Raw genomic sequence first — 72,089 nt, 5'->3', positions numbered from 1 at the left:
ATATACAGCTTATAAAATAACTATGCTTAGTCTACTTGAACAAATAAAAAGATAACCCTGAAAGTATTTTCAAAAAACAAGGAGTTCTAAAACGAAACCTAGTATATTTGTAGAAAAACAAAAAAGAACTTGTGTAATTAAAAAATAATAATAAAATTTAAAATTCTAAGTTCATTAAACATTACAAAGGAGTAATTTAGTAAAACGAAAGACAGGACATATAAAATGATCCAAAATGCAGCAAAAAGAAACAAAAATATGGAATATATGGAAGGAATGCTAACAGACCTGGAAAAAAGGTGAAAAATTCCAACATTCTTTTAATGTGAAGGAAAGGAAAAAGAGGAGGGTACAGAGACAATATTTTAAAATATATAGGCTGAGAGTTTTATAGAACTGATTAAATGCACAAGTTCTTTAGTTTAAAAAGCCTAGTGATTTCCAAGCAGGACAAATAAAAATAAAACCATAACTAGAAATGTCATACTGATATTATGTATTACCAAAGACAAAAGGAAAAATGTTAAAATCAGCCAGAAAAAAAAACTAGCAGATAACTTTCAAAGGAGTTATATGCTGATAGCTGACTTCTCAGCAGAGAAAATATGAGTCAAAAAGACAGTGAGATGTTCTTCAATATGCAAGCGGAAAAAGACTGCCAAATGAGAATTCTAAACTCAGTGAAAATACCTTTCAGGAATAAGGATGAAGCTAGGTGACATCAGTAAAAATGTCGAGTAAAGACCTCCAAAAATTCTTTCTGTACATAAAAGCAATGAGCAACAGTGCAAAACTTGACAGAAATTTCTGAATTTTTCAGAATTCTAGAAATTAATCAAATGCAAAAATATAGGAAATATTTATTCAAGAAAAACAACTGAAACTTGATAAGAACAATGAGCTTTGTGTTGTTGTAACTTACCCTATTCCTATTCTTCCTTCTCAGCTATTCAGTACCTTGAAAATGAACAGCTCACAATCATGGTGAAAACCAGCAGCCTGTCAGGCACTGGAAAGGGAAGAATGGGGCTAAGCTTCCTTCAAAGCCCTGTTCCCAGAGGATTGTTGTTTTATCTGTTGGTGGTTCCCTGGAAGACCACATCCACAAATTTGTCTTTATTTAATCTGACTCAGAGCTCATTCAGTGTAAACAGCCATATCCTTAGGGACTGCATTAGTCTTTCTTGCATTACTATAAATGAATACCTGAGACTGGGTAATTTATAAAGAAAAGAGTTTTCGCAGGCTGTACAAGCATGGCACCAGCATGTCCTCAACTTCTGGTGAGGCCTCAGGGAGCTTACAATCATGGCAGCAGGCAAAGGGGGAGCTAGTGTGTCACATGGCAAGTGAAGGAACAAGAGAGGGAGGAGGTGGTGAAAGAATCCTTTAAACAATCAGTTCTCACATGAACTATCAGAGTGAGAACTCATCATTACCATAGGAGGTCACCAAGCCATTCAGGAGAGATCTATTCTCATGACCCAAACACCTCCCACTAGGCCACACCTCCAAGATCAGAAATTATATTTCAATATGAGATTTGAAGAGGACACACATTCAAACCATATAAGGTGCATTTGTCAAAAACAATTAAGGGCAATTGCCTAAAATTGTATACAATGGTTGGGGCAACAATGGGCTAGCCAAAAAGGTTAAAACGAAAGTCTGGGGAATTAGATGTCTGTAGGAGATTCTGAAAAGCTTCAACATATTCTTGCAATCTAGAAGGAAGAACATATATTTACGACTGTGTAAATACTCAAGAAAATCCTGAGAAGATTCAACCCCTCTCACTTCTAGCTAAAATGGAGGCTCTTTGCAAGGAGAACATAAAGTTTAACTTTTTGTTAACTGCCTGGATGAATGTTGAAAGCATGCCACCACAAATATATAAAATCTCTCAGACAAGATTTGGAGTCTTACTGGTTGCAGGCATTTAAGAAAATCACTATCCAATCATTACTTGATTATTAACCTAACTAAGCAGAGACTTCACTGGCAACACATAACAAAGAATACAGACTTTACCATATCAATTTGGAAAAGTTGCTAAATAAACAACTATCTACTACAATTAGCAGCAACCAACAACAGATCCTAAGGAGGAGGAAGAATTTTATTTCCAGAGTTTTCATATTATATTATTTTAAATGTACAAGTTTTGACAAAAATAATTATAATATATGCAAAGAAATAAGAAAGTATGGCTCATACACAGGGGAGAAACATAGTAAAAATAAACTATCTTGAGGAAAACCAAAGGTTGGACTTACCAGACAAATAATTTACTTATTTATTTATCTGAGACAGTCACACGCTGTCCCCCAGGCTGGAGTGCAGTGGTGCACTCCTGGCTTACTACAACCTCTGCCTCCCAGGTTCAATTGATTCTCATACCTCAGCCTCCAGAGTAGCTGGGATTACAGATGTGAGCCACCATTCCTGCTTAATTTTTGTATTTTTAGTACAGATGGGGTTTCATCATGTTGGCCAGGCTGGTCTCGAACTCCTGACCTCAGGTGATCCACCTGACTCTGCCTCCCAAAGTGCTGGAATTATAGGTGTGAGCCACTGCACCTGACAAATAATTTAAATTAGCTAATTTAAATATGTTAAACTAAGAAACCCATGTTTAAAGAACTTAAGAGGCCAGACACAATGGCTTGTGCCTGTAATCCCAGCACTTTGGGAGGCTGAGATAGAAGGATAACTTGAGGCCAGAAATTTGAGACCAGCCTGGCTAACATAGTGATAGCCTATCTCCACAAAATCTAAAAAATTAGCCAGGCATAGTGGCACAGGCATATAGTCCTAGCTACTCAGGAGGCTGAAGCAGGAGGATCATTTTTGCCCAGAGCTTCGAGGCTGCAGTGAGCTATGATTGAGCCACCAGACTCTAGCCTGAGCAACAGAGCAAGACCTTGTCTAACAAATAGATAAATAAATAAACAAATAAATAACTTAAGAAAAGTATGAGAACAATGTCCCACCAAATAGAAATTTTTTTAAAAAAGAGAAAGAAATTATAGAAAAGGAGGAAAAATCTCTGGACTTGAAAAGTACAATAACAGAAATGAAAGTTTCACTTGATGGGGCCAAGTAAAGACTTAAGCAGGTAGAAGAAAGCATCATGAACCATGAAGATAGATAAATTGAGATGATCAAATCCAATGGACAAAATAATAAAATAATGAAGAAAAATAAATGAAGCCTCAGAGACCTGTGGGACATCACCAAACATAACAACATAAGCAACATGGCAGTCTTTGAAGGAGAGAAGAGAAAGGTGTAGAAAGAATAGTTAAAGAAAGAATGACTGGAAATTTCTAAAATTTGATGCAACTATTAATCGGCACATATAATAAGCTTAGTAAAATTCAGGTAGGATAAACTCAAAGAGAGCCACAACTAGAAACATTATAATCTAATTGGCGAAAGTCAATAACAAAGAGTAAATGTGAAGGGAGCAACAAAGAAGCATCTTATCATGCACAAAGGATCCTTAATAAAACTTACAGCCAATTTCTCATCAAAAACATGGAAGTCAGAAGGCAGTGGGCAGACATATTCAAAGTGCTGAAAGAAAGACTATCAACCAAGAATCTCATCATCCAGCAAAACTATCCTTCAAAAATGAAGAAAAATTTAAGAACTTTCAAGATAAACAAAACTGAGAGAATTTGTCAGAAGCCCACCTGCCATACAAAAAATACTAAAGGGAATCCTGTAGGAGAAAATGAAAGAACAGTAGACAGCAACTCAATTCACATGAAAAAACAATGAGCACCAGTCAAGGTAACTAAATAAATGTAAAAGGCTGCATGCATGTATTTTTTGGTTTGGAACTCTTTTTTATAAAATCTGTCTAATTTTTAAAACAGCTCTATAAAGGAATGATTATAATCAGTGTTGGACAGATAATGTATAAAGATGTAATTTGTATGACAATAACAACACAAAAGAGGGAGAAGAAGATGAGGATCTATAGGAGCAAAGTTTTTTTTAATGTCATTGTAATTATGTTATTATTTTAAATAGATTGTTATAAAATTAAATTTCAATTGTAATCCCTAGGACAATCACCAAGAATATAACTCAAAAAATAAATACAGTAAAGGAAATGTCAAGGTAATTTAAATGGTATACTATAAATTATCTTGTAGACAATATACAGTTGGATCTATTTTTAAGTCTATTCTGTCAATCTCTATCCTTTAATTGGAGAGTTTCTTCTATGTACAATTAATGTAATTACTGAAAAGTAATAATTTATGTTTGCTGCATTTTGCTATTTGTTTTCTATGCCTTGTGTCTTTTTGTTCCTCTATTCCCTCATTACTGCCTTTGTTGGTGTTAAATAGATATTTTATGTGTACCATTTAAATTACCTTGTCATTTCTTTTACTGTATTTATTTATTAAGATGGAATCTCACTCTGTCACCCAGGCTGGAGTGCAGTGGTACAATCTCGGCTCACTGCAACCTCCACCTCCCAGGTTCACATGATTCTCCTGCCTCAGCCTGGGATTACAGGCATTCACCACCACTCCTGGCTAATTTTTTGTTTTGTTTTGTTTTTTTAGTAGAGACAGGGTTTTGCCATGTTGGCCAGGCTGGTCTCGAACTCCTAACCTCATGTGATCCACCCAACTTGGCCTCCCAAAGTGTTGGGATTACAGGTTTGAGCCACCACACCCAGCCCTACAGTATTTATTTTTTGAGTTATATTCTTGGTAGTTGTCCTAGGGATTACCCATACTGCAGTTTGGCTCCCAGGAAGCCCCCTCCTTAGGAGAAGGAGGAATGTACTATATCAAGGGACCAGCCCACGGAACAAAAGAACCTGAACAGCAGCCCTTGGAGTCCAGATTTTTTCACTGAAATAGTCTACCCAAATAAGAAGAAATCAGAAAAGTAATTCTGGTAATATGACAAAACAAGGTTCTATAACACCCTCAAAAGACTACACTAGCTCCCCAGCAATGGATCCAATCCAAAAAGAAATCTCTGAATTACCAGATAAAGAATTCAAATGGTTGATTATTAAGCTACTCAAAGAGATACCCAAGAAAGGTGAAAACCAACTTAAAGAAATGTTTAAAAAATACAAGATAGGAATGAAAAATGCTCCAGAGAAATAAATATCATAAAGGAAAAACAATCAAAACTTACGGAAATGAAAAACACACTTAGAGAAATACCATCAAACAAGTAGAAGAAAGAACTCTGGAGTTCAAACACAAGGATTTTGTATTAAGCCAACCAGATGAAGGAAATAAAAGAATTTTTAAAAGTGAACAAAGCCTCCAAGAAATCTGGGATTATGATAAACAACCAAACCTAAGAATAATTGGCATTTTGGAGACAGAAGAGAACTCTAAAATTTTGAAAAACATATTTGAGGGAATAATCAACAAAAACTTCCCTGGCCTTGCTAGAGATCTGGACATCCAAATACAAGAAACTCAAAGAACACCTGGGAAATTCATCTCAAAATGATCATCACCCAGGCACATAGTCATCAGGTTATCTAAAGTCAAGACAAAGGAAAGAATCTTAAAAGAAAAGCATCAGGTAAACTATAAAGGAAAACCTATCAGATTAACAGCAGATTTTTCAGCAGAAACCCTACAAGCCAGAAGGGACTGGGGTCCTATCTTTAGCCCCTCAAACAAAATAATTGCCAGCTAAGAACTACGCTTCATAAATGAAGGAGAGATAAATTATTTTTCAGACAAACAAATGTTTAGAGAGAATTCACTACTACCAAGCCAGCACTACAAGAAATGCTAAAAGGAGTTCTAAATCTTGAAACAAAATCTCAAAATACACCAAAATAGAACCTCCTTAAAGCATAAATCTCACAGGGCCTATAACACACCCTACACACAAGGTATTTAGGCAAAAACTAGCACAGTGAATATAACAGTACCTCACATCTCAATACCAACATTGAATGTAAATGGCCTAAATGCTCTACTTAAAAGATACAGAATGGCAGAAGGTATAAAAATCCACCAACCAAGTATCTGCTGTCTTCAAGAGAGTCACCTAACACATAAGGACTCACATAAACTTCAGGTAAAGAGGTGATAAAAGATAGTCCATGCAAATGGAAACCCAAAGCAAGCAGAAGTAGCTATTCTTATATCAGACAAAACATACTTTAAAGCAACAACAGTTAAAAAACCCAAAGAGGGACATTATATAACGATAAAAAGGATCAGTCCAATGGAAAATATCACAATCCTGAATATATAAGCATCTAACACAGGAGCTCCTACATTTATAAGACAATTATTGCTAGACATAAGAAACGAGATAGATGGCAACACAATAATAGTAGGGGACTTCAATATTCCATTGACAGCACTAGATAGGTAATCAAGACAGAAAGTAAACAAAGTAACAATGGACTTAAACTATACCCCAGAACAAATGGACTTAACAGATATTTGCAGAACATTCTACCAAACAACTGCAGAATATACATTCTTTTCACCAGTGCATGCAACATTCTCCAAGATAGACCATATGATAGGCCACAAAACAAGTCTCAATAAATTTAAGAAAATTGAAATTATATTGAGTACACTCTCAAACCACAGTGGAATAATATTCTATGCAAATGGAATAACACATCTGGACACAGAAGTATTTGTTGCATATATATTTAGGATTGTGATATTTTCTGTTAGACTGATTGTTTTATCATTACATAATGTCCCTCATTGTGTTTTTTAAGTGTTGTTGCTTTAAAGTCTGTTTTGTCTAATATAAGAATGCCTACTCCTGCTTGGTTTGGGTTTCCATTTGCATGGAATATCCTTTGGAGTTCCAAACTCCAAGAGGAACCCTCCAAACTATACAAATACACGGAAATTAAATAATCTGGTCCTGAATGATATTTGGATCAACAATAAAATCAAGACTTCTGGGACATGGCAAAAGCTGTGCTAAGGGAAAAGCTCATAGCATTAAATGCCTACATCAAAAAGTCTGAAAGAGCATAAATAGACAATCTAATGTCACACCTCCAGGAACTAGAGAAACAAGAATGAACCAAACCTAAACCCAGCAGAAGAAAAGAAATAACAAAGATCAAAGCAGAACTAAAGAAAATTGAAACAAAAAAATACAAAAGATAAGTGAAACAAAACTGGTTCTTTGAAAAGATAAACAAAATTGAGAGACCATTTGCAAGATTAACCAAGAAAATAAGACCAAATAAGCTCAATTAGAAACAAGACAGGAGATATTACAACCGATACCACAGAAATACAAAAGATCATTCAAGTCTACTATGAACACCTTTATGTGCACAAACTAGAAAATTTAGAGGAGATTAATAAATTCTTGAAAATATAAAACCCTCCTAGATTAAATCAGGAAGAAATAGAAACTCTCAACAGACAAATAATAAGTAGTGACATTAGAACAGTAATTTAAAAATTGCCAACAAAAAAAGTCCAGGACCAGATGGTTTCACAGCTGAATTCTGTCAGTCAAAGAAGAATTAGTACCAATTTTAAAGAAACTATTTCAAAAGATAGAGAAAGAAGGAATCTTCCCTAAATCATTCTATGAAGTCAGCATCAGCCTAATACCAAAACCATGAAAGGATATAAAAAAAGAAAACTACAGAGACCAGCCTGAACGACATGGAGAAACCCCGTCTCTACTAAATATACAAAATTAGCCAGGCATGGTGGCGCACGCCTGTAATCCCAGCTACTCCAGAGGCTGAGGCAGAGAATGGCTTGAACCCGGGAAGTGGAGGTTACTGTGAGCCAAGATTGCGCAGTTGCACTCCAGCCTGGGCAACAAGAGCAAAACTCCATCTTAAAAAAAAAAAAAAAAAAAGAAAAGAAAAAGAAAACTACAGACTAATACCCCGATGAACCTAGATGCAAAAATCCTCAACAAAATACTAGCTAACCAAATCCAAAAGCATGTCAAAAAAATAATACACCATTTTCAAGTGGGTTTCATACCAGGGATACAAGGATGGTTTAACACACGAAAGTCAATACATGTAATATATCACATAAACAGAATTAAAAACAAAAATCATATGATCATCTCAATAGATTCAGAAAAAGCATTTGATATAATCTAGCATCCCTTTATGATTAAAACCCTCAGCAAAGTCGGCATAGAAGGGACATATAAAAGCCATCCGTGAAAAACCCACAGCCAACATTATACTGAATGGGGAAAATTTGAAAGAATTCTTCTCGAGAAATGGAACATGACAAGGATGCCCACTTTCACCACTTCTATTCAACACAGTACTGGAAGTCCTAGCCAGAGCAATCAGACAAAAGAAAGAAATAAAGGGCATTCAAATTGGTAAAGGGGAAGTCACAATGTCACTGTTCACTGATGATACGATTGTATGCCTAGAAAACCCTAAAGACTCATCCAAAAAGCTTCTAGATCTAATAAATTAATTCAGTAAAGGTTTGGGATACAAAATTGATATACATAAATCAGTAGCTATATGCCAACAATGACCAAGCTGAGAATCAAATCAAGAACTCAACACCTTTTACAATAGTTGAAAAAAAAATACGTAGAAATATACCGAACCAAGGAGGTGCAAGATCTCTACAAGAAAAATTGCAAAATACTGCTGAAAGAAATCATAGATGACTCAAACTATTGTAAACACACTCCATGCTCATGGATGGGATCAATATTGTGAGAATCAATATTGTGAAAATGACCAACTGCCAAAAGCAATCTACAGATCCAATGTAATTCCCATCAAAATACCATCATTCTTCACAGAACTAGAAAAAGCAATCCTAAAATTTATATGAAACCAAAAAAGAATCTGCATAGCCAAAGCAAGACTAAGCAAAAGGAACAAATCTGGAGGCATCACATTACCCAACTCCAAACTATACTACAAGCCTATGGTTACCAAAGCAGCACGGTACTGGTATAAAAATAGGCATGTAGACCAATGGAACAGAACAGAGAACTCACTCAGGAATAAAGCCAAATACTTACAGCCAACAGCAAAGAAAAACACAAAGTGGGAAAAGGATACCCTATTCAACAAATAGTGCTGGAATAATTGGCAAGCCAGATGCAGAGAATGAAGCTGGATCCTCATCTCTTACCTTATACAAAAATCAACTCAAGATGTATCAAAAAGTTAAATCTAAGACCTGAAACCATAAAAATTCTGGAAGATGATATCAGAAAAATTATTCCAGACATTGGCTTAGGGAAAGAGTTCATGACCAAGAATCCAAAAGCAAATGCAACAAAAACAAAGATAAATAAATGGGACCTAACTAAGCTAAGAAGCTTCTGCACAGCAAAATAATAATAATAATAATAAGTACAGTAAACATAAATCCACAGAATGGGAGAAAATATTTGCAAACCATGCATTCAACAAAAGACTAATTCCAGAATCAACAAAGAACACAAACAAAACAGCAAGAAAAAAAATCCCATCAAAAAAGTAGGCAAAGGACATGAATAGACAACTCTCAAAAGAAGTTAGACAAATGGCCAACAAACATGAAAAAATGCTAAACACACTAATTATCAGGGAAATGCAAACAAAAATACAGTGAGATACCACCTTACTCCTGCAAGAATGGCCATAATTTAAAAATTAAAAAAAAAACAGATATTGAGTGAATGTGGTAAAAAGGGAACATTTCCACACTGCTGGTGGGAATATAAATTAGTACAACCACTATGGAAAACAGCATGGAGATTCCTTAAATAATCAAAAGTAGAACTACCATTTGATCCAGCAATCCTACTACTGGGTATCTACCCAGAGGCAAATAAGTCATTATATGAAAAAGACACGTGCACATGCATGTTAACAGCAGCACAATTCACAATTGCAAAAATATGGAACCAGCCTAAATGCCCATCAACCAATGAGTAAATAAAGAAAATAACATATATATATGTGTGTGTGTGTATATATATGTGCATATATGTGTATATATGTATATATGTGTATGTGTGTATATATGTGTATATATGTATATATGCATATATGTGTGTATATATGTGTAAATATATGTATATACATATACACACACACACACACACACACACACACACACACACACCATGGAATACTACTCAACCATAAAAAGGAATGAAATAATGGCATTCGCAGCAACCTGGATGGAGTTGGAGGCCGTTATTCTAAGTGAAGTAACTCAGGAATGGAAAATTAAACATTATGTGTTCTCACTTATAAGTGGGAGCTAAGCTATGAGGATGCAAAGGCATAAGAATGATACAATGGACATTGGTGACTTGGGGGAAAGGGTTGAAGGGGGGTGAGGGATAAAAGACAACATATTGGGTGCAGTGTCCACTGCTCAGGTGATGGGTGCACAAAATCTCAGAAATCACCGCTAAAGAACCTTTGCATGAAACCACCTGTCCCCCCAAAACTATTGAAATAAAAATTTTTTAAATGAAAAGTAGCCAAAAAGAAGAAACTAGAAAAAGCAGTGGAAACTAAACCCAAAGTAAATAAAAGGAAGGGAATAGTAAAGATCGAACAGAAATAAATGAAACAGCAGCAAAATAGAGAGCCTCTTATTCATTCTGCATTGCTAGGGCTGCATTCATGCTATAACAGTAGGTGTGAGTAATTGGAACAGAGTATATGACTCACAAAGTCTAAAATATGTCCTATCTAGCCCTTTAATAAAAGGTTTGGAAGAATTCTGGTTTCTGCTCCAACATGTAAAAGCTTCAAAGTCTTCACTCTCATCCTTACAATAAGACAAAAGGTGAAACTGAAAATCAATTACTTTTCTTAGACCTGTTAAAAAATTAAGGTCACAGAACAAACTGCCACCCAGAAATCTAGAGAGAAGAAAATACAGAGAATCACAGCTGATAACAGCTGACCTGGAGCAGAAGACATTGAATCCATAAACTGGTATGAACATTTAAGTGGTAATCTTGACCAACTGCTAGAGCCTGAGTGTGGACTTGCTCTAAACTGAGAAAATCCTTAGGGGCCTAGTCTTAGGGGTCTCCCACACTTTTATGTATTTTACTTCCAGGAACCACACCAGGCTTTCATGGAGATGACCCCAGAACAACACCCTCACATTTTAGTCAAGGGGAGGGGCATGTTGAAATATACCCAAAGCAATCTTCATAATAAGAACCAATGCTCCAAGTGAAATGATGCTACCAGGTCTTTTGACCAAAGAAAGGGCAATTACCCAATCTTAGCCCCCTTAGCTTCCCTATCTCACCTAAGAAGAGAAATGTGAAAGGCTAAGAAGCACTACTGAAGGTCAAAGTCCAAGGACTCAGGCCCACTAAATGACTTAGAGTTAATCACAAAAGTATAGATTCCTTTCCCACAGGACCTTACCACCACACCTGCAAGGCTCCAGTTTATACCAATAGATTTCAACTAAAAAAGTGACAGGACACAGATTCTATCTAAGAAGTTCTTATGAAAACCTAAAGATAACAAGGAAGAAAAATACAAGTACACCTGAGGAAACTGAATCCACTGGCGCTTACAGTTTCAGCAAACATTAAACACAGCCCAGCTGCTGGCCACTTTACCATTATAACTTTTCTATTATCCCATACATTATAACAAGTTTTTAGCAAAAGATTACAAGGCAAGCTAAAGGGCAAGAAAAAGCAGTCTGAAGAGACAAAGCAAGAACCTTCATTAAAATTACGTCCAGGGGGAGGGGGAGTGGAGGAGAAGAATAATGAAAATATTCTGGCTGGGTGCAGTGGCTTAAGCCTGTAATTCCAGAACTTTGGGAGGCTGAGGTGGGTGGATCACCAGAGGTCAGGAGTTCAAGAACAGCCTGGCCAACATGGCGAAACCCCGTCTCTACTAAAAATACAAAAATTAGCCAGGCGTGTTGGCAGGCGCCTGTAGTCCCAGCTACTCAGGAGGCTGAGGCAGGAGAATTGCTCAAACTCAGGAGGCAAAGGTTGCAGTGAGCCAAAATCACCCTGCTGCACTCTAGCCTGGGTGACAGACGGTGATTCTGTCTCAGAAAAAAAAAAAAAGAAAGAAAAGAAAATATTCTGGAATTAGTGGTAATGGTTGTATAACCTTGTTAATACACTAAAAACCACTAAATTATATGCTTCAAAGGATGAATTTTATGTTTTGTGACTATCTCAATTTAAAAAATAATTTTAAAAAGACTTACATAATTATTTAAAACTTTTTCCAAAATGAAGGTTTTCCTATATTCTCCACGCTCACACAACTGGTGAAAAATAACATCAAATTAGAGAATAAAATATATCTATGGTAATTGTGAAAATTGATGATAAATTTTAAGAATTATAATTCTCATTACATTAATTCTTTGCTACTCATAACATGAACAATACATTGTCTCATTTTTTTGGTTCAATACATATATACTTAATATCTGCCTCATATAAGGAACTGTACCATGTTGTTGGGTTACAAAAATGAATTTGACAACCACTTCAACTCAGAAAAAAATATTAGAGATTTACCAAAATAACTGTAAAACAAGGTCGTACATGAAAAGTGCCAAACAAAGGCTATACAAAGTACAGTGGAGTCCAAGATTATAGGAGAGCATTTCTTTTTTCTTTTTTTTTTTCATTGTTATACTTTAAGTTCTGGAATATATGTGCAGAACGTGCGGGTTTGTTACATAGGTATGTACGTGCCATGGTGGTTTGCTGCACCCATGAACCCATCATCGGCATTAGGTATTTCTCCTAATGCTATCCCTCCCCTTGCTCTCCACACCACGACAGGCCCTGGTGTGTGATGTTCACCTCCCTGTGCCCATATGTTCTCATTGTTCAACTCTCAATTATGAATGAGAACATGTGGTGTTTGGTTTTTTGTTCTTGTGTTAGTTTGCTTAGAATGATGGTTTCCAGCTTCATCTATGTCCCTGCAAAGGACATGAACACATTCATTTTATGGCTGCATAGTATTCCATGGTGTGTATGTGCCATATTTTCTTTATCCATGGTGTATATGTGCTACATTTTCTTTATCCATAAATCGTTGATGGGCATTTGGGTTGGTTCCAAGTCTTTGCGATTGTGAATAGTGCTGAAATAAACATATGTGTGCATGTATCTTTATAGTAGAATGACTTACAAACCTTTGGGTACATACCCAGTAATGGGAATTTTGGGTCTATTTCTGGTTCTAGATCCTTGAGGAATCACCACACTGTCTTCCATAATGGTTGAACTAATTTACACTCCCACCAATAGTGTAAAAGCATTCCTATTTCTAGGAGAGCATTTCGAACTGAGGTGATTAATGAAGGCTTCATGGGAAAGGTGGCAGTGGAATTGGGTCTTTGTTTGTTCAGCTGACTCAGTACTACATTTGCAGTGCTTACTATATTCAGGAACTGTACCAGGTGCCAGGGAAACAACAATAAAGATGAAATGGATTATATCATTTTGTTATGTGATAAAACCCAGGAGTGTAGAAGCATATATATATGTGTGTGTGTGTGTGTGTGTGTGTGAGCACTTACATATTTTTGTATAACTAAAACAATGTATAAGTTAATAAGAACACTCTTGAAGAATGTGTGGATTTCAACAAAGAAGCATAAATGCTTTCAATGGCTCCAACTCTTCAGAATTTTTTATTTTTTATTTTTTTGAGACAGAATCTTGCTCTGTCACCCAGGCTGGAGTGCAGTGGTGCAATCTTGGCTTACTGCAACCTCTGCCTCCTGGGTTCAAGTGATTCTCCTGCCTGAGCCTCCCAAGTAGCTGGGATTACAGACACGTGCCACCACACCCAGCTAATTTTTGTATTTTTAGTAGAGATGTGGTTTCACAATGTTGGCCAAGCTGGTCTTGAACTCCTGACCTCGTGATCCACCTACCTCGGCACTGCCAAAATATGGCCTCAAGGTTCCTCACGATTAGGCCTCCGACTAAATTCCAAATGACTTCCCCCACTATTTCTTTATTACATTTATACATGCAGGTTATTCTACCCTTCCCTATTGTTTCCCATCCTTTCCTTTCATCCGTCCATCCATTTAAGTACTCAGAGCCCACTACATTGCAATGCAACATACACAGTGGTACATAAACAGGACAAATACAGTTCCAGCCCTTGTGAACTTTACACTCTGTAGATGGATAAAGATATGGAATTAATTAGACAACTGTTTAATTGCATTTGATATATACAGGAGTCTATGAGAATATAATGAGGGCTTTTACTCCTTTATTACTTTGAGGGATTCAACTTTGTGTGCAGGAATTAGCCAGAAGTACCCTAGATATCTTGCTAGACACATGCATCACAGAGGATGGAAGATAAACCCTTAAAACATTCAAGGGCCTGCCTCCTTAGTGAAGTTTCTAGGAGTCCATTAGTTGGGGTATGGCACAACATTTCTACCAAGGTGAAGGGCAAGTTGCTTCATCTTGCACACTCTACCACTGAGAAGGAGACACACGGGCCACTTTGGATTCAGATTGTGACATATACCCTAGTTGAATGTTCTACTTTGAGTCACTTACTGTGTAACCCATAGATTTGAATGGATTCCAGAGCAACAGAAGCTTCTGTTGCAGCTCTAAGCTTCTATGCAAGCTGATCTTGGGCCATATGACTCAGCAGATTGAATGGTGCTGAAAGAGCACATGGAAATGTTCTAACAGTAGCAAATAAAAAATGCCATGGCAATACCCCTTGGGTTTTGGGGGAAAAGCCAACCCTTTTCATTGATAAGCATTATACTTTTGAGAAACAGTTCTGGGGTTGCTACTGGGCCCCCAGGACTGAATATCTGACTAAGAAACACTAACTAGTCATGTGACATGAGCTGTCCATAGAGAGCTACGGTGTTACCTGACTCAGGATCACAATGCTGTAAATGAGATATACAAGATCAGGCTTAAGCAGTTCCCAAAGACACAAGTTGCAAGAGTAAGTGACCCAGACACCCTCAGTATCAGTCGGTTCTGCTTTCCTGGATTCAACTAAATAATGATCAAAAATATTCAGAAAAAAATAAAAACATAATACAGATTAAAAGAATCAATATAGTATCACAACCATTTACACAGCATTTACATCTTCTTAGGTATTTGAAGTAATCTAGAGATGATTTAAAGTACAGGCTGGGCACGGTGGCTCACGCCTATAATCCCAGCACTTGGGAGGCCAAGGAGGGTGGATCATCTGAGGTCAGGAGACCAGCTTGGCCAACATGGTGAAACCCCGTCTCTACTAAAAATACAAAAAATTAGCCGGAAGTAGTGGCACATGCCTGTAATCCCAGCTACTTGAGAGGCTGACGCAGGAGAATTGCTTGGATCCAGGAGGTGGAGGTTGTAGTGAGCCAATATCGCACTATTGCACTCCAGCCTGGGTAACAAGAGCGAAACTCCATCTCAAATAAACCAAAAAACAAAATAAAAACAAAGTATACAGGAGGATGTGCATAGGATATATACAAACATTGTGCCATTTTATATAAGGGACATGAGCATGTACAGATTGTGGTATCCACGGGGATCCTAGAAACAATCCTCCACAGATACTGAGCAATGACTGTACTTACTCCTATTGCATTGATATCTCTCCCTCAATCTACATATATGGCCTCCTGGAGAATTCTCTATGACATGTGACTGAGGAAGAGAAAATTTGGGCCTCGTTTGGTTTCCAAACAGCTCTCCACAATATGTTGGTACTACCCAAAAGTGGATGGCTTTAGCATGACAGTCTCACTCAGAAATAGTCTTTAAAAACTGAGAAGGGAGATTCTCCAAGCAGGCAGAACTTCAGACTGTATATCTAGCAGTCCACTTAGACTAAAAGGAGACACGGCAGAGGAGTAGATCAACATTGATTCATGGACAGTGGCTGACAGTTTGCTTAGTCAGGGATTCTGGTATATTTATGTGACGGTTAAAACTGAGTGTCAACTTGATTGGATTGAAGGATGCAAAGTATTAATCCCCTGGGTGTGTCTGTGAGGGTGTTGCCAAAGGAGATTAATATTTGAGTCTGTGGGCTGGGAAAGGCAGACCCACCCTTAATCTGGTAGGCACAACCTAATCAGCTGCCAGCAAATATAAAGCAGGCAGAAAAAAACTCAAAGGACGAGATGGGCCTAGCCTCCTAGCCTACATCTTTCTCTTGTGCTAGGTGCTTCTTGCCCCCGAACATCGGACTCCAAGTTCTTCAGTTTTAGGACTCAGACTGGCTTCCTTGCTCCTCAGCTTCAGATAGCCTATTGTGGGAGCTTGCAATCATGTAATTAATACTTAATAAACTCCTGTCTCTCTCTCAGTATATATACATTAATAGGATGTATTATATCCTATAGGATATATATATATATCCTATTAGTTCTCTCCCTCTAAGAGAACCCTGACTAATACAATGTATGAACTAATTATACAGGAATTAGCAAAATTTGGTAATTGATAAAGAAGTTTGGGGAAGAGGTATGAGGAGAGACCTCTCTGAATAGGCACGGATTCTGGTGTTATTTGTGTTCCATATGAATGCTCAAAAAAGGCCATCCATTGCAGAAAATGTTCAATAATCAGGACAAAATGTTCTATTCGATGGCAGATACTCAGCCTCTTTCCCTAGCCATGAAAATGTTTGCTTTATGGGCTCATGATGATAGTGGCCATAGAGATTATACCTATGTGAAATAATGCAGGTTTTATTCCCCCTCCAACCCCCATGCAAAGCTGATCTTGTTAGAGCCATTGCTAGGTGCCCAAGCTTTCAACAACAGGGACCAAAAGTAACCAACAAGCTACCTGATGGAAGGTTGTTTACAATGGATTCTTCCATCATCGGGACAGCAATTTGACATTTTCCGGCCCCAGTTTCTTCTTCATCACTATCCATAGATATACTGAATACCTTGTTTACTATCATGATACCTGATATGGTTTGGATATGTGTGCCCTTTAAATCTCATGTTGAAATGTCATTTCCTACCCCATTAGTATATATATATAACTACTATGTATTCACAAAAAATAAAAATAAAAAGTTTTTTTAAAAAAGAAATGTGGTCTCCAGTGTTGGCGGTGGAGCCTGGTGGGAGTTGTTTGGATCGTGGGACACAGATCCCTCATGAACGGTTTGGTGCTATACCCTTCATTAGGGAACTCTAGCTCTGAGTTCACATGAGATCTGGTTATTTAGAAGTGTGTGAAACCTCCCCCTTTTCTCTGCTACTCCCGCTCTCACCATGTGAGACAGCTGCTCCCTTTTTGCCTTCTCCATGATCATAAGCTCCCTGGGGCCTCCCCAGACACCAAGCAGATGCCAGCATCATGCTTCCTGTAAATCCTGTGGAATCATGAGTGAATTAAACCTCTTTCCTTTATAAATTACCCAGCCTCAGGTAATCCTTTTTAGCAATGCAAGAACAGCTAATACAGTACCCCAGTTAACACATGATAGGTTTTCTTTTCAAGACAGGCAAAGCACCATCTTCTATCCCATATTCTCTTCTGCAATGTGACCTTCACACTATCCCATGGGACTTCCTCCATCCCCTTGATTCTGGGGAAGTACTGTGACTGCTTTGACCATTTTAATATTGCAAAATTGATGCTATACCCTTAACCAACCTGAGCTCTCATTTCCTGCCTCTTGGAAGCTAGCTGCTGTGTATAATTTCCTGAGCTCACTATGCACTGAAAAGCCCTGGAGCATGAGATGCCAGTTGAAAAGAGAGAACACGAAGCACCACAGCACCAGACATGTGAGTAAAGAAACAATCAGACATCTAGGCCAGTCAAGGCTTTTGATGACTTCAGCCCCAGCCATTATCTTTCTATAACTGCCTGACACTAACTAACAACTGCCCAGTTGGTCCCAGTCGATCCACAGAACTGCCAGAAATGATAATGTTGTTTTAAGCCACTAAGCTTGAGGTTTATTTGTTACACAAAAATACATAAGTAGCATACCTAATTTTTGACCAATGAATTTATTTTAAAACAAAAGGAGCACAGGAATAGGGTTCATACCCATGGGATTCACTGACCATAACATACCCCACCATTCTAAAGCAGTTTACTTAATTAGGCAGCAGAATGACGTATTGAAGTCTCAAATACAGTGCTAGATTGGGCAGCACAATGTGGGTTGTGGTGCTGTCTTACAAGATCGATATGCAATCTGAAGCACCATCCAGTGCATTACATCATATTTTCCATACCCAGAATACATGTATCCAGGGACCAAGGGCCAGTGGCTTCTCTTACCATTACCCCTAATGAATCTCACAATTTTTTTCACTCACCAAAGCAAAATGAGTGAACTGTACTGAACTGTCTGTTGGCAACTTGGGATTGTCACCCAGGCATTATCATTACCCCTTTCTAAATTCTCCTTCATAACATAGCACAGTTTGCTAGTAAGAACACAAGATTTGGAAAGCAGAAAGAAGAGACCATTATTCTCTGGGGACAGTTACAAGGAGAAGCATGTACAGAGAGCCAACATGAGGTTTGACACCATTCTGGATGAGTTTCTTGAGAAATACTTGAGTAGGTGCTATAAAAAGAGCTGGTAGGAGCTTCCTAGAGGTTCTTGAGACTTGAAGTCGCTTCTGGACAAGGTATAGTCACCTGTTTTATTGCTGAAGACTGAGATATTTGATGACGGTCCCCCTGACTTGCTACCTCACCCTTCCAACAGGTATGTAAGCCTCGAGTGACTTATATTAAACACTTCTTACTTAGAATACAGAGTGTGACTTGTTTTCCTGACAAGACTTTAACTATATACTTCACAATACATAAGTTTTTATTCTGCAAATATATGTAACATTCAGCCCAGAAAACTGTTCAGTATAGTACAATAAAGAACACAGAGTATACAGAACGGAAAAAAATTGGAACTAGGCAGTCACTTTCTTTGTTGTCATTTGGGTAACCACCATCCTGAATCTGAAATCACTTTACAAACGCTGTAAGGTTGGTAAAAGTTATTAATTTGGTCTTCTTTCAATTCCTCAGACATGCTAAGTTAGCTCTTCTGTTCTTAGGCCTTCACCCTAATGTTTCATTGCCAGTGAGGTTATTTCCCTGCTTTTCACAGGGCTGGTTTCTTCTCATCTTTTAGGTTTCAGCTTAAACATCAATACCCAGAGCAGGCTTCTCTGACTACAGCATCCAAAGCTATGTCCTTACCCTGACACTTTTATCATCTACCATGGTACCTTGCTTTCTCCTTTTGTGCCATTTATTACAATTTTTCATTATATATTTGTCTGTTTACTTGAATATTGCCTATCTCTTCTATCAGACTGTAGTCCCACAGAAGGCACGAACCATGTCTGTTTCTCTCACCATTGAATACCCAGCAGCTAGCACAATGTCTAATACACAGTATCACTCATTAAAATTTATGGAATAAATCAAATTGTTTGGCATCTTGTCCTCTCAGGGATAGTATTTAGCCTCTTCCTCCTACAAACCAGAGATTATCTTTTATACTGTTCTTTTTGCACACTGATGACTCAGAGGACTTACTGTAGAAATTAAAGTGCTTAAAGTCAGAAGCCATCATTTGGAGTCTTATTATTCGACATTCCTTCCTAAAATTCACAGTATCAGTCTCTATAAATATTATTCCGCAAGTTAAGAGCATAAATCAAATAACGAAAAAAGCTCATCATTTCCTATAGGTAATGTTGGCCTGGTGTTAATAATTTTGATGCGTCTCAGACATAGCTTAAAACATAGAAACAGAAAGAAACTGAGATATAAGGCATATTAGGAAATTTCTGAATGGAAAAATAAACTTTAGAAGGGAGATGAAAGGAGGTATAGCCTTGTCTTACTTTTAGATAGTTACTGAAGAGGTTTCAGACTGAACCTCTACTGTGGCCATAATGAAGTTCCTACTCCCTTTCTAAATTTCCAGTTATGTTTGAATCTGTCTATGGCTTTCACCTCTGTCACAGTTACACTGAAAAATAAGCAGAAAAAACCTTAAGGATGTACTTATATTTGTATACTTTAAAAATTTAGTCGTCCATTAAAAGGCTTTATTACTAAAATTCTTATGACAATCTGACATCTTCAGTACTGTACATGAGAAACTAATTGCATCATTGAGAGATACCCATCTCCTTAACTGTTTCTATATGCAGATCCTGGAATGCACTTTCTCTCTAGACATTTTCTCCTGTTCTTTTCTAAAGATTACATAATGAGTCTCCTGGGCCTCTGTGGTAGGAAGGAAGAACAGGGCAAAGGAAAAGGATGATATTTTGGAACTATCAAATAAAATAAAACATCACTTAGCAACAAAAACCATTTATGTAACTAATATCCTTACTCCTGTATGTTCATGGGTTCTAATATCAGCATAAACTGGTCATTTAAAGTCATCTCATTATTATCATCTTGATAACATTTACATACTTTGTCAGCATAGAAAACGTTCATGCTTTAACTAGATTAATTATAATTGCAGTATACATATTCTCTTTAAAAGTGTTAAACAAGTTTCATATTGAAATTATCTAGCTTAGCCTTAGTTTACTATTATGTTTTAATATGGATTTACTAGTAGTGACACTTTTATTCATAGAAATAAATAACTCGAACAGTGCTTCTCAGTTTAAAGATGCTATCATGTATTTTCTCATTTTTATCCCAACAACTGGAATAATGAAGAGCTAGAAATATCAACTAATTATAACAATAGATGCACTACCACGCATGGGTGGTTTTGCATATTTTTAAACAGTTCTTGAATATATAGTAAGTCACACTTGGGGAAATTAACCAACACACCAAGGCAAAGAGTATACAAATATCTTAAGTTTAATGTACATATCTTATAAAGTATATTTCTTAAGTTCTGTTCCTTTTCTTGAAATAATCTTTAATACTTTTTTTTTTTTTTTTTGAGAGACTGAGTCTCACTCTGTCGCCCAGGATGGAGTGCAGTGGCATGGTGCGATCTCAGCTCACTGCAAGCTCCGCCTCCCTGGTTCAAGCCATTCTCCTGCCTCAGTCTCCCGAGTAGCTGGAGACTACAGGCGTCTGCCACCATTCCCGGCTAATTTTTTGCATTTTTAGTAGAACGTTGGCCAGGATGGTCTCGATCTTCTCACTTCATCATCTGCCCGCCTTGGCCTCCCAAAGCATTGGGATTAACAGGTGTGAGCCACCGCACCCAGCCTAATAAAAATTTTAAAGATGGGCATCATTCCTGTTTTCTTAAGAATTCATAAAACACATCAATATTGTGGCTTCTTGGTTAATATTTTGTTACCCTTCTCCTATTTCTAGTAATTTCTTATATTTTAGATTTTAAGATAGTGGATAGGGCTGAGGTCTGGCAAAATTTAAGATATAAGTAACCACAATGACAATATAATAAGCCATTCAAAACTGGGCATTAATTTTTTTGAGATGAGGTCTCACTATGTTGCTCTGGCTGATCTTCACACTCCTGGATTCAAGCAATCCTCTCAGCCTCCAGAATAGCTAGGACTACAGAAGTATGCCTCCGCACTTGGCTACTTAATTTTTGTAATGGAGGAAATAAGACTGTTCTTTCTGTAATAATAGCTAGCATATGGCAGAACATATTTAGTACTATTTGAATTCTATTTTGTAAAATGTTTCAGAAAATGGGATTCAAATAAAAATAAATGGAGTAATAAACAACATGTCAGTAATGTAAGCAGAATAATACAAAGCAAAGATGGAAACGGATGACAAGGCATCTTCATTTCTTCACAAAAGTCACTAAAACTACCTCGCTGTCCTCGTTCCCTCCAGAGTCCTCAAGACATACATTAGGTTTTTCATTGTAAAAGTTTGGGACATCCAGGAAAGTATAAAGAATATATATTTATTGGTCTTAATTATCTCAATTCTATCATACAGAGATAATCATTGTTAACATTTTAGTTTGTATCCCCCATCTATTTTATATATATGTACAATTATATCTATATTACATAAAATTTGTACTGTATATATGAAATTAGGATTCTATTGTATTGTATTTGTATTTGGTACTTGTTTTGGTCATTACATATCCACATTTTCCTCTATCATCAATTAGTCTTCTAAAGTAAGAAATGTGTGGTTTTTGGGAGTGGGTAGGAAGATTGTCAAAATATATTCACAACCATGTAAATGATAATAATAGACATGGTCACTTAAAAAATCAATATATCTGTAAGAAAATTAGTATGCACATAAGATAGCTGGCTAATTAACAAACAAATATATCAGCTCCTTATTAATATATACTTTAAAAAACTTTTCTTAGGCCAGGTGCAGTGGCTCAAGCTTGTAATCCCAGCACTTTGGGAGGCCGAAGTGGGTGGTCAGGAGTTGAGGTCAGGAATTCGAGACCAGCCTGGCCAACATGGTGAAACCCAGTCTCCACTAAAAATAGAAAAATTAGCCAGGTGTGGTGGCGTGTGTCTGTAATCCCAGTTACTCAGGAGGCTGACACAGGAGAATCGCTTGAACCTGTACCACTGCACTGCAGCCTGCACAACAGAGTGAGACTCCGCCTCAAAAAAAAAAAAAAAATTCTTAAATTACAAGTGTTACTTTGCTCTTTACATTACATAGTCAAATTGTCCTATGAAAATACCTCTAACACTTTGGTATATATTCTTCTAGTTATAATGTGATTTTCAAATACGAAATAGCATCTTACCATATAAATTTATAATTTAATCAATCCCCCTCATTGGGCATTTAAGTTATTTACTGTATTTTATTATCAATAAATGAACATAAATCTTGTAGTCCTTCGACAAAATCATGCTGAATTTATTATACCCTATTCTTGTATACATATATATCATTATTAAGGATTCATGAATTTCAAATCTTAACTTCTTTGGACTTCGGTTTTCTTATCTGTAAAATTAGAGAGTTGGCTCAGAGTTCTGATTATGCTCCAATTCTAAAAAAAAAAATCAAGTTCTAAACATAATAGATGCTTAATAATTGGGGTGAAACAATTTGTGAATTCTTAGAAGAAACAAGATACAATGCATGCCTTTCAAATGACTGTGGAGAGGGCATACACAGAATCATACAGAGGATTCTGTTTCTGAAATAGCTGTTTTACATCAAAATTTGGGGACAAAGTTTGCTTTTTTCCCTGTTATATAAAGCCTTTGGGGGCAAGTCATTATTTCTGAGTGTGCTGCTTTGATCTCTGCCTCCAGAAATTGGGATTTACTTCCCACTGCCATTAGGATGCAAGATCCTGATTAAGAAAACTTACGAAGTTTAAGAATTTTAATTTAAGAACTGGTCTTACATTCTTAATCAGGATATGTAAGGTTGTCTTTTGCCTTGGAATCTAAACACACATTCCACTCTTTTTACTGCTTCACTCCAGAACTTGTTATCAGTTAAATTTTGTTTGATTTTACTAACTCTTTTTCTTTTTTCTTTTTTTTTTTTTTTTTTGAGATGGAATTTCGCTTTTGTTGCCCAGGCTGGAGCGCAGGGCACAATCTTGGCTTACTGCAACGTCCGCCTAACGAGTTCAAGCTATTCTCCTGCCTCAGCCTCCCAAGTAGCTGGAGCTACAGGCATGCACCACGACGCCCGGCTAATTTTGTATTTTAAGTAGAGATGGGGTTTCACGGTGTTGGCCAGGCTGGTCTCGAACTCCTGATCTCAGGTGATCCGCCCGCCTCGGCCTCCCAAAGTGCTGGGATTACAGGCATGAGACACCGTGCCTGGCCAATTTTACTAATTCTTAATCCTGTCCCACCTTGCTGGCTACAATTTTGTGAAACTTCTATCTCACTTTTTTTTTTTTTAAGATAGAGTCTTGCTCTGTCGCCAGGCTGGAGTGCAGTGGCGTGATCTCCACTCACTGCAACCTCCCCCTTCTGGGTTCAAGCACTTCTCCTGCCTCAGCCTCCCAAGGGATTACAAGCATGTGCCACCACGCCCAGCTAATTTTATATTTTTAGTAGAGACGGCGTTACACTGTCTTGGCCAGGATGGTCTGGATCTCCTGACCTCGTGATCCTCCCGCCTCTGCCTCCCAAAGTGCTGGGATTACAGGTGTGAGCCACCGCGCCCAGTCCTATCTCACTTCTTTTACAACCACAAGGCCAACTCCAGCCTTTATAAACACACCCACAGGAAATACTGGCCACTGACTATAGTAAATTTATATTTTTCGTTTATATTTCTCATTCACTTTACATGCAATGGATAGCTTTTACTTTTACAGCCATAAAAACTACTTCAAATGCTCCGCATATGTTCACATTAAACACACCATGAGTTTTTTTTTAATAGTTTTTTAAAGATATTTTTTTTTGACGGATCTCCTGTCCAGGCTGGATCATGGCGCCCGCCACCACGCCCGGCATTTTTTTTTTTTGTATTTTTAGTAGAGACGATGGGGTTTCACCGTGTTAGCCAGGATGGTCTCCATCTCCTGACCGCACCTGGCCAGATTTCAAAGGTGGAAGAATAAAACTGAACCAAAGGCAGCCAGATTTTTCTACCACAGAGGGGCAAAATAAAACCTGATACACAAACATTTTAGTTATGGCATTTCAAAATCCTAAATAAACTAGAAATCTCGTTTTTCCTACAAAAGTTTATTTTTGCTATTATGAACAAACCCTGTCAGAGTCTTGATCCTTTTTTTTAAATTCCAAAATTGACGCAAAGGCTACCAAATGTAGTACAAAATGAAGTCGAAAAATCTAAAAACGCTTTCACTTCTACTTCCTACATATAGATGGCAAATAACTTTTCCTTCACTTTCCTTTCTCTTCCTTTAATAAATTAAAGAATTTTAATTAATGTTTTTTAAAAAGGCTGCTTTCAAGTTCAGAGACAAAAATTGGCACAGTTAGAAAGGAGGTCACCAACACGGTCAAATAGGGACTCGCTCCGCCGCAATGCCTCTGGACCTCTTCATCTCTCAGGTTGGGAAAATAAACCGGACAAGCTCTGAAAAACGCCCGGGACTAACTGTTAAGAGGCCCTGCACCCTCAGTTGAACATTCCTTCAGGAATCCCCGGGGACCTGGCTGAGGGGGTGTATGACTCTCTTAGAGTGTGTCTTGAGGTTTGGCCTAAAAATTAAAATAAGAAAATCGGCGGCCTGAGAGAACTTTGCAAACAAATGTGCAGCATCTTCTCTGACGCTTAGAAACTCCGTTACCCGCGCGGAGGCGAACTCCTCCACTCCCAGGGAACCCACCAGCCCTAGCTAACGCCACGCCCAGGCCGCTGACTGGCTGACCCGGAAGTGCTCGGCGGAGGCCGCGGCGGCGGGGGCGCGGCCTAGCCGGCGCACCCGCGCGCGCGCGCGCGCTTTTCGCGGAACTCCTGCTGGCGGCCCGGCTCACGCGGAGGCGCGCCCGAACTGTCGCGGCTGCCGCCAACATGGCCGAGACCAGCGAGGAAGTGGCGGTGCTGGTGCAGCGGGTAGTGAAGGACATCACTAACGCCTTCAGGAGGAACCCGCACATGTGAGTCGCGCGCCTCCGCCGCCTCCGAGGGTCGTCGGGAGCGGGCGGGGGCGGGGCCAAGCGTCCACTCGACCTCGGGCGGCGGGCGGACCGCGGGTCCTGGCCCACGCGCCCTTCTAGGGAGGAGGCAGAGCCGTGTCGGGCGGGACCGTTGTCGGCCGCCGCTGGCCCGGCTTTCCGCTACCGGGACGCGCTCGCGGTCGAGTCCCTAGAAGTGACCTCAAAAAATCAAAACGGAACTACTTTCTCTCTCCCTTCCTACCTTTTCATAGGAGTTCACGAAACTCCAGAGACTTCCCCCGTAGGTCGACATCCTTCCTGTGTTTAAGGTACATGGGCGCACACGACAATGTGGGTCCGTGTGTGCCTTGTAAACACAATTCTTGAGATTCATCCCGGACGTTGGCAAGAGGGGGTAACCGATCCTCTTACTCTTAATGAGCCTCAGACCCCTCAGTTTACTAACTAAAGGTGGTTTGAGGCTGCTTTTGACTTTCGCCTTACTTGCCACAAAACTGTAAAGTGACTCCGATAAAACATTGTGTTTTGAAGGTGAACAGAACATTCTCAAGAGAAGCTTTTGTGGGCGCAGTCTGGGATAAAGCAAATGGGATAAAGCGCAGTCTGGGATAAAGCAAATTAAACCTCGATACTTTTTAGCATAAGCGGATTCATAGTTACAAGGAGCATGTTAACTCATTTTTATCCCAACACTGCTGCCCTCTTTAACGGGACACTGCAGAACTGACACATGTATCTGTTCCATTTTACTTGAAGTACTGTGGGAAGATACCGCAAAAGTCTACTTTTTGTAACACTTTGCTTTTATGTAATGAGTGAAAAGAAAGCTATTGAGAGAGAGAGAGGGAGATCTACATTATACAAAGGTGTAGGGAAGAAGCAACAATGTACCTCCTTTCCCATACCTCTTCCTCCTCAAAGAAAAGAAACATGGCATCCAGTTCTGCATTACTTTCACTTTATCTAGTTGTTTTTGGAGTTTGTTTATTTTTTAGTTTATTTTTTTATTATTTATTATTTAGTTTATTTTTATTTTGTTCTTTAGACTGGAACTCATGATTTTTTTTTTTAAGTATTCTAACCGGTTCAGCTTTTCTGCCTAAAAAAGTTGCCAAACTTGTATCTTACCAAACTGTTCTTTTCCTCCAAGGTCATGATTGTAAAACAGTTAAGAAGCCCTCGGATGTTTTGTTCCCTTGTGGCACACAATTGGAGACATGCAACTGTGCCACATTAAAAACAAAACACTGCTGGCCTCAAAACACACCTGCCACCTCTGACAGCATCCACTTCCCTCCCCCTATGACTGCTGCCTCTTTCAAAATGAGAGTGTTTGGAATGATTTCCTGGCAGTATCCATAGTGGTTGCTGAGCCTTCTAAAGAATGCTTTGATGCCTTGCTGTATATCAGTCTTTCGATTTCTTTTTGAGAATGGGAGCCTTAGTGCAAGTAAGAGATGACCTCAAAAAAAAAAAAAAGTTGGACAAATGAAGAGTATATTTTCTCATCACTGGTATTATTTTTCTAGAAGAAATTACAGCAGAGATTAGAAGTCTAATACAAAATGTCGTAATCGTCTTATGTTGTCTTCTTTGAGGTAGACTAAAAGAGCATCATTATATTTGAAGAAACCAAGATTGAATGTTCATTGGCTTGGCAGTTTAACACAGTGCAGTTTGGAACATGTCCCAGTTCCTGTGGCTCACATTTATGGAAACTCTTAAAGGACTTTAATGCCCCTCTCTAATCCTTTTTCTACTGTAAAACCTCATTAATATATTCTCAATGTATAATTTATTAGTAATAAGGGTTTGGGTCATTTGAGATTTAAAACTTTGAGATAAGTTGGATATTCGGAATAATGTAATGATTTGTAATATAGGTCTTAAACATTTAAATAGCTTAACTCATTGTTTAATACTAGTCATCAGCTATATTTGAGTACATATTCCCCACAGTAAAAACTATTTTCAATAATATTACTATGCATCTTTTTAAATGCCTTATAATTTGGGCTTTTCAAAATTGCCTGCGCTTTCTTCCCTTAGTTTAGCCCATTTACCTCCAAAATAAAGAGACTGTGTTTCTTTTTTTTTTTTTTAAGGCATTGTTTATCTGTAACGTTTGTATCTAACTTTACTATATCTAATTACACTTTCAGTTTATAAAAAAAATTTTTTGTTTTCCTTCTCCAAACTTAAGATCGGTTGTAATTTTATTAGCCAGCATCTACTTCATTAAATACACTGGCTTTGTTTATGTAGAAATATTTAGCCAGAAGGAGTTGAGGATGTAGTGGTGAGATGTGGATTTTGTTACTGTATGATGTGAATAGGTACCTTCTGTCAGCCTCAGTTTCCTCTTGATCTTGTGAGGCTGATGAAAACAGGAAAATCACCTCACACAGTGGTACTTAGTTGCCACTCAATAAATATTAGACCTTCCCTGAATCTCTGTGTTCCTCACCAAAAATATATTGGCCAAATGATTGGTGAATATGAAGCACTTTATAAACTAGATAATACTATATAAATGCTGTTTGTATGGTTGACTATTAGATAATCATACTGGATTCTCTAAAACTGAAAACTTGACCTAGGGATAGTCTTTAACTTAGTGCATGGACCCTGTGCTAATGTAGAAAACAACAGTTTATAATGTAAATAGTCACGTTAAAATTATCTTATCCAGCAAGGTATTGTTTTTTCTATTAAGTATTGAACTCTCACTGTTTATGAGGTGTTGTGGGTACCATCTTTACTGTGTGAAATAGAAGTTTAAAACACAGTTCTTGAACTCAAGGCACTAACAGAAATTTCTGTAGTGGTGGAAATTTTCTATGTCTGTGCTGTTCCATATGGTAGCCACTAGCCATAGTAGCTATTGAGCAATTGAAATGTCCGTAATATGAACAGGGACCAAATTTTAAATTTTATTTAATTTAAGTGGATTTGTACATAGTGGCTCCATGTGCCCAGTGACTACTGTGATGCATAGTGCAGGTGTAGATGAGACCTAAGACTAACTGCATGAACAGTAAATTAACCCTCCAAAGTAGTTTATAGTAAAAGTTGGATAGCAGCATGGTGAGCAAGTGCTATGGGAGTCTACTAGAAGTGGAGAGGAGGCTGGTTATGTCTCGGATAGGGCTGCTAGTGGAGGTGGGTTTTAAGCCGAATATTAAAGTCTGGGCAGGATTTGTAGTCTCAGAGGGAGCCAGAGACCTCCACAGGGAGCAGTGAATTGACCTAAACAAGCAAAATGTGGCTGAGAAGGTACAGTAGGGCCAGATTATGGAGATCCTTGACTCTCATTTAATTTCTTTCATTCCATTCATACATTCTGCAAAAGAGTACCTCCATTTGACAGGCACAATGCTGGTCTCTGGGTATACAGGGTTAAAAACTGGGTGGTTTAATGAACAAACTAGACATGGTCCCTATCCTAATGGGACTTTAAGCAGTCAACATACAGATTATGAAAAGAGTCAGAAAAAGTAAGAAGGGTACTTAGAATAACAACAGGGAGACCCAATTTAGATTATAAGGTCAAGATAGTTCTTTCTGAGGCAATAGCATTTAAACTGAGTGAGACATGAGGGGTGAAGAAAAGCTGGCTCAGGGATGTACACTTCTAAGGCAATGGGTAGGCACCAGTGAACATTTTTTAGTAAAGAATAATGAAAGGCAATTTTAGATCGTCTGCAAGGTGAACTGAAGAATAGAAAGCCAGAGTCTACTGGGCTTCCTATACCTGATTTTTATTTATTTAAATAATAGTGTAGTATGGTTGTAAAAATTTGAGTTTAGAGTTTGACAGTCTAAGCTGGTCAAACTGGATTTGAATCTTTGCTTGTCATTTATTAACTGAGTAGACTTAGACAAGACTCTTCATCTGTAAAATGGGGTCAAAATTCCTACTTTATGAGATTATTGTGCAGAATAAAATAGTATATGTAAAACCTAACGGTGCATGGCAAGTAACAATAAACAGTAGTAATTTGTGTAGCTTTTTCTAAATAAGATCAGTAATATAATTTCAGTGAAACATTAAGTTGATAATCTTTGGAATTAGAAAGCCTATAAGGTTTCTGAAATATCTAAATCACCAGGAGAATTTTAATTATCAATATGCAAGGGTCAGTTCCTTTAGATATTTTACTAGCTTTCCTTTTTGGTCGTGCTGGAAAGAATTCCAGTTCTTTTGGGGAGTGGGAGCAGAACAAAACGAAAATAACTACTATTTAGATTTAAAATGCTTTTACCATTTCCCGAATCCTTGGACTGTTTTCTGTTTGTTTGCTCCACACTACGGGATTCAGTTTTAGTATTTGGGTACGATCCATCTCTCCCAGAAGGTAAGCTGGTTGATACAACTTTTGTGGATAATAAGTGGCTCTGTTCTAGTCGATGGTGTTTCTGAGAAGTATAGACAGGAGAAGCTGTCTAAACATAAGGAACAAAGTCAATGTCAGTGTTAGATGAACTGTGAACATCATCTGGAAGCCAATGAATGGATCCCTATTGTGAAGTGAGGCCCTCAAAGAGATGTATCATACTTTGATCTTAAGTAAATGTGCTGGTTCATTCCACATTGCTCTGCCTTTGTAGCCGCCTGTGATGAAGGTAACCTAAAAAGTGAGCACCATTAGAACTTGATTGCTGTCCCAAACCATCATATCTTTAAAAATCCTATGATCTTCTTAGTTATGCAGGTAATTGAATACCTTGTTAAATACCAGGAATGTAAATGGCCAGAAACCTAACAGTGTAAAAGAGTGAAATTTATTAGTAGTTCCTCTCATAAGACTATTTTGTAAAGAAATAACTAGAGATATGTTTGATATTTATAGCACATTCATTGCAACCATTAAAAATATCAAAATTGATTATGTGGGAAAATGTTTAATGGGAATTGCTCAGTTTTTTTCCATAAAGGATTATAGAATATGTTCAATATGATCCCACTTTTTGAAAATACTCAGGAAAAAAGGATGTATACCCAGCTGGGCACAGTGACTCACACCTGTAATCCTAACACTTTGGGAGGCTCAGTGGGAGGATCACTTGAGGCCAGGAGTTTGAGACCAGCCTGGTCAACATAGTGGGACTACATCTCTACCAAAAAAAAAAAAAAAAATATATATATATATATATATATATATATATATTAGCTGGGCATGGTGGTGCATACCTGTAGTCCCAACTACTCAGGAGATCTGAGGTGAGAGGATTTCTTGAGCCCAGGAGTTGGAGCTGCAGTGAGTGAGGATTGCACCACTTCACTCCAGCCTGGATGACAGAGCAAGATCCTGTCTCAGGAAAAAAAAAAAAGATATATACCCAAACATGTTAATAGCAAAACAGGGATTACAAGTGACTTTTAGTTAGTTTTTTTTTTTTCCTGAGTTTTCCAGTGTTAATCTTGAGTATGGAATTAGAATTTAAATTTTCAGAAAAATAGAAAGAATTGATCTAAATCCTGTTTTGCTCTTTGTTCTAGTGTCAAGGGTTTGGGGCTAAGTATTAGGAGGCCCAGAACTTAGCCACTAGCAATATGACCTTAGGTAATCCTCATAAACCTCACTGGACCTCAGTTTCCTCATCAGATGAAATGACAGAGGAATGCAGTCCCTTCCAACTTTAAAATGATTCTGGAAGGAATCCTATTTGAAATTGGCTAGAAAAAAGTGGACTGTGACTTAAGGGATGAGACACAGAAGTCTGAAGTCAAACACACTATTATTTGGAAGCTTACTGACCTATCTTTACAAAGTACATGTAATGTTTTTGAGAAAGCAGCATAACACTGTATCTTAGGGTGACATAACTTGACAAAGGCTTAAATTCTTTGCCTCGGTTTTCCATTATTAACCAATGAACTCTACTGGTGGACTAAAGGCTCTTAAATGGATTAATGGTACTGTATTTCATCTTTGTCTAGCACTTTGTAGTTTGCCACATTCTTCACATGACATTATTTGGTTTCCATAACAGGCAGGGAAGATACTATTCCTGTATTTCAGATGAGGATACTGATGGCAAGTGACTTGCCAAATTCTCATTGCCTGTCAGTAGATAGAATGGAAACTAACTAGAACTCTGGACTTCCAATCAAGTACTTTTGTCTTTTCACCATACTACCTCTTCATGTGTTTTTCCCCCTAGTGCTCTACATTATCTGTTAAGACTGTTTTTATTCTCCTCACATGAAAATAGCTGCCAGGTTTCTCAGTCATAAAATTTGAAACCTGGGTGAAATCTAGCGCATTTCCCTTACTGGAGATATAATACAATTCTACCATTTTACAAATGAGGAAACTGAAGTCTATAGAAGCCAAAATGACCTGATATTGATATGTGTGTGTGTGTGTGTGTGTATCTATTTCCATCCAGAACTTGGACACATGCCCTTTTCAGTATACTTTATTAGGAGAAAATCAGAGATAATGTTCTTTTAGAGGGACAAGAAGTGAAAACTATTAATTTGAATATTATCACTAAAGTACAAGGATAATCAGCCTTTCAGGAAGCAGTTATTGGGCACCTGCTATATCCAAGCCATTCTTATTTTATAAAGTATTTCTTGAAAGAACAGCCAGTCAAAGCAGTGTGTTTTTTAATTGTGCAGATGGCTCTTTTCTGTAGTTTAGATACCAAATTATTAGTTGGGCATTGTAATCCTAGTTGAATTAGTGAGCAAGACAGGTTTTTATATTGTGAATTTAAGTTTAAAAAAAAAATCCCCCCCAAAAACAAACCATACCCAGAAACAGGATTCTTTTATTCTTGTTACTATAACATTTATATTGTTGACTCTTGCAGTTCTTTGAAGTGTTGTAAATAGGTTATTATATCTCAGAGAACAGAATTTCCTGAAATAATCATATTGAGTTTATTCACTTACTTGGTTTTACTTTGTTTATTTTTTAATATTCTTCATGTAGTAAAACACAAACATCAGAAAATACCAGAGATTCAGTCCTATATTAGTCAAGTATAGCTACATATGGCTAGGTGTCATAATAATGAATTAGATAGATTTCAGGATACTACCAAATAGAGATGCAAAAAATATATTTTGAAATACTAGGCATTGACCTCAGGTGCTCTTTCAGCTTTGTCCTTATTCTTCCTACAGGACTTTGTTTATATTATTAGAGTAGTAAAGTGGTAACATTTTATTATGGATATTGAGACAGCTCCCCAGCAAGACTTTAGCTCTTTGAAGTCTGAGACCACTTTGCTTTATTCTTTTAGAATTTTAGAACCTAACAAAGCACCCAGTACATTGTAGTTAATCAGAAAACTTATGGTAATATTGATATAGTATATCAAAACACCTTTGAGTCAACTGAACCAATTGTAAGGATAAAAACCCATAGATCCCACAATCTTCTTGAGAGTTAAATTAGCTTGAAAGAATTGTTAGTGTCTTGCAACCCCTAAGATATCCTTTTTATTGATAAATCTCTGTGTCACTAATGAAGTGATCAGTAGAAAGTAGATTACCTCTAAGCTATCCAGTTTAGTTTCCAGGAGGGGTTTTATTTTAAATCCACAGCCTCCTACCAAATTGTGATAGTGGCCCAACAAAAAGACAGGGTGTTTCTCCTACTTTGTAATTCAACCAATTTCCCTCTTTTTGGGTCTATCAGACCATTGTGTTCTTGATAAGGGGATGCCAGGGACATAATACATAATGTCACACACAAACTCTGAAAACCAGTTCATTATTCTGCTTTTTAAAGACATATTTAAAATATCTATATAGACACTCTAAAAACATTTATTTCAACTACTCTTATTGTTAAACAGTTTCTTGTTATTCATTAATTAAACAGAGAACATTCTGTTTGAGAAAGGATCCTTTGTGTAGGCAAGAATTATAACTTCCTTTAGAGTTGAAAGGCATGTGAGTGTGTTTTGCACAAATTTTTTATGTTTGCTGGTTCATTTACTAAGTCAAATGCCTTACATACTGTTTGTTAAATCTCTGCCTTTAATGCAAATTTTCAGCTTAAGTTGAGGTGGATTGAGGGTTATAGATGCTACCACAGAGGAAAATGATTGAATTCTGAAATGTATTTTGTGTTTTAACATTTATTTGGGTGGTTTTTTAATTCAGGAAAGTATAAAGAAGAAAAAATGGCCCAAAATCTCACTGATAAAATAACTTTTTTTGATACTTTGTTTCTGGTCCACATGCATTTATTAGCAAGCAAGCATAAACACATTTGTTGACATTAAAAAATAGAAATGCATACAAGTTATTAGATAATTGAAACTGTATAAAAATAAAATCCTTAACACCTTTCTCTCTCCAAAAATTTCTTGTTATCCTTCCAAGAAAATGTTTAATGCATCTATATATCTTCTAAAGAAATTATACAAAAGGATTTGTGCTGTACACTGTGTTCAGCATTTTGCTTTTTTTTCATTTCATATATCTTGGTAACTTTTTTTATATCAGCGTATGCAGATCTACCTCATTGTTTTTTAATGGCTTGATTATGTGGATGGGCCATTTTTTTTTTTTACTAGTCTTATATTGATAAACATTTAGATTGTTTCTAGTTTTTTTGCAACATTGCAGTGAACAACTGATTCACATATTTTGACATAGGATAATTTCTGAGCAGCTGAATTGCTGGATCAAAGGGTATGTTCATTCAAAATTTTGAAAGACATTTTTTTTAAGTTGCCATCCAAAAGCAAGACCAGTTTTCACTCCTGTCTACAGAGAGTTCAGCATACCGGTTTTCCCATACTCTTGCCACTATTAGCATCTACCAATCCCAGTAAGTGAGCTAAATAATATTATTAAGGAAGGGGGAAATATGTGGGTTTTTTAAGATACTCTGAAATTAGAAAAATGTTGAAAAGGTTAGTATTCTTATTTTTAATTCTTTTTTATGTTTTACATATTAAGAGATGAAATTGGCCTGATCCCATGTCCTGAAGCTAGGTATAACCGGAGTCCCATAGTCCTGGTTGAAAACAAACTGGGTGTGGAGAGCTGGTGTGTCAAGTTCCTTTTACCATATGTCCACAACAAGCTCCTTTTGTACAGAACAAGAAAGCAGTGGCTGAACAGAGATGGTAAGTATGAATCATATTTTCTTCATTTGGTTTTTAGAAGTGACATGGAATATAGTAGGAAGAGCCCTTCTCTGAGCGTTGGCATTCCTGAATTCTAGTTCTGGCTTTTCCATTCACTGTCTCGGTGGGTGCTAACCTTTCTGTCAAGTGAGTAGTTTGTACTTACCTGGACAAATTTTACAACCAGAGTGATTATATAGAAGCCCTCAAGCAGAATTTCAGGGTACCTCCTGTAACCAGAGCAGTTCAGATTTTATCTGTTTATGTATTGGGGTCATCGGTAAGATTTCATTTGAAGGAAAAAAAAATCTGAATGTCACTGAAGAAGACTCTAGTCCCTATAGGCTCAGTCTCTGGTTTCTAATCCTTCAGTATTTTATAGGCAGCAAAACTCATTTTCATAGCAGTCCAAATGAGATAATGTAGGCATGATGGTGTTAGTGATACTGTGAACCAGCCCATTGATTTATGGATGTGCCATTCCACTGCAAGTTCCAGTTGAGCTCTGGCCCTTTGTGTCCTGTTCCTGTGCTGAAATGAGCAAAACAAAACTATCCGGCATTCACTTCTTCCATTTCTCTCAGACAGTTTTTTTTACTGCATCAGACAATCCCTAATCATTCCATCTGGTCTCTTTTCTTGGTGTTCTGCCATATTAAGCCTCCATGTGCACAAATTCTGTTTATCATTGTATGCCCACCTCAGGTCTCACTTTTTGGGAGAAGACTAATTTAAGACCGTGTCCTTTACTGTTTTTATAAAGCTTCCCCTTCCCATGTACGGCAGTACCTTCAAAAGTGCTCAATATGCCTGGAGGCTGATTTTGAATAAGAACTTGTTTCCTAGAGAATTTTAGTTGCCAGTTCGGTAGCCATTACCAAGGGTCTACTCATACTAGATGCTGTCCTGAGTACTGTGGGGGATAAAAAGGTGAATAAATATGTGGTCCTTTTATTCAAGAAGCTTACAGTTGAGTGACAAACAATCTCTTTGGGGGTGAGAGATGTAGAGAAGAGTGTTGCCTAATGTATGAAATATTGATTTCCTTGAATTTCTCTCAGCACTATCTGTAACATACTGTCATTAATTGGTTAATAACACGTGTCCCTTTTTATACCATAGAAAAGGACTCTGAAGGTTTAATGAGCAGTGTTTTCTATTTTCGGTGTGACTGTTTCACTCAGTCCTTTGTTATATATTTTCTTATTAGAAGGCTGTGCCTTCCTTAGTTTAGCCATAGCCCAAATTTATGGCATACACTTTAAGACATGGGTTTAGGGATAAACTTAAAGGTAAGCAAGTTTATCTGTTGTTAGACCCTCTTTAACTCTGCATTCCATCACCGTGCTGTAGTTTTCAGTAACACTGAGGTAAAAAGTAACACCATATGACTCCATCAAGTTATTTTTTGACAAACAAAACTGTATTGTTTATATTCTGGTGCACAGAAATGCATAATCGAACCAATGTAAAACTAAGTTGGGGAATAGAATGATTATCTTATAGAAAAGAAACTGAATTTTAAAAAGTGAGAGGCTGTAGTTGCCCATTTATGTATGCCAGCTCAACCTACCCTCTTTCTGTGGTCTTCCAAGTCCTCTCCATTTCTCTATTTTGTCCTTCTGGACACTGTATCGCAGGCTTTGCTGTGTCTTCTTACCACATAGTTTTAGTTTTAATAGGCTCAAAAGGAACCTTGCAGAATATTAAATGTTTAAGCTCACCCACACGAATAGCTGGCATCTAAACTTTGAATTCAGATGCAACTGTGCATGTGTACAAAAGCAGCTTTTGATTTGATCCTAACCTACATCCTCATGGAAGCAGTTTTTGATTTGACTATTTTGAGGGGGGTGGATAGCATAGTTTAGTATGGTGTCACATACTACTCAGGTTATATATTGTATTATCAATAAATATAAGGAAGTGAATTTTGGGTTTGACAGAAAAAGATGTCTGAAAATGCTGAAAATAAAAGAGTATTCTGCCAAACTTACGAACTGAAGCAATTAGAGCACAGAGGTGAATCTTGCTAAGAAAAACATGTCAAAAATGTTAGGAAAAAGCAGTTATTTCATGAAAATGTTACACCTTTAAAACTGTTTGTTATAGAGAGTATACCTATAAGAAGACCCAAGTGAAGAAAGATGACAATTTAAGTGACAGTTTCTGAATGTCTGTCTGTGTGATCGATCATGCCAGAATCCTAGGCATCCACCTAAAAATGTATTCTGTAACTGAAGGTGACCTTTACTCCTGGGATAGATTTTTTCTTCCTAACCAAACTGAATTCTTGTTTTCATTAACCTGCTGAATTCCTTAGATGTTTAGGAATTATCCCTGTTTAGTTAGTTAGAGATTTATTTATTTATTTTTTTAAAGTCTGCAATAGTAATACATTTGGTTTGGGAGAGGACTGATTCTGTAATTCTGATGTTTGAGAAATCCATAACAGATATAAGAAGCAGGAGGGAAGACCACAGCATTGGAGTTCTTTCTGGACAGAGCTCTCTGGTGCAACTCTTCAGGTGTGCCCTCCTGCCATCTTTTCTTGCTCCTCTCTCTTTTTCACAGCCCCCACTTAGTCTGTATCTGAGCTCTCTCTTTAAAAACTGTCTTCTGCTCTCCATTTCTTTGGCTGACCAGGCCTTCATTATTTCTCATCCAGACAAATGTTATTACCTCATAACCGGTCTACCCCTTTTCCAGGCTCTTTTGTGACCCGTGTCCATTATGCCAGTAGCCAGTCATTTCAGACATGCTTGAACAGCATTTCTTAAAAACAATTTGACCGACGCTTTTCTGAAATACATTATATGCTTATCTTATTTCATGATACCCACAGGGTCAACGTAGAGTTGAAACTCCTTAGCATATAGTATTCAAGGGCCTTCACAGCCTGTCCCCAGTTTTTCCTCCAGTTTATATTCAGCATCAGTGGTTGCAGATTCTTAGCGCACAGGCTGAAGCTAATCTAGATACATTTTGGTGTGGCTTGTATAATGTCTTAAAAATTGCTTTTTATTAGTTGGATAAATCTGATTTCTGTCTTCACTTGAAAAATCATAAGGCTTGGTTGAGTATACAACTTTCTACCTGGCAACAGTTGGCTGGGACATATAGCCTCTACTCTTCTTAACTGGGCAAGTCTGTTCCAGTTTATCACAGCCTTTTCAAGCTCTTGAGACACTGCGGCAGAGTGTTAGTTGACATTTCTTGTCAAATTTCCTTTGCTACTTTTTTGACATTCATTTGAACCCTAGAAACATTTATGTTAGCAGCTATTTGATACATATGTTCATTACAGCCACAAGCAGCATTCTTCCATTCTTTGACTCTGTGTGTACTACTACCTTACTTCCATGCCTTTGCTGAGGCCAGGCTCATGTCTTAATGTTGGCATTATCAGTGTGGTTGCCAGCACGTGCACATGCGTACACATACACACACTTAACACTGTGAAGCCTTTTTGACTGCTTCAGGAAGCAGTAATTATTCCCTGCTCTTTTATGGGAGCCGTTTACTCAGATGGCTTGCATAATAGTATCACTTGTCACACTGTATTTTAGCTGATTATTTAAACAACCTTTTTCCTGGCTAGAATGTGAGTTTATTAGGAAAAGGGATTGTGGATCATTTTTATTTACTCAGAACATGTAAAGACATGTTCAACAGACATTTGTCAAATGAGTAACAAGAGTTTGTAAGCAAGAGTTTTTAGCTTAGTCCAGCTGTTGATTCCGTGACGGTGTACTATAATAAACAAGGCCTCTCTGGTGTTTACCATATAGCTTTAACTCAAGCTTCACTTCCTGTGGTAACCTGAATGTATTTTGGAGGAAAAGAATTACTGATTTAAGTTGGCCTTGAATTTATTTCTAGATGCACAAAAACCATTCTCTGTTAGAGACAGTTGTCAAATCCAGTGACCATTACCAGGTGACTACTACTGGCCTTGGGCCATTTCTAGAATGCAGTGCAGCAAGAAAAGCATATTGATTTTTCTCCAACTTCTGTAGCATCCTTTTATCTTCTCCTTGTTATAGCTGAAATTTAGCTACTTTTCTATGTGTAATGTGCCCTGATTCTTTTTCTCCCTGTGATGTGATGATAGGTTAGTCATATATTGTAGTGTATGTAACAAAGGAACATTTATTTGCTGGTATATGTTCTAGTGTTTGGAGAGAGACCTGTTTAATTTCAAGAGACTGTAGAGATTTCAGTACCTCATGTCTTTTGGGTGAAACTGCAGAGGAAATGGCATATCGTTGATGAAATTGACAGAGTCAAATAGTTAACAACCGTTGATTATACATGTTCTTTTTCAGGTCTTTGGTTCAGTCCTAATCTGCAGAAGGCAAAGTAATTGCCTGTAGTGTGGTAGAGTGAAAGAGCATCTGCTTTGCAGGACAGCAGACCTGGATTTAAACTGAACTCGTCAGCACACTGAAGTCACTTAGCAATGACTTAGCAAATTACTTAACCTCTTTCTTCCTATTTCCACACCAAAAGAAGGAAATACTAATCAAGACCTCAGAGGGTTGTTGTGAGGATCAGATTCTTTAATTATGTCTGATACTTCTAATCTAGTTTCTTCTCCTAGTCCTTTCTCATTTCTGTCATTGCACTTTACCCCTACCTTTTACATCAGACTGGAATATTTACTGAAGGAAGTCTTGTCTGAGCCTGAGTCCTGAATGAGGAAGTTTTAGCAGTTTGTGAAAGAGGAGAAGAGAAGGGCCTATGGTTATATATGTTACTAGGTACCACTGATGGTGGTCAAGGCTGTTGATGTTTTAAATTCTAAGATTCTTAAAAGTCAAAAAGTATCCCTCTGCTCAGCAGTCACTGCTTAGCCAGCTTAGGAGGATCTTTTGCTCCCTCTGGAGGCATCCAGTCCCAATATCATTTGTGGAACTGGACTAGGAAATACAGGCTTTGTAACAGGAATTACCATTCAGTCCTTACTGTATGTCAGAGACTGTACTAACACTTCAAGTGTTTAATCATCGAATATCCCCATGATAGCTCCATCTTACATATGAGAAGGACATTAAGGCCTAGAGAGATGGAGTGATTTGCCCAAGAATTCCCAGTAAGTGATGGAGCTGGGCTCTGTCTATACCCAGTAGCTGCTGTTGCTCTCTTAGGGAGAGACCTGCCAGTAGAGGAAGTGTTACTTTGATAAGTCTTCCTGTATCTTCACATAACCATAAAATGAAAAGCGGGGACTTAAGTACTTGCTGTGTTAGTTTTTGCCTTGTACTGCTGTACAGAAGTCTCTCATGGAGGATGGACTTCTTGTCTTCACTTGTGATGGAGGGAGGAGGGAAATTGTGTTAGAAGTACCAACAAATAGCAACTACCATTGGTCAGACACATTTTCTTTAATGTAGAAAGGGAGATTCCAAGGGACTATGCCAATTTACCTAGGTAGAATAATCACTTTTTAGAAAATTGTAGATGTCAAAAGAAATTCCAGAGGCTTTCCCATCATTTACAAACCTTTCCATATAACTACTTGACTATGAAGGGGTTTTTTGTTATTGCTGCCTATTTTACAAGTTTGGAAATTTAGACAGTTTTACTAAGGGAACAACCTCCCCATTATTCCAGACTTCCTTACTTATGTTGAAAATACTCGGCCGGGCGCGGTGGCTCAAGCCTGTAATCCCAGCACTTTGGGAGGCCGAGGCGGGCGGATCACGAGGTCAGGAGATCGAGACCATCCTGGCTAACACGGTGAAACCTCGTCTCTACTAAAAATACAAAAAATTAGCCGGGTGTGTTGGCGGGCGCCTGTAGTCCCAGCTACTCGGGAGGCTGAGGCAGGAGAATGGCGTGAACCCGGGAGGCGGAGCTTGCAGTGAGCCGAGATCGCGCCACTGCACTCCAGCCTGGGGCACAGAGCAAGACTCCGTCTCAAAAAAAAAAAAAAAAGAAAATACTCATTTCTTGGTCAGTCAGTGATGGCGTTTAAGTGTACTCACTGTGTGTCAAAAAGCTGTGGAGAAATGGAATGAATTTCATTGCTCACAACACCATGAGGTTGATGTTATCATCCTTGTTTCACTGAGGTTCCAAGAGGTTAGGTTATGTAGGTAGTAAGTGGAGAAGCTGGGATTCAAACCCAGGTAGTATGGCTTTAAGGAAGGCCTATCCTCTTACCACTCCTCTGTGCTGTGGTCAGACATGGAGCTGCTTTTGGCCAGGGACTGTGCTTACTCATCTTCAGCCAGCTCAGTACCTGGCTTATTGTAGATGCTTACAAAATTTGTTGAGTGAATGAATAATTTGAAGATGTATTAGGGAGGACCTGCCTGCAAAAAATTTATGATCCAATTAGGAGGACAATATTTATATAAGTAACAAAAGTAAGATACATATAAAACAGAGATGAGGCCAGGCGCAGTGGCTCACACCTGTAATGCCAGCACTTTGGGAGACTGAGGCAGGTCGATCACCTGAGCTCGGGAGTTCAAGACCACCCTGGGCAACATGATGAAACACCATCTCTACTAAAATACAAAAAATTATCTGGGTGTGGTAGCATGTGCCTGTAGTCCCAGCTACTGGGGAGGCTGAGGTATGAGAATCGCTTGAAGCCTGGGAGGCAGAGGTTGCAGTGAGCCAAGATTGTACCACTGCACTCCAACTTATGCTACAAAGTGAGCCTCCGTCTCAAAGAAAAAAATAATAGAGATGAAAGAGTTTTTTCCAACTAGGTAGGTTAGGAAAGCCTTTAAACATTTTTTTTTGTTGTTAAATATTAGGAGATGGGAAGACGTGAGGCAGAAAGAATAGCAAGCAGGTAAATCTGAATTATATTCAGAGAAAAGGTAGGTGGGTAGGAGGTGTATTCATAGGACAGTGGGGTTTGACTCAGGTGGAATGTAACATGTAAAGGAAAGTAATGGAAGGCCAAGCTGATCAGGAAATTGAGACCAGGTTTTAGAAGGCTGCATTTTCTGGTACAATTTACCAGTACCTTGTGTTGTAGTCATGCTCTGGTATCCATAATCTCTTGGAGAGCAGACTATGTGTGAAGTTCCATGCATTTTTATCTTTGCTCATGCTTTTTCCAGTATGGTAAGGTGGTGCCGTGACCACTATTTATTTACAGTCTTCCATGTATAATTCCACTAAGAATTAATTGCAGCTTCTTTAGTGGGCCCCAAAATGTGGTTTATGTTTCTACTTCATAATTATTTTGCCTTATATAATTATTTGTTTATATAGTCTCTCCAACTTGAAGATAACCTAGAGGCAAAATTAGGTCTTGTTTATCATTACATTTGATCACTCAGTCCTAAGGGCCTACTTTAATCTTTGTCCATAGTCAATACTTGGAATATTTGTGGAATTAAATGAATAGTGACATAGAATATTATATTTCTTTTTCTTGATAAACATTAAGTTAGTACCAAAAACTACTAAAAGTAAAAAAATGAAGAGGTTAATTATTCTTCATAGGCATATATTGTGTTGTAATGTATGTAATGACTTGGAGGTCAAAATAAATGTGTGCTGATCCTACTGTTTGTTGCTCATTTGAATTGAATATTTCAATATGCTCACTAGTAATGAAATCATGGGCCCCAAATAAATGTTAATCTCCTATTAAGATAGAATAAAATAATTGATTTTATTGTTAACTAGAATATTTTTAAATGATTATTGGATGTGTTTATGTGTATTTGCTCTTAGATATTCAGAAGTTTATATTTTACTTAAACACTGAAAATGTCCCAGTTATTGTAGGCAGACATTTTGTTTGCAGCATAATTGACTTGTTGGAAACAATTTTGATGTTGACTTTGCCACATGCTAATTGGGTGACTACGGGCAAATTGCTTAAATTGCAGAATTTCAGTTTCCCTATTTGTAAAGTGGGATAAGAGTATTTTGGATTGTGATTATGATAATTTAGTGAAATAATATAAAATAAAGTGCTTACTGCCATGCCTCATACACAGTAATGCTAAATAAATGGTAATAATTATTTGTATTATTTTATTACATGACATTTAATAAGAGCTTGGTAGGATTGCCTTAATTTAGTACTGTGCCCCTAGATAGATAACCTTAATCCTAGAATTATTTTCAGTTTTAGTAAGACAAAGACAATATGTCTAAACTTTGCTAATTTTGTTCTTTCAAATACAGGCTTATGGTGCTTATTTGCATATATAGGAATTCTGTCAAGACCATGGTAAATAAATAGCTAATGGATGTGAATAGCCGGTTCATAAGATGAACTATATATAGTAAACAATGAAAATGTTTCTATTAACAAATGTAAATGAAAACAAATGAATTGTAATTTTTTATCTGTCACATTCATTTTTAAAAATATATATAGGTCAGTTATAGGGACATAAGTACACTCACGTTCCTTTTGCCAGTATAAATAGATACAGTCCATTTTAAAGACAATCTGGAAATGCTTAGTAGGAGTCATACTGATTTTTAAGTTCTTTTGACATAGTAGTTCTGCTTCAGGAAATAGCCCAAGAAAATAGCCTACAAGACAAAAAGTTTGTTTAAAAATGTTTATAGTAGTATTACCTATAATGTTAAAAACAAACAGGAAACAGCCAAAAGAGTAAGGTAATTGATAGTATATAGGACTAAGGGATTGTTATGCAACTGTTAAAAATACATACTGTAGCAATATAGGAGGATGCATATGAAATAATACTTAGTGAAAAATATAGAACAAAGTTGTACATTTATCATTGCTATACCTATGTAAAAACATGTGCAAGAAAGGATAATTTTTGCAGGAGAATGTAAATGAATTATGTTAAGTGGGTTGGATTCTGAGTGATTTTTTTTTTCCTTTTGAAAATTCGTACACACAGTCAATACTTGAGATATGTGTGAAGTTAAATGAATAGTGGCATAGAAATTTTGTTTCTTTCCTTGGTAAATATTAAATTAGTACCAAAAAGCACCCAAAAGGAAGAGGTTAATTAGATTATTCCTTATAGGCATATTGTAAAATTGTTTGTGTCATCTTTTAAGAGAGTTACATTTACCATAAGTAGGAGAGGGTCTTGAGAGTAATCTTCATATCCTTGACAGCTTAGAAGAGGGAATTTATCATTAAAGTTAGTATGACATGAGATATGTATTAGTATAATGTGATAGAAAGAGAACCTTAAAAGAATGAGAAGCCAAGCTTTAAAAGGTAGGACTATTTGTTTTTAATATGACTTCTCTTTATTTTAGAATTGATAGATGTCACATGTACCCTGCTGCTTCTAAACCCAGACTTTACCACTGCATGGAATGTGAGGTATGTCATTTTCATTAGTGATATGATAAAGTTTGTCCAAATTGCTGAAGACATATAAGCCCCATAAGTTGTTAGCTTTTGAAAACAAAATATAAACTGTCTTAACACTTATTTCTTCTACCTGTTCTTTATACCTGTGACAATTGTAAATATGCATTTTGCCCCTTTTTGCATGGTGTCTTCATAAACTTTCTTGCCTGAAATATAAATTGTCATGTTGAGTTACAGTATACTGTTTGATACATGCTTTTATTTTCCTTCATTTTTTGGGGTGGGAGAGTAATGGGCAATGGGCATAACTGGTTGGCTTGTAAGGCATATAACATTATATCATTGTTATTTGAGAAGCACTGCAGTGTAGTGGAAAGTGTATGGGATGAGAAAGAAGGGAGTCATGGTTGACTCTGGCTTTTTCCCTGAGCAACTGAAAGGATGGAATTGCCATTTACTGAAATGGCAATGTCTGGAAAAGAAGCAGATTTAGGTATGGGGTGCTTGTTATAGGCCAAGACTTCAGATTGGGACATGTTAGATTTGTGTCCAAGTAGTTGTATATTAATTTGAAGTTCAGGAAAAAGGTCTGGGCCAGATGTAAACTTGGGAATGACTAACATATAGATGGTTTTAAAGCCATGAAACTGTTTTATGATCCCCAAATACCTAGAGACAAGAACCAGTTCAAAGACTGAGCCCTGAGACATTCTATTTTCTAGGGTTGCACAATCCAGTACAGTAGCCACTAGCCACATGTGGCTATTGAGCCCTTGAAATGTGATTAGTCTCAACTGAGATGTGCCACAAGTGATAAGCTGCACATATTTTGAAGACTACATAGCAAAAAATGGAAATATCTCATTAATAATTTTTATATTACTTGCTGAAATTATAATATTTTGGATATATTGAATTAAATATATTTATACTTGTGTTTAATATAGCTGTTAGAACATTTTAAATCATATATGACTTGCATTTGTGACTCATTATATTTCTATTGGACAGCACTGTTCTAGCATTTGCAAGATGAGGAAGAATCAGCAAAGGAGACTTTTAGGAAGGTACCATGAACTTAAAATTCAGAGCTTTTTTAAGGGTAGGGACCATGTCTTTTTTTTTTTTTTCCTTTGTTTCCTTAGCATCTAACTCTAGTGCCTGTACATAATAGATATGCAGTTTGCAAATTGGGCACGGAAATCAAATTCAGTGAAAAAGAAATCAGTAATAGGGAAGTAGGAATGCCATTTTTATTCATGTTCTTGTATTCCTCACCTATAGAGAGGAATTCAAAAGTCCTTCAACAAAAAAATTATCACTAGCCTAGCATATATGCATAGATATACACGCACACCTGTATACATATGTGTATACACATGTTATTCATTGTATATTCTATAAGCCAGTTGAGCATAGGAGAAAAAAACCTAGGCTTAAGATTCATGGAACTTAGTCCTGTTTCATCATCCTCACCAATAGAAAGGAATTCAAAAATGCTTCAACAAAAAATTATCTCACTAGCGTAGTGTATATACCTACATACATACATACACACACACACACCTGTATACATATATGTATACACACATGTTATTCATTGTATATCCTATAAACCAGTTGAGCATAGGAGAAAAAAACCTGGTCTTAAGATTCATGGAACTTAGTCCTGTTTCATCAGTTAACTAGCAACTGACTTTGAGTATAACTTTTAATTCTCAAGAGTTTTGGTTTTTTTATCTGTGAAATAAAAGATTTGAATTAGGTGAATTTTTTTATGATTCTATTAAACTTTTTTTTTTTTTTTTTTTTTTTTTTTTGAGACGGAGTCTTTCTCTGTCCCCCAGGCTGGAGTGCGGTGGCGCGATCTCGGCTCACCGCAACCTCCACTTCCTGGATTCACGCCATTCTCCTGCCTCAGCCTCCCGAGTAGCTGGGACCACAGGCGCCCACCAACACGCCCAGCTAATTTTTTTGTATTTTTTAGTAGAGACGGGGTTTCACTGTGTTAGCCAGGATGGTCTCGATCTCCTGACCTCGTGATCCACCCGCCTCGGCCTCCCAAAGTGCTGGGATTACAGGCTTGAACCACCGCGCCCGGCCGATTCTATTAAACTTTTAAAAAAATATGTGTGGTTGGTCTTATGAAGGGAAGTTGCTCCATAAATCTAACTTGAGGAGTGTTTATGACAGTTAACCTTGAAAATTATTCTAGTTAGATGATTAGTAAGATTTTGTGCTAGATGAGTAGAAAGGGAATCTTGATTTTTAAAAAATCCTTTGTGGATATGTGTTCTAGTAAATTTTAATTTGTATCAGTAAGATTGATTGACATATAAAGACATTGAATCATAGGTACATTTTGAGCAACAAACTACCAACTTCAAAGTAAACTTCTCTAATCCTGTAAGGTCTCTATTGCATATCAAATACACAGAACTTTATTTTTAATTGTTAGTGGATCTCTTCTGTACTAACCCTGGAAGGCATAGAGTGATTTTTGAATGCATTTTTCAAACTGCTAAAGGATAATGCAATAGACATCTAGTTCAATTTGTGGGTATTGCAGTCTTAGGGGAAAGAAATAGAGGCAAAAATAAGTTTTTGAACTGATCTCCTGTGATTACAGTGAGTGATACACATAATTTAAAATTTCAGCTGGTTTTTTTTTTTTTTTTAAAGAAAACTACTTTTTTTTTTTTTGCTTTGAAAATTTGTGAATTACCTGATGAAAGAGGTTGACTTAGTAATAATGTCCTATTTTCTTCATCAGTCTATGTACTTAGAGTAAGCAAAACACCTTTGAGCAACTAGAATAGTTGATGCCAAACTCCAGTGTTTCATGTTCTGAACTCATAGCCTATTGATTTAAATTGGTAACTTTATTTTGTGCAGATTTGATGTTTGGTTCTGACATTTTGAGCTAAGAAACCTGAGCAAGTTACTGAACTTCTCCAGGACTCAATTTCTTCATCTGTAAAATTGAGGTATTTGGCCGGGCATGGTGGCTCACGCCTGTAATCCCAGCACTTTGGGAGGCCGAGGTGGGCGGATCACGAGGTCAGGAGATCAAGACCATCCTGGCCAATATGGTGAAACCCCATCTCTACTAAAATACAAAAAATTAGCTGTGCGTGGCAGTGCACACTTGTAGTCCCAGCCACTCAGGAGGCTGAGGAAGGGGAATCGCTTGAACCCGGGAGGTGGAGGTTGCAGTGAGCCGAGATCGTGCCACTGCACTCCAGCCTGGCGACAGAGCAAGACTCCGTCTCAAAAAAAAAAAAAAAAATTGAGGTATTAGGGAAATTTTTTTTTTATATAGATAAAAAACAATTTAATTCTAGCACCCACATTGTGGTTTCTAATACCATTCTTTAATGATGTTAGAAATGGCTGATTCTAGGACCAGGGCAGGAAGTATACAAGATGAGCTTGGAGCATCTTATAGAGCCAGAAAGTAAGGAAGTGCTCAAAAATATGTGGTGGGATATGAAAAAGGGACATGGGGAGCAACTGAAAGAGCTTCCAGTGGCCATAGCTGGAATGATTTGAGCAACAAAATAAATAACATAGTATTGGATTATACCGCAGGGTGTAAAATGGCTATCCATCAGCCCACTGAAATGAATGAATGAATATATAAATAAGAGACAATAGACAAATGTTCTGTTAATTTATCTAGATAATCCCCCTCTGCAAAGTAGAGCATAACTCCGTATTTCTTAAGGTTGAGCTGTGCACCAAATCAAAAAATCAGTGACTTTCTTGCAAAAACTAGTGAAGAAACCTGACCTCAGCTAGGTAATCCAGGTTGATATCAACAATGCTAAGTCATGTTGATAGCACATGCCTCTGATATGATGCAGTGAAAATGTCACTTTACCTCTTTGGTCTTCCTCTCCAAAATCTGTAACTCCAGTTTAATGATGAGAAAAACATTATACAAAATACCTGACCCATATGCTCAAAACTGTCAAAGTCATCAAAAGCAAGGTAAATTTGAGTAGCCAAGAGGAGCATAAGGAGACATAAGTACCAAATTTAAGGGATCCTGGAGGGAACCTTAGAAGAGGAAAAGGACATTTGGTAGCAACTGAGGAATTCTAAATAAAGTATGGACTTTTAATAAAAATATATCAATATCAATACCGTTTCATAAATTTTGACAAAGGTACCATGGTAATATAAGATGTTAATAGCAGAGAAACTAGGTACAGGGCATATGGGAATTCTTTGTATTATCCTTACAACTTGTCTATGAACCTGAAACTATTGTAAAATAAAAAGTTTATTTTTTAAAAAAGATTACCAGCAATTTCATATGGCTCAATGATGATATTTACCTTACAGGATTGTTGTGAGAAATTACATAACATATGTAAATCACTTTACACAGTTCTTGACTCAGAGGAAGTGTTCAATACATGGTAGTTTTTAATGAGGATGGCCATTATTATTGTTATTTCAGACAGAATAAAAATTGAGAAAAGAAAAAAAGTAGTCAGTTTTATTCAAACACCTTACATTGCCTCATTGACATCAGTGACTTTGTTATCACAAGAGCTAGTTGTTTTTAGTTCTGTAGCACAGTTTTCCAGAGCCCATCATAGTATATCTAAGTTGTTTGTGCTACAGCACTTTTTGAATCTGTTTGTGAGTGGAAATTGTATCTCAAGTCAGATTCTTATTTGAATCTGATTGAACTAGAGCAGTTGATTTTTTTTTAAATGTAGCTCTAAGGCCAGGTATGGTGGCTCACACCTGTAACCCCAGCACTTTGGGAGGCCAAGATGGGTGGATTGCTTGAGCTCAGAAGTTTGAGACCAGCCTGGGCAACATGGTGAGACCCTGTCTCCACCAAAAATACAAAAAATTAGCTAGACGTGGTTGTGTGTGCCTGTGGTCCCAGCTACTTGGGAGGCTGAGACAGGAGGATCACTTGAGCCCAGGAGGCAGAGGTTTCAGTGAGCCGAGACTGTGCCATTGTACTCCAGCCTGGACAAGAGAGTGAGACCCCATCTAAAAAAAAAATGTAGCACTAGATTATGTGATTGCTGTTAACTTTACCACATATCGTATTTCCTCTTAAAGTGATTTTTGAAAAACTTGTTTCAGCAATATCCAACACCTACAAATGTTCAATACTACCCCTAGCAATGTTTATTACATTGATATTAAAATTTTGCTTGATTCCATCAGGTGATCTTTTTCAGTGTCCATATATTAACATTAATTGAGGTTGTTTCAAGCTAAGATGTCTTCCCAAAAATGCTGCTTAATTCAAAATAAAGATATTAACGGAGTGCCCATTTTTTTTCTTTTTCTTTTTTTAAAATTCTGTACTGCAGTGGTTGCATAAGAGAGCGCCCATAATTTAAGAAACTTTGTCAAAACTCAGTTATAGGGTAACTGTCTCTTTTTTGAAGAAAATTTTGATTATCTCCCCTTATATATGGATATATATGGGAATAAAGGTAGACAGTTATAAATAATAAGAGGTCTTAAATTTAGGAAATGGAAATTAAGCATAATACAATAAATTCATTATAGTAGTTGTTTTTTAAACTTTAATGGGCATCATTATTGCCAGGCTGGAGTGCAGTGGCACGATCTTGGCTCACTGCAACCTCTGCCTCCTGGGTTCAAGCGATTCTCCTGCCTCAGCCTCCCAAGTAGCTGGGACTACAGGTGTGCGCCACCATGCCCAGCTAATTTTTTTACTTTTAATAGAAACAAGGTTTCACCATGTTGGCCAGGATGGTCTCAATCTCTTGACCTCATGCTCCACCAGCCTCGGCCTCCCAAAGTGCTGGGATTACAGGTGTGAGCTACCGTGCCCAGCCAATGGGCATCATCTGAAGAGCTTGTTTTAAAACACATGTTGCTTTGCCCACCTGAGTTTCTGACTCAGTTGGTTCTGGGCTGAGGCCTGAGGATCTGCATTTCGCATAAGTTCCAGATGATGCTGATGTTGCAGTTAGGGTTCACTTTGAGAAACATTGCTCTCAAAAGTGGTTAAAATTACATAGAGCAATATTTTCCTCGTTTTACTTTATAGATATCCTGACTTACTTTATGAACAAAATGTTACTGATTTCAGAAGAAAAAGAATCCAAGACTGCAAAAGCAATTGGCTGTTGCAAGAAAAAAAAAATATATTTTATATATATATATATATAAAATGACAAATTGGTTTCCTGAACATTGAAAGGAAAATAGTTGTTTTCTTTATCAAATAAAACTTTATAAATAGTATGTCACTGTTGGAAAGAAAATGTATTGTGGTATTTAGGAATTAAATCCGTCTAAGTAGATATGGTATAAGAGCTGGATTCTGGTTTTCTCTGGCTTAAACTTCTCTAAAGTAAACGAATAATCAGCCCTACACAGGAAGGACATTTTAAGATTAATAAATAATAACAAATGATCTGATTTTATTATAAAATTATAGATACATTGAGAATTCAGTGAGAGTGTAATATCAGCACTTATCAAAAACTTACCTGAGAAATTAAATGTAAATTGTATTTACCTGAGAAACAGGTATAGAAAGCTCTTGCATGACATTCTTTATATAGTTGGCCCTCTGTATCCGTAGGTTCTGCATCCATGGATTCAACCAATCGCAGATAGAAAATATTTGGGAAAAATATTGCTTTCTGTAGTGAACATGTTCAGACTCTGTTTTCCTATCATTAGTCCCTAAACAATATAACAACTATTTATATAGCATTTACATTGTATTAGGTATTATAAGTAGCCTAGAGATGATATGAAGTATATGGGAGAATGTGCGTAGGTTATATGGCAACACATTTTATATCAAGGACTTGAGCACTGGCAGATTTTGGTATCCGTGGGAGGTCCTGAACCAAGCCCCCACAAGATACCAAGGGACAACTGATTGCATTGAAGCTTTAGTTGGGCTTGAACAGTTTTAAAAACAACCAAAACATTACATTGCTATTACTTCTGCTGCTTATATTAATATTTTAAAAAGGAATGGCCTCGTATATCAAGGTTCATGTAAGTATTTTATCTTGTTAATAGCTCTTTTGGAAACTTATCCAAAGTAAGAATACAAAAGAAAGAAGTTATAAGCACAAAGCTTTTTCCCCCCCCAGATTTGTTTTAAAATAACAAAAAGTTTGAAGCAACCTAAATGTCTAACAAGAAGGGAAAAGCATAGCTACTAAATGAAAACATTTGATCATTTAAAATGTTCGTTACAAAGATTATATAGAATCATGGGGAAATTTTTAAGATATAATTAGAGCAGGATGTAAAATTATATATTAAAATGTATGTGTGATAGGGAAAAGTAGAAGGGAAAATTCAAAAATAAAAAATAGTAATTTGGTTAGAATAGTGATTCCATGAATTGTTTTTTTTTTCGCTTACATCTCAACCATATTGTGTTTGTTGTATGTGTGGTTTTGTAATGAAACAGACCATGTCAAGTCCTATTTAGGAAACTAGACCAATTTTGACTGGTATTGGATTGGCCCTATAGGTACGTCTTTCAGGTCTCACAACTTTTGGAAATGAGATAGGCCAGAAAACCCCATTTACCCTCACGCAAATAGTTAAAATTTCACCTGTTGATTTAAGAGCTTCTGTTTCTGCCTATTAATTTGTTACATTGGGATTATGAGAATACATTCTTGATTACTGCATGTCACATTTATGAGCGTTTTATATCCCAGAGTGGCTTGGGCTTTTTTTCTTTCTTTTTTTTTTTTTAAATTCTTAGACATTCACTTCACAATGAGGTTATATTAAAAGCCATGTAGAACCTTTGGATATAAGGATAAAGTAATGTTTAATTTTTTTTTTTTTTTTTTATAGGAAAGAGCTGATCCTCTCTGGCACTTTAAATCCAATTAAGGATTTACATCTGGGAAAACTCGCCTTAACTAAGTTTCCAAAGAGTCCAGAAACATGGATTCACAGGTGTGGTTAATTTATAACATAGTACTCTTACTTGGGATTCAGAATGGCTGGAGAAAGAAACATGGCATGTGAGAGGCAAGGTTACTTATTGGTTCCAGAGCATGAATTCTGAAGTCAGGTTACCTACATTTAAATCTAGGAGCTATATAACTTGCTACCTAAGTGTTCATGGGAAATTACTTAACTCACCAAGCCTCAGTTTTCTCATTTGTAAAATGAGAATAATAATTACACCTATCTCATATAGTTAACGGTCAAGTTTACATGAGTTAATGCGTGTAACACTCCCACAGTGCCTGGCACATATTAAATACTCAATAAATGTTAGCTATTATTAACTCTTTGAAGCAGTTGTGGGCATTGCATTTATAGATACTCAACTGTAATGAGCAACATGGATTTTAAAAGCATTTGGTTGTTTTCCTGGTAAAGATGGTGGTGGTGATGGTTGTGGTTATTAAAATTAACTTACAGAGAAAGCGAAGGGCAGCTGAGGCGAATGCTGTGTAGGCTGAGCTAAAGTTGCTAAAAACCATACATACAAAGAACATTTTTAGGTTAAAAGCCTGGGACAGATAGCCAGAATGCACTTTAGGACTCTCAAAATCCTGGCCACCTGGAAGCATCTTCCTCTTGGACCCTGTGTAACTACTATTATTTGACCAAAATGGGATGGTGTGGGCTTGCTGGTCAGGACCAATAAAGAAATCGCTCTGAAATTCTCAGTTTATTAAGCCACTCTAATTTTTCTTAAATCCTGGACATTTTTAGGATCTTATGTCCGTTCAAGGTGTCTTAGTGGTAACCGTGCCTTTAGTTAACATTGAAGGTCAGCTTCTTCCAAACCACATAGTCAGTTGTATTTCCTTCATGACTAGAAATTGAGATCGTATACCACAGAAAGGTATATGACTGTGTGTATGGGGGTTTGGAAAGGGATGGTGGCAGGGGAAAGGAACTGTTAAATATGCATTCATCAGTTTGGCTTGTCTAATTTTTTTTATCAAGCAATATTTTGTTGTTAAATAAGAAATTCCATTATTTTAAAATGACAAAGTGAGTTTTCTTACTCAATTTCCTATACCTTTGGGTTTGAAATCTTTAGTCTAAAAGATGCTTTTATATGAGTAAATTACTGGTACAAAGTAAACACATTAAGTAGCTTGAAACACTAGTGTTTTTTATGTAAATACATGCTAATGCAAATCTTAAATAGACAAAGGGAGAATTTGTAGATAAGGATATTTTGACACCTCCTTAATGGTTTAATGAATTATATTTGTTACCTTCCAGATTTTATGCTATAATACAGAATTTTGCTGAATGAAAGCTGTCAGAATGCAGCTTCTTGTTTGCAAACAAATGCACATAGGGTGAGGCATGCATATGTACTTAAAGATGTGAATCATGACTCCTTGTAATATTTATCAGCCATTAATTTATAACCTCTCACCACCACCACACACACACACCAATTGCCTTTAGATTTCCTGGCCAAGTGGAGTTTTGGGATTGTCATTTTAGAAGTAATGACATTCTCTGTATTACAGATTTTAAAGTTTTTTTTTTTCCTGTTTATCCATTTTCCACCCTTCATCCATACTGCTAAATTTAATATCATCATAAACAACAAAACAACCCCTCCCCATCTCCAAAAAACTAGACTTATAAACAGGTATTATTTTGCATTGTCTCTGAATGGAAATTAAATTAGGAACAATGAAAACTGGTTATTTTTCTCTCTGGCTTATGTTCTTTCTGTGTTCTCTTTCCCACATGCTACCTTAACAGGCGATGGGTGCTACAACAGCTAATTCAGGAAACCTCCTTGCCTTCCTTTGTGACCAAAGGAAACTTGGGAACAATTCCCGCAGAAAGGGCACAGCGACTCATACAAGAAGAGATGGAGGTCTGCGGTGAAGCAGCAGGGAGATACCCAAGCAACTATAATGCTTGGTCCCATCGCATCTGGGTTTTACAGCACTTGGCCAAGCTAGATGTCAAGGTAGGGATATTATTGTCTCCTGGGCAGACTGCCTGTCTGCCCGTAAAATCTTCTGGTAGTAGTTCATCCTCAGAAGAGCTTTGAATGAGTAGATAAACTGATGGTCTGGCAACTTGAGAGAATCGCAACAGCTCCTACCTCTGGAGAAACCCTGTAATTAAATAAAAAGCTTGCATTCCCCACCAGTGCTGTTTTTGGCAGTCTTAAGGCTAGTGCATTGGTAAAGCAAGGCAGGTTTAACCAACTGACGAAGATTGAGCATAACTCACTCTATCCTGAAACAGGAAGGGATTATTAAGCCTTATAGAACTGGAATTGCTATTTCTTGGTAGTATTTGGTCATGTGACAATATACTAAGTCAGCTGGCTGTCTTTTCACACTTTCGTCCTCTGAAAAGGGGGAGAGGAGGGCAGGGATAGACAGTCTCACCCAGGTGTTTTTAAAATTGGCTGAGCCTATAAAAAATTACCTGGGGATTCCTAAGTTCCACTCCAAGCCTACTAAAGCAGACTGAGGGTGGATCTAAAGATCAGTATTTTCCACTGACTCAGGGTTATTTGAATGCAGAGCCAGTTTGGAAACTCTCACAGCCTAATCCTTTCAGTTTAGAAATGAGGAGATGGAGATTTCCAGAGAATTTTAATGGCTTAGACTTAGCTACAGTTGTACCACTTATTATTCATCAGAATGAGAGCCAGGTGTCCCTTTTGCTCCTTTTTATATACTACAGTGTCTCAGTTTTTTCTTTTCTGATGGTGTCACGGTGCCATAAGAATCTAGGGTGCTCATCTAAAAAGCTTCTCAGGCTTGAGACAGTTAAAAGAGGTCAAGTTGAAGATCGAAGTGCCCCAGGTGGTGCTTTCAGATAAGTGGGGAAGTGTTATGTAATTTTAACTTACCATCCTCTTCTTCCTACATCCCTCTTCCCATGCTCCCATTTCTCTCTTTGTTTCCTGGCCAGGGCAAATGGGAGACTTTTTACTTCCAGAGGATTTTAAGCCAATAATTCTGGAAGAGAAGCCTTCCCCCTTCCAGTTTACATGGCTTTGAGTTTCAGGAGGGGTGGCCGCCTAATGGAATAGAAAGAGTCAAGGCTTAAAATCACATCAACCTAGGTTCAGATTTTGGCCCCACTACCTGTATGTGGAAAGCACGGTTTTATTGTTTTCATTTATAAAATAGGGACTCTACTGTCTGCCTTAGTGGATTATTGTGAGAGTTAATTGAGTTAATGGATGTAAATTACTGGGCATCTAATAGAGAGAGAGATTCACTCAATTTTAGTTCCTTTCTCTGTTCTCCAGAGATAGAAAATTGGCTACCAGTTTGCTTGATCAACTCAGTGCAATTTTTTGATGAAAAAGTATAAAACCCTATCATACCCACCGACTGTCCTGTATACGCAGTAAAACAAAGTGTTTGCTCTCAACAAATTGAAAATCTAGTTGAGAAAGTAGACCAACAATTACAAAGCATCAGAATACAATGGGAGCACAGAAAAATGGTTCTTCATCTAGGATGCGCTCGTTGGAAATAGCTGCCGGGGGAAGGAAGATACATTGAGTTGGGAGGCGTGATTACAAGTTGTTTGGTGGGTTGTCAGGGATATGGAGTGCTTGGTGGTCATCTCAGATGCATGACTTGATAGTGTATGGGAAGAGAAAGAGATATAGGGAGGATTGGGGATAAAAAGGAAGGCGGAGTCTAGGTTGACCGAGAGATCTTTGGAAATTTTTCTGCCGTGATGTGGACCTTTACAAGAGGCATTTCCATAAAATCAGGAACAAGGGGCCAAAGTGAAACTCTTGGTTGCTTGAGACCATCTGGTGGTAAAGATAACTCATTTATGGTGAGTTATAACTCATTAATGGTGAGCTCAGCTGCCAGGGTCCACTCTTGGGCTCAGATGTCGTCATCCTTCCTTGACCCGCCCTTGGAGGAAGACTTACCATTCTTCCATTCACCACTTGCCACTGCAACATCTCTTGCTCTTGTTGTCAGTGAGGAGTCCTAAGTTTGCAAAATCCCCTTTCTGTTGTTACAAGCCATTGGGCCCACCTAGAACATTTACTACTATGCTTTGTCTATTATAGGAGGTAATCACAAAAATACCAGTAGTCTAAATCAGCTTAAAAATATATATGAAATGAGCCAGCATTTTTTAACTTAGGAAATTGAAAATGACTTTTTAAAGTGCTGGCATCGAGTATTAGTAAGAGTATGAAAATGAGCATTATTCAAATTGTTATAATCTTACTGAAGGGCAACATGGCAGCACTTACCACACTTTTTAAAATAGGGTGTTATTTTTAAGAGTTCTGCTTCCAGGAATTCATCATAAAGAAATAATGGAAGATGAAGTATGGTAGAATGATTAGAAGCTTCACTCAGTGGTCATGCAGACCTGCTTTGCATTCTGGCTTTACCACCAATTTGCTATATAGTCTTGAGGAAGTTGCTTAGCCTCTTCAACCTTCAGTTTTCTCATCCAGAAAAAGAGGGTGACGATAATTCCTATCTCACTGAGTGATGCAAATTGAATGGGAGGATTCATATAAAGTGGCTATCAAAGTGCCTTAATTAAGTGCTCAATAAACACTGGCTATTAAATATAGAAGTTTGATATATAAAGATAGCATTTATAGTAGTGAAAAACTAGAAAAGCTGTAGCCCTTCAATAATGAGGGAATTGTTAGATTACAATCCATCACATTGGAATATTTTGTTATGACTAAAATTTATATTTTAGAAGATGATTTAAAGGAAAGTATTCACAATAGGTTATACTAGGGTAGGCCTAATATTATTATTTATTTATTTATTTATTTATTTTTGAAACAGGGTCTCGCTCTGTCGCCCAGGCTGGAGTGCAGTGGCACAATCTCGGCTGACTGCAACCTCCGCTTCCCAGGTTCAAGCAATTCTCCTGCCTCAGCCTCCCAAGTAGCTGGGATTACAGGCACCCACTACCACGCCTGGCTAATTTTTATATTTTTAGTAGAGACAGGGTTTCGCCATGTTGGTCAGGCTGGTCTTGAACTCCTGACCTCAAGCAATCCACCTGCCTCTGCCTCCCAAAGTGCTGGGATTATAGGCGTGAGCCACCGCACCCAGCAGCCTAATATAATTTTTAATGTATTTATTAGCATTGAATGAAACTGCAAATACTTTAAAGTGTTTGGAACAGTGCTTGACACGTGGTAAATGCTGAACAGATATTTATACATACACACAACAATGTTATAGATTTTTTTCTTGTATTTTTTATAAAAACGTATTTGTTTTTTAGTCAGAAAAAGGTTAAAGAATAAAGATTGATTAAAAGTAGTATAGGGTGGAATTATGACACTAATTTTCTATTTTATGTTCTCTCTGATGTCTGCATGCTTAAATAAACGTTTAAGTAAATTTTAAAATATTTTTATATTTGAGGGTAGTGTGGCAGGAAAGATTCACAGTCAGGCAGTTTATTACTACTGGCAAATTACAAGTTTCACATAAAAAAAGCACATATAGTCATTTCTCCAAAAAAACATACCCACACCACCAATAAGGACATGAAAAGATATTCACCATCTTTACTGTTAGGGAAATGCAAATCAAAACCACAGGGAGTGAGATACCACTTCACACCAAAATACGGACAATAACAAATGTTGGTTAGGATGTGGAGAAACTGAAACTCTTATTTATGGCTGGTAAGAATGTAAAATGGTATAGCCACTGTGGAAAGCAGTTTGGCATTTCCTCAAATAAACATAGAATCACTATATATTAATAAAACTATAGTTAATATATATCATATTCTTGGAGAAAAACATGCATTACCATATATGACCCTGTAATTCTGCTCCTAAGTATATACCCAAGAGAAGTGAAAACACATTCCATACCAAATCTTGTATGAGAACATTAATAACCACATTATTTATAATAGCCATAAAATAATACCTCACCTGAGGAATGGAAAACAAAATGTGGTGTATCCATGCAATGGAACATTAGCCATAAAAAAGGAAGGAAATACTGATACATGCTATAACGTGGATGAACCTTGAAAATGTGCTGATTGAAAGCAGTCAGATTCAAGGCCACATATTGTATGATTTCATTTATATAACATGTTCAGAATAGGCAAAGCAGATTAGTGGGTGCCAGAGGCTGGGGAGGAGGGAATGGGATGTAACTTCTAATAGGAATGGGGTTTTGTGGGGATGGTGAAAACGTTAGAAATTAGATAACAGCAATGGTTGCACAATTCTGTGAATATATTAAAAACCACTGATTTATTTTTTCACTTCAAAAATGATTCTAAAGTACATTAGAGAGAATAAAGCTTAAAGAATAGCTGAGAAATTGTTGGGAAAAACAATAAAGAACACTCTACCATTAGATACTTAAATGTTTAATAAGATAGAGTAATTAAAATTGTGCTGCTATTTCAAAAATAGACTCAGTAATGGAACAGAATATAAAGTCCAGAAACAAATTCCAATACATAATATGTACATATTTCATTAATGATGAATATGGCATTTCACATAATTAGAGAAAGGATTCCTTGTTCAATTTGTGATGCTGGTAAAATTGATTGACTTTTTAGAAAATAGAAAGTTAGGTGTTTTTTTTTTTTAATCTTAAATACCAAATTGAACTTTAAATGGAATAAAAACCTATATGAAGAAAAGAGACTCACATTATGCTAAGTGAAATAAGCCAAGCGCAGAAGGATAACTATTGCATGGTGTCACTTGTAGGTGGACTCTAAACAAGTTGAACTCATGGAAATAGAGAGTAGAATCGTGATTGCAGGAGTAGGGGTTGTGGTGGGGAACAGGGAGTTGCTAGTTAAAGGGTACAAAGTTTCAGTTAGGATGAGTAAGTTCTGGAGGTCTAATGGTAGAACATGGTAATTACTGTTAATAATGTATACCTAAAGATTTCTAAGAGCATTATCTTAAATGTTCTTACCACAACAAATAAAATACCTATGTGAAGTGATGGATATGTTAATTCACCTGATGGTGGTAATCATTTCACAGTGTATACATAAAAACAATATGTCGTACATCATATATGTATGTGTGTGTGTGTGTGTGTGTGTATGTGTATATATGTGTATACATATATATACACATATATATACAGAATTTTAATTTGTCATTTATACTTCAATAGACCTGAGGGAGAAAAGAAACAAAAGAATTTTACTTGACTCCCAATCTTTAAAAAAAAGAAAAGAATTTAAAAAATCAGTTGCAGTAATATATTGAAAATAATATTTACAGCACATATGACAAATAGAGACTTAATATCTTTAATATGTAAAGACCTCTTACAAACTCATAAGAAAAATGATGACTATCACAAATAGTAAATTAGATAATTCATAAAAGTAGAGAATTAGGCAAAATAGGCAGTTCATAAATGAAGAAACAAAGGAAAAGTAATCACACAAGAAAATATATTTAGGTTTAATGATAATTAAGAAAATGTAAATTAAAATGAAACATGCTTATTAAATTAGTGAAGATTAAAGTATTGATGAATTTAGGAAATAAGCATTAATATGTACTTCCAATAGGAGTATAAATTATACAGCCATTCTGCAGGGTACTTTGACAGTATATATCAAGAACCTTATAAAATTTTTTTCTTTGTTCCAGCAAGTATACTTCTAGAAATTTCTCCTAAATAATTAGATATGTATATAGATTTATATATGAGTGTTGCTTATACAAGAGTAGAAACAAACAAGGGAATGGTTAAATTCTGATAATCTTGAGGGTGAAATATTTTACGAGTTAAAAATTACAGAATAATATTTAATGCCATAGGAATGTATTTATAATTGAAGTAGAATAAAATTGGTACAAAAGAATATCCCAGATTTTTCTTAAAAATAAACTCTGTGCATGTGCATACATAGAAAAAAAGTTGAAAGATTTGTTTTCTGCCAGAATGTTACAAGTAGTGATCTCTGGCCAACAAAATAATGATTTTTGTTTGCTTTTTTGTGTTTTTCCATATTATTGGAATTTTCTATATTGATCATTTTGTATCACTTTTATAATCACAGGAAAACCCAAATGTTATTTTTAAAAGTTTACAGGACCTATGGCATATGTATTTTTAATAGTCTTTCATTTTTAGCACGTTATCCCTCTTTTTCATAGCCCTGCATCTGCAGTTTTCTTGTAGTTTATTTATTCACTTATTCATGTTTTCATATGGAAGTAGGAAAAGAAGGATATTTAGCGTGTATCATATAAAGGTCATTTATCCCATCAGTACCGTACATTAAAGCCATATCTTTATATAGTATCTTTAGATCACTTAAAAGTTAATTGGATCACTTAAAAGTAATTGCTGTCTTTTTAAAAAAAATCATTGCCTGTATCTTTATATCTTTTTATTCTAACAAGAAAATGCCCTGAAATTCCAGTTAAAGTTTCTTCTTTCATTTAGTATGCATCTTTATATCTTAGGGAAAAGAATATAGTGGATTTTCTCTTTAAAAGCCTAAGAATTTTTTTAAGAAATTGATTTTTTTGAAATTATATATATATATTTTTCTTTTCTGAGATGGAGTCTTGTTTTGTCACCCAGGCTGGTGTATAGTGGAGCGATTTCGGCTCACTGCAACCTATACTTCCCAGGTTCGAGTTATTCTCCTGCCTCAGCCTCCCAAGTAGCTGGGACTACAGGCATGCACCACCACGCCCTGCAAATTTTTGTATTTTTAGTAGAGACAGGGTCTCACCATTTTGGCCAGGCTGGTCTCCAACTCCTGACCTCAGGTGATCTGCCTGCCTCAGCCTCCCAAAGTGCTGGGATTACAGGTATGAGCTACCATGCCCAGCCAGAACATCTTTTATATGTGTGCCATTTTTGCCTCCAAATTAAATAATAAACTGCAATTTTATACATAGAAATATCCAGTTAGAAATAATCTAGATGTTTTCATATTATGTAAGTTCATTTTAAATAAGTGGAGTACTCTTTTCAATCCATATTAAGAAGCCATGCCAAAATAAAAAAGCTGCTGTATTATAGCCAGAATGTTCTACAGGTTTATTTTTCAAAAATGTAATAAATGTAAGATTGATTTTTATTTCAGGTAGGAGTTTATCTGGTGCTATTTTTTGCTCACCGTTTAAAATCAAATAAAGATACTGTTTTCCATTTCTCAGAGACTTGCCAGCTATAGCCTCTGGAATAAATTTAGGTGGCTATGAATAAACTCATTGGAACTTAAAGGAGATGTTTAAAACATATCACTGATACAACTTGACTATCTTGGCTGGAAGTAGTCTTACTATTTGCCTTATTTATTAAATTGTTCATTCATTTCATATAATATTTATCCACTTTGATGTCAGTAGGTATATGGGGATTGAAGTATCAAATAGGAATGAATAAATATCTTAAAGCCCTCACTCACTGAGTTTAATGGGAATGAAGAGATGCACTGAAATTCTTTAATAAATGTGATGGAATACATAAGTACTATGGGGGTTCAAGAAAAGGAAAGATTCCTGGGGAAGAAAAATGGTGTAAGAAATGGAAAAAAGTCATGGTACAGGAGAAGGCATTTGCCTGGGACCTTTGACAAACAGGTAAAGGTGTCATTCAGCATTATGCTGTCTGTATTGTTAACTGTTCACAAATGTATGTCTTTTTTCCTTAGCTGGTCTGAAAATCCTCTGATGGAACGTGGTAGGCCCTTGATATACCTTTCACTGATTTATGTTTGCGACCTGTCCAAGACACTCTCAAATAAATTATTTTTGCATAAGTGCTGCTTTTAAAAAAATCATTTCATTTGAAATTCTTTAGTTTGCAAGATATTGGTATCACAAAGATTTAAACAATTTGCTGCTAAATTTTATTTCAGTTATTTTAAAACCCATTTATTATTAATGTTAAATAAGTTTGAGACAAATAGTTAAAGTCACGAGCTCTTGAAAAAATCTTATTATTAGTGCATCATGTTTTTCTACTAATCCCTTATAATTAAGTAGTGAACAAGACAAACACGGTCTCTGCCCTCATGGCACTTATATTGAAGAACAAATAATTTCACTGAGCCTATTGTTGTAGAGATAATAAGTTACATATTATACACATTTATTAAATGTAAAATAAAGTTTATATCAAAGTAATCTGAGTTTATATTTTTCCTTTTACGTCAGCATTACTTGTAAATGAATACCCTAATGCTCATCATTATTTTATAATTTGACTTTCCTTCTCTGTGTGTACCAATCAGAATGTGAGTAGTCAAGGTCTAGGGAAAGGATGACAAATGAGTCCTTAAATTCTTTAGTCTTAAAAAAATATCTATCACTTTTATATGGGAAAGAGAAAATTCGCATGTATTAAGCTTCCACTAAGTGAGAGCACTGTGCTGGACATTGTGTACAAAATATTGGTAAGAATGGTCTTGTCAAAAAAGGAACAAATCAAAGAGAAATCAGAGGCAATAATGGAGGAAGAAAGAACCTTTGGGAACTCTTCTTCTTACTTCCCTTTTTTCTTCTTACAAGATTCTTCTTGATGAACTATCTTCTACTAAACATTGGGCATCTATGCACGTTTCAGACCACAGTGGATTTCACTACCGCCAGTTTTTGCTTAAGTCTTTGATTAGCCAAACTGTGATAGACAGTTCTGTGATGGAGCAAAATCCTTTGAGAAGTGAGCCAGCCCTAGTTCTTCCAAAAGATGAAGAAGCAGCAGTTTCAACAGAAGAACCAAGGATTAATCTTCCCCATCTTCTAGAAGAAGAAGTTGAATTCAGCACTGATCTTATTGATTCCTACCCAGGACATGAAACCCTTTGGTGTCATAGGTAAGAAAAGGGAAAATCTGTTTCCTACACAAAACTGCATGTCTTCAGGAGAGCTGCAGAAGGTGTTAGTTACACCTGATTCCTGCCTGCTTGGGTAAACATGGTCATCTGATTGTGGAGCTTTGCCTGAGTGAATACAAGAGGTTTTGTGTTACCATATCATCATCATCATCGTCATCATTAATAAGAGATTCCTCATGTAGATCTCTGTCTGCAGCTTAGGATGGTGATATTCAACCTTGACTGTGCAACAGAATAACCTGTGTTAGTTCCAAAATAAAACAATAAAAAGTTTTTGGACTCCTTCCTTGGAAATACTAAGATTTAGCATATCTAGGATGGATTGCTGCCATCTCTTTTTTTTTTTTTTTTTTTTTTTTGAGATAGAGTTTCGCTCTTGCCCAGGCTGGAGTGCAATAGCGTGATCTCGGCTCACTACAATCTGCCTCCGAGGTGCAAGCGATTCTCCTGCCTCAGCCTTCCAAGTAGCTGGGATTATAGGTGCCCACTACCACACCTGGCTAATTTTTGTATTTTTAAGTAGAGACGGAGTTTCACTGTGTTGGCCAGGCTGGTCTCGAACTCCTGACCTCAGGTGATCTGCCTGCCTTGGCCTCCCAAAGTGCTGGGATTACAGGTGTGAGCCATCATGCCTGGCACTTTTTTTTTTTTTTTTTTTTTAGAAAAACCTGAACACATAATTTTGTTGCACAGTCAGGATTGAGATTTGATTAGACCTCGAGAATAAGGTATGCTTTATCATTTTTCCAACCCTGATGGTCTGCAACTTAACTTACCTGAAGTATAATCTCTTGACACTTTTTGTTTAAAGTGTAAGAGAATTTCTCTGAGAGAGGGGAAAGTCTGGTAGCAAAGAGTGAAAAAGGGTTAGCAACCTATCAACTTCAGTTGTGAGTACATTTGACAGTATGTTGGAATGAAGTCACGTATGTGACCCCTTCCCAGCTTCATTTCTTTTGGAACTTCCTTTATTTGGAGGCATCTTCATCTTCATAAATACAGATTCTACTTTAGGCCATAGCGTTGTATTTGTAAATGAAAGACTTGCCTGTGCTAGGCAGAAAGGAGGTAGGCATTGTTTAAAATTGCCTATTTCTAAAGTTATTGAGATTTTCTTTCTTTCTCCAGTCTAGTCTGTCTTGCAGATTATTTGAGGAGACCTGGTCAGCTGCTTTTCCTTACTAAATATATTCAGAACATGAAAGATTATCTCCCCCCTTTGGCACCTTCATTAGTAGAGAATGCTCTTTTTCTCTTAAAAGCAAGACACTTATTTCACGTTTTCAAGAGGGAAGATAGATCTTTTAAGCTACTGGCATACCTTAGAGATATCACAGGTTCAGTTCCAGACCACTGCAATAAAGTGAATATAGCAATAAAGTGAGCCACACAATTTTTTTTTGTTTCCCAGTACATATAAAAGTTACTTTTACATTACACTGTAGTCTAAGAAGTGTGCAACAGCATTATGTCTAAAAAAAAAAAGTGCATATCTTAATTAAAATACTAGGTTGCTAAAAAATGCTAACGATCATCCGACCCTTCAGCAAGTTGCAATCTTTTGCTGGTAAAGGGTCTTGCCTCAATGTTGGTGGCTGCTGATTGATCAGAGTGGTGGTTGCTGAAGGTTGGGGTGGCTGTGGCAATTTCCTAAAATAAGATTGCAATGAAGTTTGACTCTTCCTTTCATGAAAGATTTCTCTGTAGTGTGTGATGCTGTTTGACAGCATTTTGCCCACAGTAGAACTTCTTTCGAAATTAGAGTCCTTTTAAACCTTGCTGCTGCTTTATCAACTAAGTTTGTGTCATATTCTAAATCCTTTGTTGTCATTTCAACAATGTTCACAGCATCTTCACCAGAAGTAGATTCTATCTCAAGAAACCACTTTTTTTTTGGTTCATCCATAAAAAGCAACTCCTCATCCATCCAAGTTTTATCATGAGATTGTAAGCAATTCAGTCACATCTTCAGGCCCCACTTCCAATTCTAGTTCTCTTGCAATTTCCACCACATTTGCAGTGACTTACTACACTGAAGTCTTGAACTCCTCAAAGTCATCCGTGAGGGTTGGAATCACCTTCTCTCAAAGTTTTGTTCATGTTGATATTTTGACTTCCTCCCATGAATCACAAATGTTCTTAATGGCATCTAAAATGGTGAACCCTTTTCAGAAGGTTTTCAATTTACTTTGCCCAGATCCATTAGAGGAATCACTATCTGTGGCAGCTATAGCCTTATGAAATGTATTTCTTAACAAGATTTGAAAGTTGAAGTTTCTCCTTGATCCATGGGCTAGAGAATGAATGCTGTGTTAGCAGTCATGAAAGCAACATGAATCTTTTTGTACATCTCAATCAGAGCTCTCACATGACTAGGTGCATAGTCAATGTGCAGTAATATTTTGGAAGGAATCCTTTTTTTCTGAGCAGCAGGTCTCAACAGTGGGCTCAAAATATTCAGTTAACCATTCTTTAAACGGATGTGCTGTCAACATACAGGCAGAATAGACTTAGCATAATTCTTAAGGGCCCTAAGATTATTGGAATGGTAAATAAGCCTTGGCTTCAACTTAAAGTCACCAGCTGTATTAGCCCCTACCAAGAGTCAGACTGTCCTTTGAAACTTTGAAGCTAGGCACGGATTTCTCTCTAGCTATGAAAGTCCTAGATGGCATCTTTCAATAGAAGGGTATTTCATCTACATTGAAAATCTCTTGTCAGTATAGCTGCCTTCATCAGCGATCTTAGCTAGGTCTTCTGGATACCTTGCTGCAGCTTCTACATCAGCATTTGCTACTTCACTTTGTAGTTTTATGTTATAGAGATGGCTTCTTTCCTTAAACCTCATGATCCAATCTCTGCTAACTCCAAACTCTTTTTCTCCAACTTCCTCACCTCCTTCAGTCTTAGAATTAAAGAGCATCAGAGTCTTAGTCTGGGTTAGGTTTTGGCTTGAGGGAATGTTGTGGCTGATCTGCTTTTCTATCCAGAACACTAAAACGTTCTCCATATCAGCAGTAAGACTGTGTTTCGCTTATCATTTGTGTGTTCACTGGGGTACCACTTAATTTCCTTCAAAAACTTTCCTTTGCATTGACAACTTGGCTAACTGGCACAAGAGGCCTAGCTTTCAGCCTGTCTCAGCTTTGGACATGCCTTCCTCACTTAGCTTAATCATTTCTAGCTTTTGATTTAAAGTAAGAGACCTGTGACTCTTTCTTTCACTTGAACACTTAGAGGTCATTGCAGGATTATTGATTGGCCTAATTTCAATATTGTTGTATCTCAGGGAACAGGGAAGCCTGGGGTGAGGGAGAGAGATGGGGGAAGAGCTGGTTGGTGGAGCAATCAGAACACACACAACATTTATTGGTTCAGTTTATCATCTTATATGGGTGTGTTTGTGACACCCCAAAATAGTTATAGTAGTAACATCAAAGATCACTGATCACAAATCACATAACAGATACAATAATCTTGAAAAAGTTTGAAATACTAGTAATTTACCAAAATGTGACACAGACAAAAAGTGACCACATTTTGTTGGAAAAATTGTGCTGATAGACTTGCTTGACACAAGATTGCCAAACCTTCAGTTTATAAAAAATACAATATCTGCAAAGCACATTAGAGCAAAGCATAATATAAACTAGGTATGCCTGTATTACATAGGCCGGTTTTCTACTGCTGACTCATTGTCATTAGGCAGCCTATCTAGCCTTTTAAGTTTTACCCCCTGTAAAACTGGTACATTGTATGCTCCCTGTCTGCTTCAGAATGTGCAAGGAAAATGAATAGAATACTCTTAAGGGCTTAGAGTTGCTAATGTGAATGATGAGATGTAACAACCTAGAATTTATACAGTTCATTGTACATAGATGTGCCCCCACTGAATTGAAATTTTTGGAGATTAGACGCGGGAATCTTCATTTTTAACAAACAATTCTAGGTGGTTCTAAGGGCAGAGCTGCTCTTCTCGGAGGGAGAACAGGAACTGTATCTTTTAACATGTTTTGTTCAGAGCCCAGCACATCCCCAGTGCATGTGGATGTTTAAAACTGTAGTTGGTGATGGATTTAGGGTAAAGTTCAGTTGACTTTTAGGGAATAAGACCCGCTACAACAGATATGTTATTTTTATTAAAGTATTTGATAGAGGCCACAGAGTAAGCCTCTAAAGGAACTGTTCAATCCCCTTATTTCTGAATCACTTGTCTTCTAGGATATCAATGAGGTTTGTTTTTGGTTTTATTTTATATTTATAATTTATAGCAGAAATAAGACTGTCACATATTTCTAGTTTTATATTACAGTTACCATAGAGTACCATCTCCAAGTCATTGTCATCTCAGTAAATGCTTATGAAAAACCTTAGGACCTTATTCTTTCTTACAAACAAACCTGTAAGCTGGGGTTATAAGGGTTTCTTTGTCCAAGTATCCTGGAACATCATCTCTACTGTTTTTCCTCCTTCCTCTGTATAACTTGGTTATGAAATGGGCAGTGAACTGAATACTGTATGTTTTGAAATTGCAAACTTTTTTTTCTGGAAAAGCTTGACTTTGTAATGTGATTTTCTTTATTCTCTTCCTTCCCCTCTCTATCGCAGGCGGCATATTTTCTACCTTCAGCATCACTTAAATGGTAGGTTTCCTCACAGCATGACCCAGTTGTCACCTGCAGACAGCCCTGGGGAGACTTTGAGTGACTTGCACCTTATCCCAGCAGGCCCCCAGCTGTCTCAGGCAATGGAAGTAGATGGACTGAATGACTCTAGCAAGCAAGGCTATTCCCAGGAAACCAAACGCCTGAAGCGGACACCAGTTCCAGACTCCCTAGGCCTAGAAATGGAGCACAGGTTCATTGATCAAGTATTATCCACCTGTCGGAACGTGGAGCAAGCCAGGTTTGCCAGTGCATACAGGAAATGGCTGGTTACTTTGAGTCAATGAAAGAGGTGAATTAGTCCTACAAGGTTCCCCTTTTAGTGCAATATTGCTTTCTTTTATTATTTACATAGTTGCATGAACTGTTTACTATTATTAGCTAACCATATGTTCTTCATCTTTAGGTTGAAAGTCCATAGTAAATCTTTCATTTTATTTATTTTGTTAATAACTGGCATTCCTGTGGGGATAAAATAATTGTATAGTTTCTTCCTGCTGAACAGCGAGTCTTACATTTTCTGTTTAACTTCTCACCCTTTGTATTTCTATATATGGGGCTTCTCATTTGGTTTTCCTGATTGGTTCACACACACACACCTCTACCCCCCTCAGTCCGATTGCTGCATAGGCAAATTCTTTTAAAAATTAAAAATTTAAGGCCTAGGCAGGAGGATTGCCTGAGCCCAGGACTTTGAGACCAACCTGGGCCATATAGCAAGACCCCATAACAAAATAGCTAGGCATGGTGCTATGCAACTGTGTTCCTAGCTACACAGGAAGCTGAGGCAGAAGGATTGCTTGAGTCCCAGGTATTTGTGGCTGTAGTGAGCCATGATTGCACCACTGTACTCAGCCTGGGCAACAGAGTTGAGACCCTGTCTCTAAAACAAATTGAAAATAAACATTTATGTTGCAGTTCAACTTAAGAATGTTGGTATGAATGCCAAATAACTTGATGTAATTATTTTGAGAATCAAATGGCTAGATGGGCGAATGTGTAAAAATATAAACTAGTTCTCTTTCTCTAGCATGTTCTACCCAATTACCAAAGTCAGAAGTATTGGAATTTGTATGAAAAAAATGCTTCCAATGTAATCCATTTTTAAATGGTTATTTTAAAAAACAAAACTAAGAGTTTATGTTATTGCAGTAAAGGAAAATTATTTTTATTGCTAGTTTTGATAGATTATTTTTACCTCAAATTTGGTATATGCCAAAACACTTCAGTCCTTATAAAATTGTTTTTTTTTTTTTTCTGAAAACTTGGAATGCCATTTTTAGCTATTACTACTTTTTAATTTTAAATTCACTTATGACAAATGGGAGAAATATATAAAGAAATAGATCCATAAAAATATTCCTTTTTAAAAATCTAAATTATTGAGGATACACTATGGAAACTATAAAATTATCATGAAGTGACTGTTAAAGTTTACTGGCAAATGCCAGGGGAAGGAATAGTATGTGCAAAACAAAACACTTTGATACTGAACTTAATCAGGGATGAGGTACCAAAGTATCCAGATTATAGCTGTATCTTATGTTTTCAATAACAAGGGCTGAGTTTTTCAGGTAGGTGGGGTGAGGGTGGGGAATGGGCCATGTAATGTCTGCTTTCTTATATTTGCCCTTTTGTAAATGGTCTGTTTCTTCTTTTCATATACTTTGTTTTGCCAGTCCATTACATATTTTTTGTCACTTTTGTGTGTCATTTTTGTATATCTTTCCTTACTTCAGGGGTGTGTCTTCAAGATCTCTACCCCCTATTTGCAATGAATTTCATACCTCATCTAAAATACATTCATATACCAGAAATATGAAGAGTGGCCCTTCTAAGAGTTTCCCTAATGATGGAAGCTGTCAGTTGTCCTATCTCTGTGCAGAATGTGAGTAGTAGTGGCAGAAATAAGTGTGACAACAGTGCTTTGCCTGTTCTTCTTTTTACTTGCTAGGTAATTTGTAAAGTGGGGATAAAGATGTAGGGAAAGTAAACCTCTCTCTCACTGTTACAGAAAGCCTGGACTTGAGTTAGGTAGATTGCCTTAAAGCAGTATGTCCTTTTCTTTGGCATCATGGTTTTGTTGAGTGTCAGACTGTTGAAGTGAGTGAGACTTAAGAATGCCAGAAAAGTTGTCTAGCCTGGCCCCAGTAGACAGAATTTTTTCTTCTCTCAAGTCAAAAATTACCTTTTTATAGCTTTTATATTATTTAGATGAAAAATACCATTATGAACATAATTCCATGGCCCTTTGTGTACAAAGCATATTTTGAATCAAATACCTCAAGGTCCACCTAGACCTCTATGGATGAAATCATAAGTTTATGATTTTTAGCTCCTGCGAGGGTTTGGGGGCAAACTACACAGAGAAGACATGGGTGGTTCAGCCCATTCCACTAAAATATGTTGCCAGATTCTGGCCTAACTCAGTATTACCTTTTTTCCTAAAAATCATTTTTCACATTTTGAGTAATAGGGCTTATGCTTTGATATGAAAAAAATGTCAAGAAATGAGTGTAGACAATACCTTATAAAACACTAGCTAATTTTTATAGTGCTCCATGCCTTTGTATACCTTCCACTGATTATCTTGCCCATCTTTGGTGTAAACTATTTTCGTATCTTCTAAGGCTCTTAACCCACTCTTTTCTGAAGTCGCACAGTCCTTTAATATGTCTTGGTTCCTTCCTAAAAGTTTTAAGTAGAGAGCAAAAATACAAATATCCAAAGGATACTGTTAGTATGTAACTTTTGTGTGCTGCTTTATTTCTAGAGTTTGCATTTTTTAATTGTTCATTCACAGAAAATCCTAATATTGCCCTATATGGTTGGTTTTTTTCCTAAGTGGTTAATATTTAAACCCACTAGCTGTAGCGTGATAATGTCTTTGACTGAGATCATGTAGTAGAAAGGATGTGTCTATTTTCTGGGACTTAATTAGTCTTCACTTATTTTTCTATAACAATCTAATTGTTAAAAGGAAAAGATGGCTTATTGACACATATTTCATTAAACTTTCACTGGAAGAACAGTGGGTCATCGTACCATACTGTGGATTAAGAATACTACTGACAAGCGAAAAGCATTAAGCTCTGTAACTGTCTCCACCACCACCTTCACCCCATCTTTAGTGTACCTTAGTGTACTTTAGTGTACCTATTTTGGCAGTACGGTGTTTTCCAGATTCTACTTGTGCCCTGCACATTGTGAGGACTCATTAAATATTTATTAAATTAATGAATGACTAACAAGAAGAGAAAGATTGTGAGTGATAAGAATGAGTGATGATTGAGAAATTGATGGATTAGTGCAATGGATTGTGAATGAATGATGCTTTCTAGTTTCATAATACTTGGGAAGAGCTATCGCATATAGAATAAGTTGATTTAGACTTTTTTTCCTTCATTTCATTACCTTGTTTAAACTTGTTAAATCCCAGCCAAGAAATGCAGCTCTGTAATTGTCAATTAACTGTATTATAATATATATTAAAAATTTGTAGAGCTAAAGAACCTACTTGCATTAAGAACACCACTTTCTGTTCATTTGTGATACTAGAGGACAGATCCTGCATACAGAGCCGGAACTGCTTTTAATCATCTGAAGAAATTCTTTGATTTCAGTGACTTACTGATCTGTACCTATGCACGTATCATCATTTTATGCTTCTCCTTTTTTTCCCCGCAACTTGAACTGTGACTCTTTCAGATATTTCTTAAATCTGTGTGAGTCATTTTTTAAGCTTAGGGATTTGATACGTATTAATATCCCCTTTGTCTTCTCTAGATTTTAGCATTTTATTACCTCTTAAGAAACTCTGGGCCCAGACTTCAGTCATATTTCTTATTCCTAGGTACAGTTCTCACTTAAAGGCTTAATTATTAGTAGGGTTAAATATATACAGGTTATCTCTAAAAGTACTTAAATTTTCAAATAAGGGCTTATGTGATACAAGATATGGAAACAAAAGTTTTTGGATTTTTATGCAGTAGTTTGCAGGAAAGCAAATATGTAGTAGATCATATGCCACTTAGGTATGTTCAGGTCATGCCAATTTATTCTTGGGCCACACCCACATGTATGTGTGTGTAAAAGGAATTTTTAGTATTGAAGCAAATTGTCAGTTTAATAATTTTATATAGCACAAGATGGCAGATACCACCTACTGTACAACCATCTAATAATCCCTACCTTAGTTCCCGAGTTATAGAAGATGCTAAAGATTTAGTTGTAAAGGGAAGTAACATGATTTTTTTCTAAAAAGCTGTTTTAAGCTAACTATTATTTTGCTACTGGAAAATTATATTTTAAAACTTAAAGATATTTAAAGTACGCTAGAAAATTTGGACCTGATAACAACTGAACCTTTTGTTTTGAATAAATTTCTCAAATAGAACTGTGCAAACCCTAGCACTTTATGTGTTGCTGCCTCCCCATACCTAGGTATGCTCTGTAATAAGCTCCCATTTAATGGAGAGATGTGTGGAGGCACTGGGAAGTTAACAAAGAAGAAAAATCAACCCCAAGAATTCCTTATTGTCACATAGTGTCTTTTAAAAAATAACTATAGAGACTGTGTTAATTCACGTGCCTTTCTTACTTTTTTGGGAGCAAGATTATATTTAATGTTTAAGAAAACAGGATGAAAGTTTTATC

General features: G+C 36.9%; 1 protein-coding gene across 7 annotated transcripts; it reads left to right on the top strand.

Annotated features, from left to right (window-relative positions):
* The first annotated feature begins 25,367 nt into the window (after positions 1–25,367).
* Positions 25,368–68,604, top strand: PTAR1 (protein prenyltransferase alpha subunit repeat containing 1). 7 transcript variants are annotated; one of them, XM_032164252.2, is made up of 8 exons: positions 25,368–25,520; positions 34,474–34,643; positions 43,878–43,944; positions 51,784–51,888; positions 53,680–53,893; positions 62,444–62,748; positions 67,378–67,412; positions 67,497–68,604. In XM_032164252.2, exons 1-8 carry the CDS (start codon positions 25,435–25,437, stop codon positions 67,718–67,720), a joined length of 1,206 nt encoding a protein of 401 aa, XP_032020143.1. In that variant the 5' UTR covers positions 25,368–25,434; the 3' UTR covers positions 67,721–68,604. The 7 variants fall into 7 exon arrangements, with proteins under 7 accessions (XP_032020143.1, XP_032020142.1, XP_032020145.1 ...); XM_032164251.2 differs by having other exon boundaries at positions 67,494–68,604; XM_032164254.2 differs by lacking the exon at positions 62,444–62,748.
* Positions 68,605–72,089: the final 3,485 nt, after the last annotated feature.

This window comes from Hylobates moloch, unplaced genomic scaffold, assembly GCF_009828535.3.
Source record: "Hylobates moloch isolate HMO894 unplaced genomic scaffold, HMol_V3 SCAFFOLD_10, whole genome shotgun sequence".
Taxonomy (NCBI): Eukaryota; Metazoa; Chordata; class Mammalia; order Primates; family Hylobatidae; genus Hylobates; species Hylobates moloch.
The sequence above is the reverse complement of the archived record's forward strand: the minus strand, read 5'-3'. Positions and strand labels throughout refer to the sequence as shown.

Coding starts and splice junctions, on each gene's coding strand:
- PTAR1 (XM_032164250.2), top strand. CDS start 25,435: ATGGCCGAGACCAGCGAGGAAGTGGCGGTGCTGGTGCAGCGGGTAGTG. Junction 25,521..34,473: donor TTCAGGAGGAACCCGCACAT/GTGAGTCGCGCG, acceptor TTACATATTAAG/AGATGAAATTGGCCTGATCC. Junction 62,749..67,377: donor GAAACCCTTTGGTGTCATAG/GTAAGAAAAGGG, acceptor TCTCTATCGCAG/GCGGCATATTTTCTACCTTC.